Genomic DNA, 72,089 nt, shown 5'->3' with positions numbered 1-72,089 from the left:
AATGAGATGCAAAATGTCAAAACTCCAAACATGAAAAAACATTTAATTTGACTTGTATTTAAAGGTGTAGTAATTATTTTTTTAAAGAAAACTATAATTGATTCTACAGTTCACAGTATAATAATTAATTATATTGGCTATCACCAAAAATTAACTATATTAAACAGAAAAAATTGAAATTTTTATACATATATTTTACACTAAAATATAGATGTTCCATTTGGACTAGTTTGACTATCCTCCACTTTGTAGGCCAAAGTTTTTAAGGTAATTACTTCCTGCACTCCATCAAACTTTTTCTCCCACCCAATTAAAATGTTTATAAAAATTGTTTTTCATGAAAGAAATGATTTTTTTTTGTTTTCAGAGAGAAGTATCTGAAATTATTTATTGTGTTCCAAAAAATAAATTCTAAAAATATATGGTGCATGAAGTAATTGTCATTTATTTAACGCATTTAAACTTTATTGAGCCATACTTTAGATGAATTGTGTCGACTATCAGACACACCCCTAATTAAAATGTTTTATGAAGATGAATTCTAGAAAAAATATATTATGAAATGAGAACTTTTGGAATATATTTTTTCTAATTTTGAAATACATAATCCGTGTGATTTTTAACATTCTGGATTAGCCAAGCCTTCCATAACAAAAATGATCATCATGAATTAACTAGATTGTTTCAAGAAAGTTACTTTTGTAATGATAAATGTTGTTGAGGTGTTTTCGAATAAATAATCCAAAAATGTTAAATCAAGTATACCTTACAGAGTTTGGGACGATAGATTTCGGGAAAGAATGCTTTTAGGGTAATTGAAACACCATTTCAGTAATTCCATTGTAGTGAGGAGGTGCAGATAAAAATTATAGAAGTGCAAAAATAATTGCGTTGTCCTGGGTATGGTATTACTGTACATGGGTAATGATTTGGGCCAATGGTTTAGTGAAAACACTAGTGGGCCAAGAATAGAGACTACTTAAAAGCAAATTCTTCCTGCACCTCCATACATTTATTCCTTGACCACCAAACATAAAGTGAAAAGACATTTTTGATTCCATCTTCTTCCTCTTTCACCGAAGTTCCATCCTCTACCTCCACCGGTGTCCTTTCTTTTTCCTCTAAATCCACCAACGGCTCCCACTCATTACCTCCTTCTTTTTCCACCCTCTCCATTTAACCTTCTTCCTCAAAAACATATTTTAAATTTTATCCGCTTTCACTCCCTCTTTCCCAAATCCATCACTGGATAGGAATACGAATTCTCATTAATGTCAAAACGTGTTTTAAAATCATAAAAAAGTAATCAAAGGGGCATTGAATTTAGTTAAAAGTATATAATTTCTTTTCTTATTTATTTATTTATTTATTTTAAATAAAGTCGGATCTTACAGACATGGTAAAAATGAATGTTAAAAGAAAAAAATTAACTTTGTTTAAATGCTTTAAGGAAAAGGTAAGAAGTGAAAAAGAAAATAAAAGAAAATGCTAAAAATTGAAAAGTTGTGATAATAAGCTCAACCAATCAGTTTTGTTTAAAGTAGGTCATTTGAACTCTTTTTCTTTCTATCCTTTACGCTCCAAAGAGCGAGCTACAGGGTGTGGAATAGGTCCAACCAATCAATTATTTTTAAAAATTTTGAACTTATGTTTCTTCTAGAATTTATGTTTCAAAGAACTCAAGGCTAAGAGACTGTGTGATGATAAGTCCAACCTATTGGCCCAATAACAAATTTGGTACTTTATGAGGAGAAAGAGTGAATCCACTTAGAAGAGAGCTTAGACAAGAGAGTAAATGAGTGTATTAAATAGACATTAAATGAACATTACAAAAATAAAAGAGCTTAGAAGAGAGAAAGTAGAATTAAGACGGCACAAATAAAGAGAAAAAAAGAACATTTTTAAATGTTTTGAATGATTAGGCTCCGATCATTATAATTGGAACAAAAATTATTTAAATTAAATAAAAAAATATTTTAATTGTCGGATTCCTTTTATGATTACGAGTATAATTATTATACTATACTATTTTCACTTTTCAACTATTTCCGTTTACACTTTTATAAACAACTTCTTACATTTCAACTTCTCAACTTTCTTTCTTTGTCATTCCATCTTCGTAAGAAACAAATTAAATGTAAAACTTTTATACAGTGATTATCATAATTTAAAATGATAACTAATAAGAATATTTTTTTTTGGTAGAATAAAGAAAGTTAAAGTTGAGTTTTATAATAGCTTAAGTGTAATATGACTTTTATGCTTAGGATACATGGTTTTAAGTTTTTTTTTTCTGGATAGATACAATGTATTAAGTTTATTAATATACAAGTTAAATAATGAAATTACCTAATTTCATAAAGCTTGGCATACTTGTAGAATAAGCAACAATTATAGTTCTTTGGATTGATTTTCTTTCCTTTTTAATACTGTGTAATAGCTTGTCATAAAATACTATTAAAATATTATCTCTTGTTAGCTGTATTCTGTCGTAATATAGTAATATTGATGCATTTTTTAAAACTCAACAGAAAGGTAACACCAAAAAAAAAAATAACGAAAAAGTCTGACTCGTTATCGGATTTCTGTGAAAAAACTCAGAATCAGATAATTTTGTTTGGTTTCATCAGATGCAATGTCAAAATCATGCACTCATGTCTAATCTATTAAGTATTTTATGTATTAGATATGATAATTTTTGGTAGTGATTCAGTTCCATCTTAGCCAACCATGAAAAGAGATAACATGTTATAATTGAATAAGAATCAGAATAAATATATAAGAAATTAGAGTCCTTATAATTATTTAACATGTTATCATAATGTTACACAAATTATAATTATTTAATAAATCCAAAAAATTGAACGTGAAAAGATATGACTTGGTCGGTGGTTCTGTAGCATGAATTCCATGGGTAAACATCACTTGCATGGTGGTTGTCTTATACTATAAAAGCAAACATTTGTTGTCGTTGTCCCTTGTTTTGGCAAATAACCTACACAACAACACTGTTTGTTTAGCATTACTTTTTTTAATTATCGACTAGTCTTATCTTCACACGCTCTGTGCATCCAGAACACACGTTCTTGGATTTCCTGGCAACATATGACTTACACAGTAAAAAGTCTCCTACAAACAAACACAATAAATTAAATCAAATTCAATTATCGGACTGCCTTTTGCAGATAATTTTTTTAATGATAAATGTTAGTTTTAATTTAATTATCGGACTGCCTTTTGGAGATAATTTTTTTAATGATAAATGTTAGTTGTTAGTTTTTTATTAGTAGAGAGAGTTGAACTCACAATCTTCTTCTATCATTTGTAAGGGGTCTTCCTTCTTGCACCTCCAAAATTTCTTCTACACCTCCAAACTTTCTTTAAATTCTCAAAAGACCCTTTGACCATTTAAGGAAACCTGCAGACACCGCACCCCCAAAATTATGTCGACTTCCGGAAGTCAAAATATATCATTGGAAGTCGATTTTCGGAAGTCAAAATATATCCGGAAGTCGACTTCCGGAAGTCCAAATGTATCACCGAAAGTCGACTTCCAAAAGTAAAAAATTATCACCGGAAGTCGACTTCCGAAAGTTAAAAAATATTCCCGGAAGTCGACTTCCAAAAATCAAAAAATATTTCCGAAAGTCAAAAAACATTCTCCGAAAGTTGACTTCCGTAAGTTAGAAAATAAATTTTATTTTGAATATTTTTAATTTTTTCTAAAATTTAAATTTTTTAACTTTTAATGAGTTTTTAGTTTATTATTTTACTTATTTTTTATTTTTTATGTTTTCATATTTCTTAATATATATTTTTTTAAAAATATTAATATCTATATATATAATTTTATTTTTATTTAATATACTAAAAATAAATATGAATATAAAAATAAGTAAAATTAAAATAATATTAAACTTTAAATAAAAAAACAAAAAAATAAAAAAAAAATTATTCTACTTCATTTAATTTTATTTAATATTTAAATTTATTTTAAAATAATAAAACTTTAAATTAAGAAAAAAGATAAAAAAGAAAATATATATACAAATATTATATTAATTCCTTTTTATTTTTATTAAATTTTTAATAAATTATATAAAAATAAATTTAAATTTAAATATAAAAAATATATATATATAATTGAAAATTTTTAAAAATTTGATTAAAATTAAATCTTAAAATTTTAAACAAAATTAAAATATTCAAATAAAATATAAAATACTATATACATAAAATATATAAATAAAATAATATAACAATATCAATAAAATAAATAAAATTAAAAATAAAATTGAAAAATAATTTAAATTAAAATAATTAAACTTAAAAAAACAGAATATATATATATATATATATATATATATATATATATATATATATATATAAATACCAGAAGTCGAATTCCATTTATATATATAAATGGACGACTTCCGGTATATATATACATGGAAGTACGACTCTTGATTTATATATATATATATATATATATATATATATATATATATATATATATATATAATATTTTTGTTTTAATTTAAAGTTTTTTATTTTAATTTAAATTATTTTTCAATTTTTTATTTAGTATTTTTATAACTTATTTTTTTTTTTTTTAAAGTATTTTTTTTTAAATTTATATGTTTTAATTTTTAATACTATTTTTAAAAAATAAAATAAAAGTTAGAAAATATAATTTTTAAAAAAAAATTAAAAATATTTAAAATTGACTTAATTTTTTAATCTTAAGTCGACTTCCAGTTATGTTTTTTGATTTTCGAAAGTCGACTTCCGGTAATGATTTTTGATTTTCGGAAATCGACTTCAGGTAATGATTTTTGACTTCCGGAAGTCGATTTTCAGCGATATATTTTGACTTTTGGAAGCCGACTTCTGGTGATATTTTTTGACTTCCGGAAGTCATATATTTTGACTTTCGGAAGTTGACATCCGAAAGTCATATATTTTGACTTCCGGAAGTCGACATCTTATTTTTTGTGTTAAAGTGTTGGGTCAGCTTTGGTAAAAGGGCCCAAGGACAGCCCATCTTATTTTTTAGGATCCCCTTAACTATCCACATGCTTCCCATTCTATCTCATTCACCAAAAACAGTTCTCACTCTTTCTCTTAGTGCTGAAGTAGGAGCTATGTTAAGGCAGTGACAAAATTCCCCTTCCAGTTAGTGGAAACCATCTTTCACCACGTAAGTTGAGCTCTAAAACTCTATCCCTTCCCTTCGTTCTTCTCTGTTTGGTAGTTCTAGTTCCATGTGAGTCTCATTCGTGCTCCCATTCTTATCTCTCATATTTATGTTTTATAGCTTCTTATATATGCTCCAAGCCTTGGTGTTTCTCTCTTAAGGGTCTTTTGAGTTAGTTCTCAACTTCGGGGTAAGGGAAGCTAGGGTTTAAAGTTTTTTTTATGATTATTGCATGTTTTTCTAGTTTTAAATCATGTTTACGATGTTTGCTCGTTGTTGTGGTTGTTTGGAAATGGTTGAAATGTTGTTTGGTACTGCTTTTCTGGTTTGCATGCGTGAGCAGGGAAGAGCTCTATTGTTTTCGCTTAAGCGAGCAACCCTCGCCTAAGCGAAATTAGCAACAAGTTCACCCTAGGTTCTGCTCGAGTTGTCGCTTAGGCGACGAGCTCCTATGACGTTAAAAAAATTAAATTTTCTATTTAATTATTATTATTATTATTATTTCTTACAATAGACTTATAAAATTTAAAGGCAAAATCATACTTAAAATATTATCATATATATATATATATATATATATATATATATATATATGTATATTTACAATACTGTATACATCATATATCTACATTGTTTAGTACATTTTATATTTCCTACACTAGAAGAGGAAGAAATGTTATTTATTTACAGTTTCCCCCTCATATATGGTTTATCAAACAGGTGGAGGGAAAATGTTATGGATAGGATTCACTTGGACTGTTGGGGGTAAATAAAAGGTAACTCCGATTTGTCTTTCGATGACAATCGGCGCGTTTGGAGCAGAGAAAAAAGTAATGGTAGAGTTTCCCGTTCTCTGAAATGTTACAGAATTATTTACTGTGTTGGTTTGCCATGCATTTCCCAGGAAAACAGTCACAATGTCAGCGAAGAAGGGATCAGGCATGTTGGGAGCAACCATCTATGATAAGGTTATAAAATTTTGTTTTTCACACACAATCAAAAATGGGGAAGTGAGACAAATATCACATAAAAAAAATACAGCATATCATAATAAAATAAAATGAAGTGAAAATTCTCCTAAATCCATAAAACTGAATTTTATCATACTTTATAAAGATATTGATTAATTTTGTAGTGACTAGTCAGGATAAATGAGTTCATGGCCAACAAAGTAACTCAAGAACATCTCATCTTGAGTAATACTAACTCGTTTAAATCTCCAAGGTCATACCTCCAACTACAATAATCAATTCTTTATTTATCATAAATTTTATTTCAATATTAAACCATATAATTATATAAATAAATAGATAGGATCAATGAATAATTAAAATAAATAAAAAGGACCAGTACGTAACTGGAGATAAATATAAATAAAATGAGAGTAAATATAAATTAAAATGAGGTTAGGGATACCTCACTTAATATAAGAATAATTATGAGGAGATAAGAAAATAAAATAAAAGTCAAAGATAGGATGATAAATGTCTTCTCCCCTTACCTTAGAGATTGAAAAAAGTCTGAATAAATGCACGATTCAACTCTTATTTCTCGTTTGGGTCTCACTGTTTCGTTTCCCTTTTTCTGATTTTCCTCTCTAACTGTCGAATCTCTTTTTTTTTTCTCCTTCCTTTGCTTCATATGGCTTTCAGTGAACCAGCTTTATATATATAGAGGCTTGAACATTAAATTCATCTAATCTTTGCAGAGATTTGCAGTACAAGAATGGAATAACATTAATTGAAACTCTATCTCTTTCTGAACAATATACTTGCACCATTTATTCCAAAATAAACTTGTATTATACTTGTAAAACATAATTCTATTATATATATATATATATATATATATATATATATATATATATATATATATATATATATATATATATATATATATATATATATATATATATATATATATATATATATATATATATATATATATATATATATATACTTGAATATTACGTTATTCAAATATATTACGTACATATATTTTGATTTATAACATTTATAATATTATGTTATTATATAATATATATATATATATATATATATATAAATGATTGTACGTAATATTTATATTTATATATATATATATATATACTAACTAAAAAAATATTATAATTATTTAATCATTTTTATTTTATTTTATTTTTATTTTTATTTTTATTTTTTATTTTTATTATTATTATTTTTTTGCATATTAAAAATATTGTAGTATAATTTTTGAGATTACATTTTCTTCCCCAGATACATAAATTTCGTCCTCCAAATTTAGCATTTTATTTACTAAAACAAATGAGGATAAATTCTTCTTATTTTTTCTTCCAATTCCCATGTGGTATCTCCAGTAGTTTCATTCCAAATGACTTTTACTAGAGGAATTTGTCTGCCTCTGAGTTCCTTGACCTTCTTGTCCAAAATCTGTATAGGCATTGCGTCAAATGTAAGGTTATTCTTTAATTGTAATGTATCAGGCCTTATCACATGAGACAGATCAGAAATATATTTTCTTAATTGAGACACATGAAAGACATTATGAAGGTTGGAAAGGAAAGGAGGTAAGCAAATTTGATAAGCAACAGGACCTATCTTTCTGAGAATTTGGTAAGGGCCAATGAATCGTGGAGTGAGTTTCTTTGATTTTATCACTTTACCAATTCCAGTGATGGGTGTTACTTTCAAGAATACATGATCACCTTCTTGAAATTCAAGAGGTCGTCTTTTCTTGTCAGCATAACTTTTCTGTCTATTTTGAGTTGCTCTCAATTTGTCCCTGATCATTTTGATTTTCTTTGTTGTCTATTGAATCATGTCAGGACCTAATACTAAATTTTCACCAGTCTCAAACCAACATAAAGGTGTTCCACATTTTCTCCCATATAATGCCTCATAAGGTGCCATACCTATGCTAGAATGAAAACTATTATTATAAGTGAACTCAATCAAAGGCAAGCATCGATCCCAACTACTAGAATCTTCTAATACACAAGCTCTCAATAAATCTTCCAAAGATTGGATTGTCCTTTCTGATTGTCCATCAGTTTGGGGATGATATGTTAAGCTAAGATGGAGTTTAGTCCCCAAGGCCTGATGTAAGCTTCCCCAAAACTTAGAAGTAAATCTGGAATCCCTATCAGACACAATACTTGTTGGAACTCCATGTAACCTGACAATTTCTTTTATGTACAATTCAGTCAATTTTTCCAATGAATACCTAATGTTAATGGGTAAGAAATGAGCAGACTTTGTTAACCTATCCACGATAACCCATATGGTATCAAATTTTTGAATGGTTCATGGGAGGCCAACTACAAAATCCATTGCTATACTATCTCATTTCCATTCATGTATATCTAAGGATTGTAACATTCCTGCTAGCTTTTGGTGTTCTATTTTAGCTTTTTGACAAACTAGACATTTTGCTACATATTGTGCCACTTCCTTTTTCATTTTGGGCCACCAAAACATTTTCTTGAGATCTTGATACATTTTTGTTGTGCCCGGATGTATGCTTAATTTGCTTTTATGTGCTTCTTCTAGAATCATTTCCTTAATTTCCTCATTATTGGTACACACATCATGTCCTTAAATCTCAAAATTTCGGTTTTATCTATGCCAAAATTCTCCCCACCCATTTGACTTATCAATTTCTTTTTCTTATTTATGAACTCATCTCTTTCTTGTGCCTCATGGATTTGCTTTTGTAAATTGTTAGTGATCTGAATGGAGTTTAATTGCATTTTATCATGACTTAGGGTGACTGACAAATTCATGTCTCTAAATTTTTCTAACAAATTTATTTCATGAATCATTAGTGAAGAGACATGTAAAGATTTTCTGCTTAAAGCATCTGCCACTACATTTGCCTTTCCTGAATGGTAATGTAATTCAAAATCATAGTCTTTTAGAAATTTCATCCATCTCCTTTGTCTCATATTTAATTCTTTTTGGTCAAACAAGTATTTGAGACTCTTATGATCACTAAAAATTTCGAACTTACCACCATAAACATAATGTCTCCATATCTTAAGTGCAAAAACAATGGCAGCTAGTTCTAGATCATGGGTTGGGTAATCTTTCTCATGTGTTCTTAGTTGCCTAGAACTATATGCCACTACCCTTCTATCTTGAATAAGAACACAACCTAATCCCATTTTGGAAGCATCAAAAAATATAACAAAGTGTCCAGTAGGATCAGGTAATGCTAAAACAGGAGAAGTGGTTAATCTTTTCTTGAGTTCTTGAAAACTATTTTCACATTTTTCTATCCACACAAAAGCTTGGCCCTTTTTGGTGAGTTGGGTTAAAGGCATAGCTATTTTAGAAAATCTCTCAATGAATCTTCTATAATATCCTGCTAAACCGAGAAAACTACAAATCTCAGTCACTATTTTTGGTGGTTCCCATTGTAAAATTGCTTCTACTTTGGTCGGATCCATTGACACTCCCTTATTGGAAATCACATGTCCTAGGAATTTTACTTCCTCTAACCATAATTCACACTTAGACAATTTAGCATACAATTTCTTTTCTTTTAAGATTTGTAAGACAATCCGAAGGTGTTCCTCATGTTCCTCAAGAGTCTTAGAGTAAATAAGAATGTCATCTATAAAAACAACTACAAATTGATCTAAAAAAAGATGGAATATCCTATTCATATAATCCATAAATATTGCAGGGACATTGGTCACACCAAAAGGCATCACTTGATATTCATAATGGCCATACCTAGTTCTGAAAGCAGTTTTTTGTATGTCTTCTGCTTTTACTCTAATTTGATTATATCCCGACCTTAAATCTATCTTAGAAAATATAGAGGCTCCTCTCAATTGGTCAATCAAGTCATCTATCCTAGGAAGAGGGTATTTATTCTTTATGGTGAATTTATTTAATTGACAGTAATCTACGCACAACCTAAAACTTCCATCTTTCTTTTTAACTAACAAAATCGGAGCTCCCCAAGGTGACACACTAGGACGAATGAATTGTTTTTCAAGTAACTCTTCTAATTGTTTCTTCAATTCTGCTAATTCAAAGGGTGACATCCTATATGGTGCCATAGAGATTGGTCCAACTCCAGGCATCAGATCTATGGAAAATTAAATTTCTTTGTTAGGTGGCAAACCAGGGATATCATTGGGAAAGACTTCAGGAAAATTTTGAACAACTACTATATATATATATATATATATATATACATGTTTAAATATTACGTACATATATTTAAATATTACGTACAGTCATTTATATATATATATATATATATATATATATATATATATTATAATTGAAAAATATTATAACTATTTAACCATTTTTATTTTATTTTATTTTTATTTTTATTATTATTATTATTATTATTTTGCATACTCAAAATATTGTAGTATAAATTTTGAGATGTTACAGCTCCAGTTTTGAGCGAAAGTAATCTCGCTCAAGTGAGGAGACCTCGCTTAAGCGAGAACTTGCGAACCCTCATAGTGTCCTCTAATTTCAATCTCGCCTAAGCGAGAGCTTTTCTCTTGAGCTCCTTAGCTTGAACGAGATTGACAACATAGTTGTTTGAATGCTTGTATGTTCCCATGGTTGATTTTTTTACCCTTTTAAAGCATGAAGTATGATGCCAATGTTTTATGCAATGTGGTTTTCTTTTTTTATTTTAGTTTTTGTTTGGGATTTTGAGTTTTTCACGCTGAAATCGGTGAAAATTTGCCAGTTTAGCTTAAGCAAGAAATTTTAGCTTAAGCGAGATCAGTCTAGCTTAAGCGAGAACTTCTAGCTTAAGCAAGACCAGTTTAGCTTAAGCGAGACCAGTCTAGCTTAAGCGAGATCAGTCTAGCTTAATTGCTGCATAATTTTAATTCCTTACTTTAAGTTGTGGATTGATTCAATTACTCTTAAAGGCATGAATTTGTGATTGTGTATGTTTCATGTGATATCGACTTGCTTGTTATGAAATGAAATAAGAATGGGTTGGTTGGTTGGTGGTGCATTGGCATGAGATTATGATGCTTGAGATAACATGTGGAATGTTGTTGGTAAAAGAGTTTCATGGGAAACTCTTGGTGATGGTGTGGTTAGTGTATACCTTGATATAAGAGATGTCTAGATTAAGGAAGGTATCCTAAACTCTAATAACCATTCACACTCATATAGAATAAAATGATTTATGTGGTGAGAGTGGCAGGAAGTCCCAGTCTTTGGCAGGATAATGACCTTAGACAATAAGGGAATTAACCTTGGGGTGTGGTTGGGTGATAACCCCTTATGTCTAGACTCTGCAGAGTTTAGAAACCAGCACAGGCGCATACTTCCGTTAGAATTTTATATCAAGAGTATAATCCGGATATTTGAGTCAGAAGGTCTTGCATTTGTTTGCTATCACATGGTTTGGGTGTTTACTGCTTCGTATGGTTATAACCTGATTTAACATTTACTTGCTCAATAATATGATTAAAAATCTTTTGCTCTAGCTTATCCTTTTTGTTTGGTGTTTGTTTTTCTATTTGACTTTTTCTTTTTGCCATGATCACCAAATCATTGGTGTGAGCAGATGATGGAAATTCCTGGAGATCATTCAGATGGTGGTGATGCTGCTTTCTAGTTTAGGGGTGTCAGTTATGGCTCTCTTTTGAACAACTTTTGAGGCGCTGATGTCTAGGTAGTTTCTTGCTCGATCCTTTTGCCTTTTGTTTCTCTCAATTCTTGTTCGAGACATTCCGTTGTGCCTTTGGATATTCCTTTCAATATAATTTTCATTGGTTCTCTATGTTATACGATAAACATGCGATGTTTTATTTATTAGATTTATTCTACTAAATTGGAACGCTGCACCATTCCTTCTAAACTTACTAAACTTACTGACAAATCTTTTTTCTTCATATTGTTAATAAGGAATGTCAAATTCACGATCTTTCTTTCTCTTCCTTACTATCTCACCACCAAGGCTTTTGTAGGTACTATCAACAAACTTAGAAAATAAAAAAGAATATGCAATCGAGAAGACCGAAAAAACGAAAAAAGAACATATAATCAAGAAGATCCGAAGATAACATTAGGTGTTAGTGTGTCCTTGCAAGAACAATCAGTTTCTTTAATTTTTATTGAAAATTAAAATTACCCAATCACGAATCTTTGATGGTAAAAGTAAATTCAAAGTTCAAAATGCAAAAAGAGAAAGGTTTACTCACACACTATATTGAAATATTTAAAATGATAATATGTTGATCATGAACAAAATAATGTGTTTGGAGGGTGCCTTAGCCAGTTTCCCACGTCTTTATTTTATATACGAATGAGAGGAACAAGTTTAACGTGGGAATAACTTTGGACGAGGACATGTCATATAGGACTATTATTTATTCAAAATTGGTGTGCTAGTATATGTTTCTTCAGAAGAAAAAAAAAGTACGATTGAAAACCAATAAAATTAATGGATTTTTATTTAACTAGAAGTTAAGGAAATAAATTACTTATATTCTGTTAAATCATGAACAAGTACATAAATAAAAACAAGGTTCAATCGATATTCCTTTAGATTATCTACAGTAAAGGAAATCCTTTAAAAAAAATTAGCATGGTCTTTTTTCTTTTATCTTTAGTCAATAGGAAAAATAAAAAGGTTTACAAAAATTTTATGAACTAATTTTTTTTAATAACTAAAATTAGTAATTATAACATCATTTATAATTTAATAGAAAATGCTAAAAGTTAAGAAATCTAAATGTAAAATCTCACATTAATTAAAAATAAAATATTTGAACAACGTATAAGAAAGAATATACATAAATACATTAAGGTAAAGTTTTAAATTTAAAGTGTGTCAAATTTAAAGTGGTTTGATTTAAGTCTCAATATTCCTGGAAATTTTCTTCACAAAACCTGTCACGGATATCAGAAATGTATATTAATATTTAAGTTTTATCAGAAATGTATTAAAAAAATATAATATTTTCTTCTTCTCTCTTTCTTTCTTGATGTTTCAATATATTTAATGCAATTACGTACTAGGTGACAAGATAGAAACAACTACGTGCTTTCCAGGCTTAAAACATTAAGCATTTATTTAGTAGTTGAAATAAAACCAAACTGAAGGAGTGAAAAGAAATAAAAATACGAAGAACATGTGAAAACAAATAGTAAAATATAAAACTATTTAGTTAAAGTTAAATATAATGAAAATAGAAAAGAAAATGGAAAGTTTAATTAAAGGAAAGTGATAAATTGTAATGAATGATAAATTTAGCTTCTTCTTTTTTACACTCTTTCCAATATCCTTTGAAAAAGAAAAAAAAAAATCCTAAGTTGGATTTCGCTTTGAACATACCTATGGTTGCAATTGTGCTAAAAACCAAATTTATAAATACGCCTTATCCAAGATATTTACAAACAGAGGAGGATAACCTAATAAATTTATATAATTATATAATATTTATTATATTGTTTTTTACAATTATAAAATTTTTAATGACAAGTTATATCAATTTTTAAGAGAGAGGCGAACACGTAAAAAAGAAAATATAAATTCGAAGTTGTATATATGGTTGTTGTATGGCTGTGAGATACCATTTCGTGACTAATATAAACAAGGGTTAAATATGTTTTTTATCCCTCAAGTTTTAGTGAATTTTGGAATTAGTCATTCTTCGAAATTTTATACTAATTTAGCCTTCTATTTTTAGAAATACGTGGATTTAGTTCTTCTTACCAAATTTTGTTAAATTTATTTGACATTTTAAATGCATTTTATGATAATATTTGAGTTAATATTGAAGCGAAAATGTGTCAAACGGTGTAAAAAATTCAAATACTATCATGAAATACGCTTGAAATGTCAGATAAACTTAACAAAATTTGGTAAGAAGGACTAAATCTACGTATTTCTAAAGATGAATGACTAAATTGGTATAAAGTTTTGAAAAAGAACTAATTCTAAAATTTATTAAAATTTGAGGGACAAAAACATATTTAACCCTATAAAGAAGAAAACTTTTAGTTGTAAAATCCATTTTGTGATTAATATTATAGCCTGGCTATTCAAAATGTACAACACAAGGGCATAATAGTCATTTATGCTATAACCTAATTCTTTTTATCAAATTTCACCCCTTAATTTAAGACTCTACGTGGCAGAACCCTTTTCTTTTTTCAGAAATCATCACATTTCTTTTCATTTAATTGAAATTCTCATTTTCAGTACTATTTTTCTTTTCCTTTCTTGTTTTCAAGGAGTGAACTCTATTTTAATTTACTTTTATAACACAAACTTATAAGTTGATATTTATTATTATCTATATATACATTAAATTTAACTTATGATTTTAATTGATGTGAGATCTTCACAAATACTTCAAACAAAAATATATACATTTTGAATATAAGATTAAACATTAATATTTAATCTGATATCGTTAATAGATAGATTCTAACAAACACTATAAGAAAATGCTTCCACTACTACAAATTCTAATATTACATGGGAATTTTCTTGCAAATTTGTTAAAAAATTTACAAGAAAAGACTTTTTCCTGCTATTTTTTCTAAGAATTTTAATTGGCAGGTAATTCCTTCGTGGGTAATTATTTCCTACAAAATTATAAAATTCATAAGTATTTCCTACAAAATTTGTTGCGAAAAGTGTTTTATACAAAATATTTTGCAAAAATATTGACAGCAATTTCCTGCAATTTTTTTTTCATAACAAAATTTATAAGTATTTCTTACAAAAAAAAATTCAAAACAAAATTGGCAAGAAATATAGATTTTTTTAGTAGTGTTCATTAGTAATCAATTTTAGTAACCAAAAGTTGTTAGTTACTATAATTACTAATATAGATACAAGTTTACAAAGTAAAAAAATCATTGGTTACTAAAATAGTTACTATTATGAATAAAAAATTATAATTGGTCACTAAATTAGTTTTTAAAATTAGTTACCATAGTTTTGGCTACCAAAAAAAATTGGTCACTCAAAATTAGCTACCTAAGTTTTGGCTATCAAAATAACTTAGTTACTAAATTGCTCTCTAATTAATTAATAATAAATTTAGTGACCAATTATAATTTTTTATTTATATTAGTGACTATTTTAGTAACCAATAAATTTTAATTTTGTAAATTGGTATCTAAATTGGTCACTATAGTGACTAACAACTTTTAGTCACTAAGATTGATTACTAAGACATTTTGTAGTAAAGTATTATTAAACCTTAATTATAAAATCAACCAAGTCTGCAGTTACTCTGAATTTTCCTTGTCGTTTTCGATCGACCGACGTGAATATCCATCACTCCTCTCTTTTTCTTTTCCCAAACAAAACCTCAAATAACTCTGCATATGAATAAATCCACTTGAAACAAATGTATTTTTTTTCAGAAAAATAACTTTTTAACAATTAAATTTTGATAATATTCTCATGGTGACGTCTTTTAAATAACTTTTAATTTTTTTATATTTCAAAATTATTTAAAAATATCACATCAAGTTATATAAAAAAAAATTATCAAAATTTGGTTGTATATTATTTTTTACCCAAAGGTACATCAAAGATACCTTTGATGCAAACATAGCTTTGATGCAGTGAATAAATGAGGCACACCAACCATGTACGGAAGGGAAGAAGTGTGTATGTCAGCTTTGAGTGAAGAATTATTATTTGGGTGAGAAGTTTGGTCCTATCGTAAGCAGCTAGAATCTAAAAGGTCCATGGAACTAAAAGTTGATGACAAATTGGACACGAAAATTGAATAGGAATTGAGGCCCCTTTTGGCATAGTTACTTTCCAAGTAAAGTGTTTTTGTTTGTTTTAGGAGGTGGGAAACATAGAGTTTCTGTACCTTCTTCCCCTTCACTTTAAAAACAATCTCCTCAACCATCCCTAAACTTTTTTAGTCCATGCCCATATGCACATTTTTCACCTAATGTTTTTCCAATTCTAGAAACTTCCTTCTTATATGTCATTCTTTCCTTTTTCACCACCTTTCTCAATTTCATCGTTCAAACCATAAACTCAATTGTAAACTTTATATAATACAAGCATTTGGCTTTCTAGAAAACAACTTATTCTTTCTTTCATGCTTTTGTTTTAACACTTTACTATTTAAACACAATCAAAATCTTTTTAAACTTGGATCTAACACTTCCTATCTACTAATGATTCTTAGTTATTGGTCCCATAGCCTAGGGCCTTCCATGAGCCTACACTTGCTTAAAAACTTCTAATCATTCTAATTATAGACTTCTTATCCTAACACATTGATTGGTTATTACAACTTTTTTGGAGCATTCCTCATATCATCCAAACCAACAAATAGAACACTACCTCTTGTTCATCATTTGAAGACCACATGAGTTACATTGGTTGACCTATCTACTACGAGATTTCATGTTTTCACTTATTTTATATTCTTAATCTTTATTTTAATAATGAAATTGCAAGACATGTTACTTTAAGCGTTAGCATCCATGATCATGTTCAAGAAAAACTTGAAGAATTACATTACATGAGAACAATGCATAAATTTTTTTTAATGCACGAAATACATAAAGTAGGTTTTTCTTTATCTCTTCTTCGTTTTTTCTCAGTATTCTTCGCATCGATTCTCGTTTTTCTTCAACAGTTAAGAATACTTAATATAATTCAGACATATGTAGTTAAATTGATTTGAATTATATATTCACATATTTCTTATTTGAAAACATAGACTTTCGTATTGTTTGACAAAATCTAGCGACCACATCTACATAGTAGGGTACGATATATTGAATACTGTGAAAAAGATTTATCAACGGTGAAGTAGTTTACACAAAAGTGGGGCCACTAAACCGTCGCTATTTATATTGCATAATGTATACATATCTGACACTTTCACGCAACCCTTTTCAAAATTTCGTTTTCTCTCAAAGTTCAACAATTCATAAATAATATAAAAAAATCATAGGGACACCCCAGGGGAGGGACTCTCCTTGTGGGGTACCCTAAGGAACAGTCCTGCAGAGAAATGCCAGAAGTGGATCAGTGAATTAGCGTTCCCTATTTGATGATGCTCAACGACACCATCCACATGTCGTTTTCATTGTCCTCTCCAATTATTCATCACAGTAAAGCTACAATTAATTGAATTTAAATATTTTTTGCAATATATGGTTCCTGCTATGATCTGTGACTTAGAAGGAAGAGAACAAAAATGTGTGACCAGTTATTATTATATACTTGCTTCAATTGGGGCCATGTTATTTTCACGTATTGTTAGGTCAGCTTCACACATCATTAGGTGAGAATTAAGATTACTCACTAATTTCAACTTGACTTCTGATTTAAGTATTGGGTAGGTTATATGCACTTATATATCCTTTGATTATTTCCTTTTGCCAACTTTGTGAGGAAAAAGGCTTTTAGTCTTACCTAAAAAGATACCTTGCTATTTAATTTTAGTAAATACGTAACTACCACTTAATTAATAATTAATCTACATTATTCATTACTTTGGTTATATGTTCAAGTTTTGTTACTTTTATTAGTGAGTGGAGCATTTTTTATGATTAACCTATATTTGGTTTTTCTCTACTCCTCCTTTTGGTATTCGTTTTCCCTATCACACTCTATGGTTTTCATTTGAATAATAATAGTAGGGAATTTGTCTTTTTAATTAATAACTTTTTCTCTGTTTAATTTTCAATAATTCATTGAGATTTGTAAAATTTAGGGTTTTTTTTTTCTTCAAGAGACTAGCAAACATCGCATGTATTAAACAAATATACTTTTTTAATGTAGATAAATATTAAAAGTGTAAATTAAAAAAAAAAACTCAAGGGAATATTTATATATTTAATATAACATCATATTTCGTTATTAAAACTTAAAATATAAAAGTATAAAAACTTAAACTTAAGTTTTGAAAAATATTATATATTAAATTGAGTATTAATAAAATACTATTTTACTATATTCGCAAATATAGCATTATGCCGCCATGACGAAACTTCATACTGATAAAGGGGAGCCATGGCTCCCCAAAATTTTTAAATTTTTTTTATATATGTTTTTATATATTTTAAAATTAAATTTATATTAAATTTTGAAAAATGTCTCACCATTTTATTTATATTTATTTTTAGTATTTAAAAATTAAAATAAAATAAAATTTAATGAATATTGATTAATAAAAAATAGTAAAATTTTGTCTTTGGTCATAAAGTTATTTCTCGATCAATCATCAAGAAAGCATGAGAGTAAAAAGAAAGATAGAGAGATATTGAATAACACATTATCATGATATTTCTCATGAATCAATATTTTATGTATGATTTATGATTCTCTTATTATGATATTTCTTTCAAATTAAGTTTTCTCCAAATTAGTTTGAACTCTAATTATAATTTTAGGGATTCTTTTATGAAATTGGTATGAACCTTACACATATTTTTTTCCAAATTAGGACAATACTAAATTATGAAATTTAAGGATTTTGTGTTTTCAGTTACATATGGTAAAATTTGTAAAATTTTATGCTTGTATCTTGGGCTACATTTCGAATTTTGTTGCAAAATAGTGAATTAGTTGAAATTCTTCATCTGTAATAGAAATTAGAATATAATTGTTGTATGAATTCAATGAATTAGAAAGATTAGAAATTAAAAAATGCATACAAGAAATCATTTTATGAAAAATGGTTTAAATAGAAGGAATAAAGAGTTTTTTTATTTAATTAGAAAAAATAATTTACATATAAAAAAATTAATTTGCATCCCTAAATATTTTGTCTAAGTTCCGCTACTGTATGCCGCATGTTAATTAAATAAATTTGAGCACAATATATATAAGTTAAACAAAAGAAAAATGTTATTTGATTAAAGATTACTCAATAGCTATGAAAAATATTAATTTGATATCAAAACTTTTAACATGTGTATTAAAATAAGAAGATACGTGATTACATGAGAAGAAGAGTAAGCATAGAGGTTAATTATCTTATTCTCAAGAATAAATATTCAAATATAAAGGTGAATATCTTCGTTTGAGATTACTTTTATGCTTGCTAATCATGCTTTTGTTTCTTTTAAGAACCCTTTTGTTTTTGTTAACTAGCATATTGGACAAATGTTCATATTTAGGTTAATTTTTGAAATAAGAGATGTAACTATCTTCCCAATTTTAACTCAAATGGTTGCTCTTAATTTATTTCTCTTTTGTTAATTGATAAATATTGTTAAATATTTATTGATGTGATAACTCCTAGTAAAATTAAATTTATTTCATAGTGACATGCCACCACTTAGGATTAGCCTAGAGAAGATATCTAGAACAATTGTTTGTCATCAACACAATGTTTGTGGTAATAGGGACATGGTGATGCATCTCATCCAATTAGGTTTTATAACAGGAATTTAAGGCTTCACATGTACATGCATGAGTAGTATTATTTGTTCAATTAAGAGAAATAGAGACAAAAAATTATTATTACATGTTATCATAGGCTTTTTATACAATATAGTTGTAAGTTATTATATAAATAACACGTCTCTTAATGTATTCATAAATTCCTTTGGTAAAATATATAGGTGTTTTGTAATTAATTTTGCATATTTGAATACTCAATTATGTATATACAACTCTCTAAAGACTAGATCTACAGAAGTATGACTTGTAATTATCAAATTGAATATCTGATACAGTAAAAGTGATGTGAATGCCTTAGATTTTTTTAAATAGCCTTTTTTTAATCTATGATATTTAGAGTTATATGCATTCTAGTTTTCTTAAATTTTTTCCATTTAATTCCTTATTAATTACACTTTTTTTTTTTGTAATAATTGACATTATGACTTTCATGTGATAATGTTTTTAGTAGATATTAGTAACAAAAACTAAAATAAAATAGTTAAATATTCTTTTTTTTTTCTCCAAACTATTTTAAAAGATATTGTTTTATTATAAAGCTAAACCATACATATTTCATATTTGTATTTTATGAAAAAAATATAAAACATTATTTCTAATAAATATCATTGAATGTTTAACACGTGATAAATAAAATTTTATAGTTGATTATAATCTAACTTAGGTTTAATTATATTTTGAATCCATAATAATTTTCAAATTCAGTCCCTATAATAAATTTGTATGATCTATTGAGTCCTTAAAATTTTAAAACATTTTAATTGAGTTCCTATCTTTTAATGTTGTTGTTAACTTTCTGATGTGATAATTATTTTGCATTATCACCCTTCTTGAGTATCCTTCCAGGATATTTCGTTACAAGATACCGTGATGACAAGATATTTCTCCAATATTACTATATTTAATGAAATTATTTTTAAATTTAATTAAAATTATAAGATTAAAAAAATACAAAATGATAAAATATAAAATTTTATAATTAAAAATTACAAAATTATAAAATATAAAATTTTATAATTATGAAATCATAAAATCATAAAATATATAAATATAAAATTGTAAAATCATATAGTTATAAAACTATAAAATTATAAAATTATAAAAATACAAAATTATCAAATTATGAAATTGTAAATTTTTTAATTTTTAATTTTTATAATTTTATAGTTAAATATTTATTATTTTTATTTTAAAATTTATAATTTTAATTGAAGTTAGAAACATTTTTTGTTAAATACAAATAAATATTTGGAAAAAATCTTAGCATTGCGTTCTCTTATAACAATATACAGTATGACGACGTTTAATTACAATGACTAAATAAAAAGTTTTAAAATATTGAATATTCAATGAAGTATAAAAATTTATTAAAAACTCCATTAAATTTTTTTAAATTTATCAGGATTCAAAACATGTTTTCTAAATTTATCAGGATTTTAAGTAATAATTTACGTAAATGTATTTTGAATAAAGTTAGTGATAAATTTTGAAATTTACTATTTTTGATTGAATATTAAAAGTTACTTATTTCACTCATAAAAGATATTTGGTATGACTAATTCAAATCACTTATAATTGGAGATTAAGAAACACATACAATATAATCAACCTTATTTTGTTTTTTTTTTTAAAAAAACATATACTACACATTAAAACTTAATGTAGAAGTATCTCTTTGTATAATTTTGAGTTTTTTCAGAGATATAAAATACCAGTTTAATTTCTGTTTTTTTTTTATATTTATTAAGACATATTAAATTTATGTTTTATAATTTTTAAGTAAGATAAATTTTATTACATTTAATAATTGTAGAAATCCTCATAATGAAAGTGGAATATTTATTGAAGTGTATTATTTTTATTTTGAATTTGATTGAAAATGTTATAAGATATTGAATAAAATTGATTTAACAAATATAATAATGGAAACCAAAGAGTTTAAGTGAAATAGTTTATCTGAGTAAAATTATAAGATTATAATTATCCATATTTCAACATATATCTTTTATAAATGAAATTAAATTTGATATAAAAGTAACAATTATTTTAATAAATAATTTCATTATATAGTTATAGTTCAATCAATTTTACATTTTTCACGTTAGCAATTATATTTCAATTTAAATAGCATTAGTAAAACACAACTTTCAAGTATTATTTTATTTTAATGCAGATATATTATACTTTTCTTTCATAAAAATAAAAACACACAAATATATATATATATATATATATATATATATATATATATATATATAGTTTATTAATCAACTTAATATGTAAAATGAGAAACTAGCATGTCATTTTAATTTCTAATTTATAAGAATGGGTATGCATTAGATTTTTCAATATTCAACTAAATTCAATCTAGATATAATACAAAGGATTGAATCAATTATTCAATTCGAATTGATCTAATTAATATAAATCTAGATTAAAATTAAAATTCATTTTAATTAAATTAACTAAAATTGAAATATTTTAATTCAATTTAAATTTGATTAAAACTATATACTGAATCTACTTTGTCAAATGAGATTAAATTTAATGATATTGGTCTAATATACTTGACTATTAGATCCATTAGATATGGGTTTAATGGCGAATGTTTACAAAAATTTTTGGGAGAGCCAGAATAATATACTTAAAATTTATATATTTGATATTATTGTGACTAATTCAATAAAAATGAATACATAATCTAGTATATCTACAACTATCAAAGAAATTACACATATCAAAAAGAATATTTATCGTTTTTTCATATTTTTGAGCTCATATAATTGAATCATAATTAAAATTTTCATTTTTTGATGTAAATAACCATATTATCTACAAAATATTTATCTTCCATTTTATTAACGTGCATTTGATTCAAAAAGTCTTCATAAGCTTTCATTTCATCATTATCGATGAACAACCATATTATCATGTTTTCATCATTACCGACAGTTTATTTATCAATTTTAAAAAATAAATTTATTCTTTTGTTTTTCATCAATATACCTATTTAAAAAATAAGTTTAAAATTAAAAAATAATTTATCATAATCTAATCAAAAGTTGAGAGATATAATTACTAAAAAAATTATGATAATCAAGTTACAACTAAAAATCGAGTATAAAAAATCACATAGTATATTGCTTCTTCTTCTATATTAATAAAAAAAAATATACAAAAAGGTCATGAGATAAAAAATAGTGCTAAATGTTAAACAAATACTTCAGTGTCAAATGAGACAAGAGAAAGTTACATTTTTAATTTATTTAAGAATGAAAGAGAAGATATGAAAAAATTAGGACATAAATGATGAGTTCCTGTCTAACTTTTTTTAGTAACAAAAAAAAGCATGAGAGATGAATATAACATATGAGAAACTCAAAAAATAATGGGAGAGAAAATAAAAAATATCTTAATAATTTTGTTTCTTTATATATTTGATTTTATGTTTTATTATTTATTATTATACTTTATAAAATAAATAAAAAATACATAATTTAATTTTTATTAATTTTTAATATAATATTATTTAATATATATATATATATACACACACACAATTTTAAAAAATTCAAAATTTATATAATTTAAAAAAAATTATGAAATGTAAATAATGTAAAAAAAATCAAAATATTTGGGGGAGGGGGGTCGTGGCCCCCGCATGCCCCTTCTAACATCCGCCCTGTATGGGTTGGACCGACTCAACTCAACCCTTCAACTTAGGTTGACTAGGTCCGATCCTTCAGTTAGGCCGACCTGGCTGGACCTTAGTTCTTGGCCTCAACTAGGGATGACTCAGACTGACCCTCAACCGAGAACAACTTGGGTTGCCTTCAACCATGAATGACTCAGACTGATCTTCGGTCGGAGTTGACGTGCTTAACTTTCAACATTGATTGAGTCAGTTGAGGCCAACTCGAACTGGGCTTCGACTTGTGATGGTGCAAGCCTACCTTTGGTTGAGACTAACTCAGATCGACCTTCCCCTAGGACCCATTGCGCTAAGGCTGACTCTGGCCGACCTTCGATCGGGACCGATACAACACCTTTGATCGAGACTAACCTAGGTCGACCTTTAGTTGAGACCAAGTTTAATCTATCCTTAGCTAACTAAATCGAGACTGACCTTCGATTGGGTTGATGTAGGTTGACCTGCGATCGGGATCGACTCGGGTCGACCTTTGGGTGACACTGATTAAGGCTGATCTTTAGCTAGAACCAACTCAATCTGATCTTCGGTTGGAACCAACTCAAGTTGATCTTCAGTCGTGGTCAACTCGGGTTAACTTGGCTGATTCTCAGTCAAGATTGATTCATGTTGACCTTTGGCTTGGTCCTCAACCATCTTGGCTCGACTTAGTCACACTCTAATTTAAATTTTTAAAATTTAAAATTTTTTCCAATATAAATCCAATCCAATCCAATCCAAATCCAATTAAGTGGATTGTGATTTGATTTTTCAAAATCTAAAAACTATCAAATCCAAATCTAATTACTCAGATTGAATTTAAAATTCAAAATTATGAATTTAGATGTAAAATAAATCCATATAGATGAACTTAAAACAAAATGTAAATTTAGATTATTATTGATTGAATCTCAAACTTCAATATTTTGTCCACACTCACTACTTTTTTTAGCACGAGCATAATGAATGGATGGAAGAACTTTGTACTCACTTCTTTCTTTATCTTTCTAGAAATGGATCAAGTATGCACACACACTTGTGTTTCTATCATATGAATAATGTTTTTTCTGATTTTTCAGTTAATGGATGGAATCATAAATATACGATAAAGTTTTGCATAATTTTAATATTCATAGTCATTAACTGAAATAATAAGCATGTATTTTACTTTAAAAAACATATTATGTCAAAATAAAATGGAGAAGACAAAGTATTAATAACATTTGTAATTGTGTAAATCTTTATAATTGCATTATAATTTAAGGGAACTTTAAATTTAACCCTAATTGGTATTTTTGATTTAAAATAATAATTAATTGTTATATATTTTTTAAAAATTTGATTATATAAGTAATTTTCTTTCACAAATTGTTACTCCCCTTAGCGATAAAAATTCCTTAAAAATGATTAATAATTATTTTAAAAATGAATTTCATTAACACTCTTAATTTCTGAAATTAGACTTTCACTTAAATTTATATAAAATTTTACATAAATCTCATTTGTTTTCAAAATATTAGACCACATTTTTTTACATTACATATGTATATATCTTTTTTTTTTAATTTGAAGGACATTACCTATTCATTCTACTTATATATATATATATATATATATATATATATATATATATATATATATATATATATATATATATATATATATATATATATATATATATATATATATATATATATATATGAAAAGAGATCATGATGCAATTTGAAAAATTTATAAGAAAAAAATATTGTCATAGTTTAATTTTGTTTATGAGAAGTTAAAACTGTATGATACTTTTTTCTTAATGAAACTGAATATGCCGTGTATGTATATACTAAAGTTTATTGAAGATTTGGTAAGAAATAGTTGGCAATTAATAGAAAGCTGATTGGTTGGTGAACATTTAAGTTGTCTCCGTTTTTGGATTCATTGTTTTGATCAATGATCATAGCCATTATAGCAATGGAAAGTGCAGCAAACTACCTTCATCATCACCACAATCCTTCAAAGGACTTCACCATTCTATCATTGCTTCTGTCTTGTCTTTTATTTGCTTTTTCTTTTCATCTAACAAAAAATTAGGTTTTGATTTTGATTTAAAAAACGTTTCAGAAAATTAGAAAACACAATTTATTTAAGTTATTTTATCCTTAATTCCTATTTGGAACAAAATTTTTAATGCAAGTTACATGACGAAAACGAATGCATTGTTACAGACATTTAACTATTTTTTGGATTTTACTTATAAATAGTTGCAATTGAAATGTCACGTCGGAGGAAGTTAGGTTAATTGTCTTAATTTTTTATTATTTTCTCTGAACGTGTGTTAGTTGGGATAATATAGTACTTAAAATCACAAACCTCTTCCTTGTACACATCACATCGCATAAAATATCATCACATCAACTTGTTATTCTAACCGAAAAAGAAAAAAAAAGAAAAAAAAAGAAAAAAAAAGGGCATCGGATACTACACAAATTATTTAAACATTTAAAATCATACTGTTATTTAATAATATACGAAGCCAAATCTGAGATCGCAGGGTGAGGGAAACACGACAAATAACATTCAAGTAATTTTGAATCTTATTTATATTCTAATGAAACCTAAAAAATATTTCTATATATTATATTAAAAATATTCTGTTAGTAACTCCTTTTATATTTAACATAATTACATATGCGCCGTGATAAATATAGTTTTATATTTTAAATTACAACTTGATAACTTGATATTTCGGATTAAATCTCATTGTTCTGATTCTATGTCTTGGTAATACATAACTTTTTATACGTGATACAATTTAAATTTTTAATTATTGGAAAAATTCTATAATTAATAAATTTTATTCTAATATTAAAAAATAATTACTAATTCATAATAAAAATTAAAAAATTATGTCTATTATATTTTTTTTGAGTTTCAGAATATTTTGTCTGTGAAAATGGGTCCGGTTTGTACGAAATAATCAGTGCCAGTGCTGAAAGTGGAACAGAAGAAAATAAACATTGTGCATCTTCTTCTTCTCTTTCTTTTTCTTTCTCTCTCCACCTTTCAGTTTCTTCCATCACTTCCATGCTCGCCTAGGGTTTCTCTCTCTGTTCTTAATCTGGATTGATTTTTCTGTGTTGCGGATTCCATTTGCTGAAGCACCTTGATGTCAATGTGCTCGGTGTCTACGCCTTCTCTTGCTTGCAGGTGCGGCTTCTGTGTTTCCGATTGCGCTTCGTGTCTGAACAGTTTGATTTTTGATATCTCGTTCCGTTAGTCTCCGATGAACTGTGTTCTCTGTTTGTTGTGTACACTCTGTTGCTTTGTCTTAGTCTGTTCAATGAGATTTCAACCTTCTATGCTTGTTCAACTTCATTCTGAAGAATAAGAATGAAAATAAGAAGAAGGAGAATAATAAGAAGAGGAAGAAGAAGAAGCTGCCGCTCTTGGATTCTACATTTTGGATGAAACAAACACAGACTACATTTTTAGATTATATATATCTATCTATATATATATATTATGCATTTTGGGAAAATTTGAATCACTTTGGGATGAAAGTTATTGGATTATTTTTATTTATTTTTTATATAACTGAAGGATTTGGTTTAAAATTTTGATAAAATTTGTCTTGTTAAATCACCTTCATCTTTATGTGTGTTTCGAAGTTACTTTTTTGGAAGGTTTATCGATCCTTAAGTTGATTTGCTTTACTGTCCGTGCTTTTAGTTAATTTGACAATGTCGCTGTAAATATGAACAAGGATTGGCTTACGCCTCTGCTTTCATTTTCATTTGATCTGTTGATTACAACTATTGGTAAAGTCTTTGAATTGATAAGAAAAATTGTTAGCTTATCTTCAAAGTATGTAGTTTTTACTTGATGTTGGTTTTCTATACAGCAGAATCAGCGAGGGGTTGTTTTGCTGGGTAGAAACTGGATCCTGTGCTTAAATGCACGGCAATTAGGACGCTTAACTCATTTTTTAAAACCCTGTTATTTAGTCCTTGATTTGTCTCTAGTTAATCGTCTTTTGTTTTAAAAGGACTGAATATTTAAAATTCTTGTATTTTGTGAGATGGATTGGCTTGTACTCATCTTCACATTAATAGCAGGGAGTGCCAAACTGTTAGAATGTTGTAAAGGAAAATAAATTAGATTTTTTGCGGCTTCTTTTTGTTCCATGTGCAATATGATTTGTGTTCCCCGCAGTTGACACTTGTCCTACAAGTAATGGGGTTATGAAATTGCTGATCTTGTAGCTTCTCTTACCATTTTGAATTTCTTTTTTATGTCCATCTTTTTTTCCATTTGATTTCGTTCTTTCATTTTTTTGAGGTCAATTTGTGTCCTTTCTTTTTGCTCAATTTACTATTTTATATTTCCGCTTCGTGTACTGATGCATTCAAATGTTGGCATTTGCATCAGGGTTTCTATCTCACGTAGCTGGTAAAGAGGTGGATATATTGTTTGGACTTACAAATTTGATTTTATCGCACCAATGGTTTTGATTCTGAAAGTTGAACTGCAGGTTCACTGTTTTTGAGTTGTGAGTTTATGGTGTTTGATGCGCTACATGAGAAATAAAGTAGAATAGACTTTTTCACTGAGAGACAATCTGTTTCTGTTACCTCTACCACACCGAAGTTAGTGGTACAATCTGTCTCAATGGGTTCATTCTCTGGCACTTGTGAAATTGTAGAAGCAAGGGACGACCTAAATACAGACAAAGCTGCCGGGATATATCAGTCCAATTCTGGATATAGCTTGGATGAGAAAAATCGGAAGCATCCTGTGCTGAAACTGGGATATAAGGATAATCTAGATGATGATATAAATAAGCTGTTTGAATCAATTACTCTTAAATCTTCATCAAGGGATTCTGGCCTTTTACAGGATGGTACAAGCCCTAGGATGAAAAGTTCATTGAAAAAACCAATTACAGTGGGTGCTCCTCGGTCCCCACGAGTTGGATATTCTGAGCCTTTGACTTTGAAGCAGGCATTAAGAGACCTATGTATATCTAAGGCATCAGAAATGGCTGCCATGAAAAGATTATCAAAGTCAACTGCTTCTCCAAGAATATCTGAGGTTGGGAAGATACAGACATTGTACAATTCAGTTGTAGTTGAAGGTAGACAATCTGGGCCTTCTAATGTTGAGAGTAAAGGGAGTACAAGTGAAATATCTCTAGTGCCAGAAGACAGCAGCTCACATGCCTTGGATAAAGCTTCCCAGTCTCATCCAACTGTTAAAAGCACATCACTAAGCAAAAATGTCCAATCTTCCAAAATTGCTGTTGCAACTACTGAAAATGGTACCGGGGCTTCATTGATAGGTGACTTGGCTAGTTCATCAAATAAAGTTGGGGTTCTATCGCAGTCTTTGGAACCTTCTCAAATAGAGAAACAAACATCTGCATCTTCTCCATCTAGTTGTAACACTAATGGAAGTAAGTTAGACTTTTCTGAAAATGCTTCTTCCTCTAATAAATTAGGAAATAAAACATCTGTATCAAAGAATGGGCAAAAAGATAGGTTACAAACAGTCTGTTCCTCATCTACTTCAGTAAATGGCAGCAGAGTGTGCAAACTGTCACGACATGCCCCTCGTACGGTCAAATCAATTATCAAGAACAAAAATTTGGGTAAGAAAAAACTAAAGCAGGATTCCTTTTCTGCTTTATTTGATCCCACATCCAATGAGGTAAATAACACGTCAGTTACTAGTTCAACTCAACTTGTTTGTGAGAGATGCTGGTGTGCTATAGAAAACAACAAAGGTATTGTATCATTGGACTCTACTAGTTCTGGAGATGGAATAAACTCTGTTAATGTGCAAGGCTCAGCACCAGCCGGCTGTAATAGCGTCAGAGAAGTTACAAAAGTGAAAAAGAATACCGTATTGAAAGAGCAACTTGAATTTTCACAAAGTTCAAAGAGTAGTCAAGGTGACTACAGTAGTAGTACAAGTACAAGTGATGAGAGTAATCTCAGTGGGGCTAGTTGTGGCAATAGGCCTCACATGTCAAAGGATGTTAGATGGGAGGCCATACGACATGCTCAAATGCAGCATGGAGTCTTGGGCTTGAGACACTTCAATCTTTTGAGGAAGTTAGGTTGTGGAGACATTGGAACTGTTTATCTTGCTGAGCTAATTGGCAAAAGTTGTTTGTTTGCTATCAAGGTGATGGACAATGAATTTTTGGAAAGAAGGAAGAAGATGCCTAGGGCTCAAACTGAAAGAGAAATATTAAGGATGCTGGATCATCCTTTTCTTCCGACACTGTATGGGCAGTTTACCTCAGATAATTTATCATGTCTGGTCATGGAGTATTGTCCAGGTGGTGATCTTCATGTTCTACGGCAGAAACAGCTTGGTAGAAGTTTTTCAGAGCCAGCAGCTAGGTACTTGCTAAGAGAACCTGTCTTGTAATATATTCTCATTTTCTTTTCTGTCTGGTGAGAATTATATTATGAGCTACCTCCCTGGTACTGCATTTTTAGATATTCAACAATTGGTAGAGTATTTTCTGGTACAGTTTAGTTTGTTTAATTCTCCTTGTTTCTGAAGTCTCCTTGAGCTCATTCTTCATAAATTATCAGTTGTCTTGCATTTATGGCCTACCTAGTGTAGGCAACAATGATTTAAACTTTGATATGAATTTTAAAATGATGCATTAACAATTTAAGTATGAATGCAGCTTATATCGCTGGAAAAAAGAAATCTGTTCCTCACCTTTTTCATCCTGAAGTTATGAAATAGTGCGTAGTTGTGCTTCAGGATACCTGGTTAAGTAGAAAAGTGACAGAACATCAATTGAAAAGCTAATATGATAAGGAACACAAAAATTACACATGATACTGCAATATACTTGCTGTCACAGAAACTAAGTCTTCCACTAGAAGTGCAAATAACAGCACGTGTCTAATTACACACCTCACAATCAGATATATATACTCCTAATGCATAACTTCCATGAAATATTTTCTATAAATAATTGCCATTGTGCAGTTTCTAATTCAGTACTGCTAATATTGGATAAGTTATTTTCTATTTCTCATACTCCTAATAATAACTACGTCAATTTCATTGATAGATCCTTTTCTAACTCACTTGGATCTCTGCCACCGTCAGATTTAGGTTATGAAATCCTGCTAGTGACTTTGGTTACTGATTGATGGGGCTTTTTAAGGAATATATCATGTTACTACTGCTGTCCCAGTGTCTCCTTGATCTGCTTTCATGCAACTCACTTGGGTGATGCATGTTTCTTTTGTACATACCTTAGCATTGTACTCTTTGACCTCTATAATCCTACTAAACAATCAGTATCCCAATGCTGTTGTACCCTGAATATTTTAATTTTTTCAGCGTTCACTGCTAACTAGTGAAGTTTCTGTTCTCGAAGTCCACTTTGTTTAACGTTGAAAAGTGGGTTTTCAATTATTGAATAAATTTGGTAGTAATATCTTCCTCCTGCAATTGTAAATAGGGATCTGCTTTCTTGTTCCAGTTTTTGCTTTCAGCTTGTAAATGTTTGAATATGTGGAATTGGGCAATGCCCATAATGCATACCTTGTCATTTGAAACAGTGAAGTTCCTTATTTTAACCCCAGTGACTGGCAATACAATTAAAAAGAGATGGCATTATTCAGAAATATTTTATGTGTGACAAGAACTGCATGAATTAGGCTCAATAAATAAATTTCCATGTAATTAAGAGAAGGAAAAATGACGATTGATACACACAAACAAACATGTGAAATTAGAAGTGCTTGCATATTTTTAAACCATCCTTATAAAGTCTTATGAAATCTAGTTCGTGTGAACTTTCAATATTATTCTTGTTGTCATTGTAATAATAATTGTTATTTTAAAGTTTCTAGTTTGTACAAAGAATTATTTGTTTTTCTTCTCACCATTTTGTCTAATTTAAATATGGAGATTCCACGTCAACTAAAGATCTGACCAAATTATAATATATTGGTAGGGTGCAAATCTTAGTTATAAGTCAGTTTTTTGAGATTGAACTAGACATAAAGTCTCACTTCTTAATATAGTATGAGAGTCATTCAAAGTCTATTTTAGTCAAGTTTATTAGGATTGTTTTGTGTCACTCACTTTCAGGCTCCTATTGAACCACCCACAAATATTTAATCCCATATATGAGATGCTCATTCCTCGACATGAGGCGATGTGTAGGAATTCCACGTCGATTAGAGATATGATCAAATCATAATATATAAGTGGGATGTAAATCTTATTTTACAAGTTGGTTTTGTGAAATTGAGTGAAGCATAAATTCATTTCTTGATAATCTTTATATTTAATTTTCCTGCATATCTAAAGGTTTCTTGAGTGTTGTTTTTGTATCTTTCATGAACAGGATTAAGCTAATAAAGAATTGAATCTAGCAATATAGTTTTAACAAGTAAAATCTATCTAGACAATTTGATTGAGATTGGGTTGGACTGGTATGCTGTTAGTCTTCTTGATTGATAATTGTTGTCGTAGATGCATGCACTGTCTATTCAAGAGCAAAGTGCTTTGATAGCTACCATAATTGAAAGTGATTTCTCTTCGTCAATTTTGTTGGTTTAATTCAACCTTGTTGGCAACATGATTTTGTATTCACAAGAAATTTTGTACTTGCAGGTTTTATGTAGCTGAAGTCCTTCTTGCTTTAGAGTACTTGCACATGCTGGGAGTGGTTTACCGTGATTTGAAGCCAGAAAACATTCTTGTTCGAGAAGATGGTCACATTATGCTGACAGATTTTGATCTGTCACTTAAGTGCGATGTTAGCCCAACGCTTCTGAAGTCATCTGATGTGGATCCTGCTAAGAATTCTGGTCCTTGTGCACAATCTAATTGCATTGAGCCATTTTGTATTGAACCATCCTGTCAAGTTCCATGCTTCAGCCCCAGACTCCTACCTCCTGCCGCAAAAACAAGGAAATTAAAAACAGATCTTGCTGCCCATCTCAGATCATTGCCACAGCTCGTGGCAGAACCCACTGACGCAAGATCAAATTCATTTGTTGGTACACATGAATACTTGGCGCCTGAGATAATCAAAGGAGAGGGACACGGAGCTGCAGTCGACTGGTGGACATTTGGTGTTTTTCTATATGAGCTCTTATATGGAAGAACACCCTTTAAAGGTTGTAATAATGAAGAAACATTAGCCAACGTGGTGTTGCAAGGTCTCAGATTCCCTGATACCCCATTTGTTAGTTTCCAAGCGAGGGATCTCATTAGGGGGTTGTTGGTTAAAGAGCCTGAAAACCGTTTGGGTACAGAGAAAGGGGCTGCTGAGATAAAACAACACCCCTTCTTTGAAGGCCTTAATTGGGCCTTAATTCGTTGCGCTATCCCACCAGAACTTCCAGACTTATGTGAATTTGGAGTTTCAGAGATGACTCCACAGTCCCAGTGCAAGGGTGTTCAGTATGTAGAGTGTAATGCAGCAGGAGAGCAAGTGGAATTTGAGTTGTTTTAAAGAGACTCTTCTTTGGCAAGAGTGGCATTCTTGTTTGGATTCCCTTGTTTTGGCTCTATGCTTCATGTTTCGAGCTGCCACAATTATGTAAGCCTTTGTTGTATAGTAGTTTTGATTATAACAAGGTAAAACGTGTCTTTTGAGAGGTATAGGAAGTTCACCTTATACAGCAACTTGATTCTCGCACTCTGAAAGTATAAATTCCTCAAAAACATGTCATACTCTTCCAGTTACCATGCTGGAGGGGGAGCAGATTAAAGAATTTTGTTACCTGTAGGCGTATGTACAAGCAAGATCCTTCTGTAGCAACAATAAATAAGAGTAAATCCTAGAAGCAATTTTATAGACTTTTTAATGTATTGCGCGGACTCTAAAAGGGTGAGTGCAGAATGTGTTAAACATGCACTTGAAAGATAATTTTGGTACTAAATTTGTCATGAAATTACCTTGTAATCAAATAAGTTGGAGGATGAAGTTAACAAAACTATGAAATTGTATATTTTAGAAGTTTGAGGAATCTCGTGCACAAACTTTTCACTAGATACTGTCATAATATAATATACAGCCTTCAAGTCAGAGGCTGTTCCTTGTAAAGGCTGTGCATGTCTGACAGATTGATCACCCATTCTACCATGAATCGCACCGGGAGGGATTTTTCATGATTGAGTGCTATTTTGGGTATTTGCCGTTTGTTTTCATGAAAAATATAAGATGTGTAATTCAGAACTAATTAAAGCACAAATTCGAATCGCAAATTAAATCAGTTTTATTAAACTTTAGATTAATCCGCCACTGTTTACATCCTATGATCTGGGAACGATATCTGATCAAATATAATGTGTTTCTTTAACAAAATTGTGAACTGAAATCGTAAGAACTACGTTATTTCTCAAGCTTTTGGAAAATAGAATGCAACCGATCCATAAGAACCATAACAACCGTAGAATGTGTGATGTATAAAGAATCCGAATCCCCTCCTCTGGCTTAAGACACGTGCATAAATAAAACTCTTCAAAACTGACCAAGTAGAACACTTGGAACCAAACCGAAACCCAGAAAATAGCACCAATGTCAGAGCCCCCAAACCCAAAACCCAGGCTTGTAATCTGCGTAGGCGACATCCACGGCTTCATAACGAAGCTGAATAATCTATGGTCGAATCTCGAACGCAGCATCGAAAGATCAGAATTCGAAACGGCCACCGTAATCTTCCTCGGCGACTACTGCGACCGCGGTCCCGACACCCGCCTCGTCATCGATTTCCTCGTGGCGTTGCCCTCCCGTTACCCGCGGCAGAAGCACGTCTTCCTCTCCGGCAACCACGACCTGGCCTTCGCCGCCTTCCTCCACCTCCTGCCGCCACCTCCGGACGGGTCGCCGTTCTCGGATGGGTGGAAGGAGTACTCGGCTAGCGAGGAACGTGAAGGGTGGTTCAGTGGTGAGGGGTTCGAGAATATGCACCTGCAAGGTCGAAGGTGGAGTGGTAAGATAAAGGAGAGGTTTAACACTGTCAAGGGGACGGAATATCAAGGGTCGATTTACGACGCTGGGCCAACCTTTGAATCCTATGGAGTTCCCCATGGTTCCGCTGGTTAGCCTCTCTTGTTCTTTGCTTTGCCTACCACTGATTCTTTTCTTCTTCTTTTCCTTTCCTGCGGATTCAATTTACTTATAACTCACATTGAAAGAAAAAGATTTTAAGTTTTAATGATCACACACTATATACACTATGAGCTTAAATCACACATAATTTGTATGATACTGTAAAACCAATCTATATTTTCTCAAAGTTTTTCTTCAAAGTGATATTCAGTTATAGATTATCATACCCTTGCTCTGAGATTAACCAGCTCAAAGAACTGAAGTTTTGTAGGAATGTCTCAAGCTCTTATAATGGTTACAAGTAAAATTATCGATTATCATGTATTTTAAGTAAGTTAGTTGTTTTAATAATTATTTTAAAAATTGGAATTTAATTTAACTTTATATTAGATAACTTCTTATTCAAACATAAGTAATCATGCATGGTAAGTTTACTTCTAAAACTAAAGGTGTATGACTGATAGGATATATTATCAGTGTATGGCAGATATGATCTGTTATCAGAGTGCAAACATTATATTTAGAATGATTCTTTATTATTTATAGGATAACAATATTTATGAAACTCAAATATTTTGGTGATAAAAGAATTGACTAATTTGGAAAGACATGGGTGTTTGATTAATCGTACCTGAGATATTTCATAGCCAATGTCTTAGGGTGTTACCAAGATCCATCAACAAATTTTAAGGACATGGGTGTTTGGATTTTGTGGGATATGATTTAGAATTGGGTTTCATTGAAGGAAAGGAGGATAATATTTTAATTTCTAATAAATATTTTCTGATTGGATAGATTTTTGAAATGAGAAAAATAAATCAATTGATTGATATAAATTTGATGCCTTAAGCATTTATTTACTTCATACAAAAACTGAGAATAGTAAGATAAATGTCAATAAATGACAACATATAGAATAATATACATACAAGAGAAGATTGAATTTGTATTCCTCGGTGGTTTTTTTATAGTGCATTTTTAATGTTGAACAGAGAATCATACCAAAGAATCAAGTAGAATCTGGACTCGAGAAAATTGGTGTAGCACCCGATAAGGAAAGATGATAGGAAACCGGTTAAACTTTCCGATACATTTAAAGAAAGTCATAATAGCGCTAATTAGAAGAGTAAATTGCATGTGTTCATTGATCAAGGTTTTGACATGTCAATTCTGTTAATTGTGTTATTTTGACATGTCAAGGTTTTTGAAATGTTGAGGTTGTGGTGAAGTTTGCTTCGTTTCATTGATCTTGATAACTTGGTTTGTAACTTAGTATGTGCAGTTTTATATAGCTTCAGGTTTACTATGAATGGCATTGGTGAATTATAGTTATAGTTATATAGCTAGGGGATCTTGGTTGTCCTAGAAGTATAATGTATGAGTACTGTTTTGAAGTCTCACTAGCGCTTTCTTTTAAATTGAGTACTGTTTTCTGGACTGAAGGACAGTTCATTGCATGCAGATTTGGTTAAGGCTGTTCCTGATGAGCATAAGAAATTTCTGACTGATTTGGTTTGGGTCCATGAAGAGGTGAGGCTTACTTTGTTTGCCTCTTTGTGTTTATGCTTCGTATCATATAACAGATTTCCAAGTTATCTGGTTGCCTCTTGATTTGGCAGTCCTTGTTTCGTTTGCTTAATGATTTGAATTAGATTGAAAATTGCTGAAAATTCTCTGGATCAAATTTTGCCAGGACGATGTCTTCATTAACACTGAAGATGGAAGCAAGTGCTGCAAGTTGATTGCTGTTCATGCTGGTTTGCAGAAAAAAGTAGATGTGAAAGAGCAGTTAAAACTTTTGAAAGCTCGAGATACTCGGGTGCCTAAGGTGGAGGCTCTAAGTGGGAGAAAGACTGTGTGGGATATTCCAGAGGTGATAAGTTACTGCATATTATAATGTTACTGCTACATCATATGGTTTTAAATAGGGAAAACTATATTTTTAAGGACTAAAAGGATATTTATGCATTTATTTTTTCTTCTGTAGAATCTTTAAATAAATTGGCTTATTGTGTTCTTTTAGGAACTAACTACAAGTCCAACCATCATTGTGAGTGGTCACCATGCCAAACTTCATATAGAAGGCTTAAGGCTGATCATTGATGAAGGTGGCGGATTTAAAGATAAACCAGTGGCTGCAATTATTCTTCCTTCACAGAAGATTATTCGTGATACAGATGTATTAGCAGAATAGTTTGATACTTCTGATATTTTTGCTTGCATATGGCGTAGTCAAGTTGTTAAGCTTTAGATCTCATGAGCATTTAGAGATGAGATATTTTGTGTTGATCTGAAATTTAGGTGGTTAATAAAACATGGAACTATTCCTTTCCCCAATCCTATGGATCTTAATCTTTCATTTTACTGCTTAACAACAATGATTCTTCTCTTTCTTTCTGAGTGAACTGATTAGGTTGGTGAGATTTTTCTGTGTGGGATTCTATATCTACCCGTGGATCATGTATGGAAGAGGAAACAAAATATACATTTCATCATACCTTAATTATTTTTATATCTCGTCTTAAAATTCATGATTTAGAATTTGTGTTTTTGTGCTTATGGTTTCTTATTTTTTGTCTGTGTTTATTTCTTATCAACTTCTGCTTGGTTTCAGGACACGCAATGTCCAAGATACATATGCACTGGTTTCTTCTTGTTTTCTCCTTTATTCTAACAGTTTAAAATATCATTTCACTTTGGTAATTATAGTAATATTACACAGCAAGCCATTTTTTAGTAAAATTGTCTCGAACCCACAATCCAGAAACAGTTCCAAATCTTCAGACATGAGAAGAACAGAGGAAGAAAAAGTGGAAGAATGCTTCTAGCTTTGTAAATCATTTATATTTTGTTTCTAAGTGATCTTTCATTCAAATTTACAATCTTTTTGGGCAAAAACAGTCAAGAATTAATAAGGATTAACATGTATTTAGAGATGTATAACAAGAAGTAAAAGAAAATATTAAACAATTAAGAAAATATTTTTATAGTGCATTTAAATGATATTAAAAGTTCCAATTTAACATTATAACATAACAAGTTTAATTGAATAATTATTCCTCAAATCTTATTTTTTAGAAAATAAACCTTTTAAATTAAATAATAAATAATTTTATCTCTTATCAAAATCTTTTAAATAAAATAAATCCTTTAATTAAATAATTACTAAACCCTTTTATCTTTTAGAACTTCTTTAAATAAAATAAATCTTCTAAATTATATAACTAATAAATCATTATATCTTTTACTTAAAATATTTATTTAACGTCAAGATCTCACAAAAGTGATCTTAGATGAGAGGTGTGTCTCTTATTCAATTTTTTCATTACGTATTGTATTTACACTACATATACAACCATTATGCTTCTTCATTTATAAATTGAACTACACACCAAATTAAAGTCATCAAGCCAAAACATATTCTTTTCAACGTTGCATCCTAGAAAGTAAGAATTATTTTATTTCTTATTTGGTTGTTCTTTTTGTAAATGGCCAAATCACACAAGTGAGGAAGGTGTTCACTTTCTATGTGCATCTCCTAAACTCTTTCAGATCTCATACAATTGCACCTTGAGTAATGAATGTATAGAAAAGTGAAATTTGTTGTGGGTCTTCAAAACAACACAACACTGAAGAACTTGTACTACTACCAACTTAAACATATCAAGGTCTAGTTAGGTATGATGCTATTGAGATCTTAATGGACATTCATGTATGTGAAATGGGAACTTGTAAAGTATCAATTTCCTTTCAAAACAATCGTCAAATTATATGTTAAGTTTAGAAGATCCATTGAAGAAATTATCACACTTCTAAACATACCTATTACAACTCCTTTCATAAATTATATGTTCATCAGTTTCTGAAGTTTTCACCACAATACTGCACTTCGCAATTATAGGCGCATATGTCCTCAACTACCCGCAATTTTGCCAATTGAATGCAACCACAATTTAAAGCCGTTAACCATCCAAGTTGACTAAGAATTCATTCAAATGTTGCAAGTCAAAAGTCTTTGCACAGTTAAAGATAGAGAATTTAATGTGTTTGTCATTTTCGACTCTTCCATATATAAGTAAACATACAAGAAGCTTTACAACAGAATACTGTGAGTGAACGTTTTACGTTTTCTATATATTTTTCTGAAAGTCCAACCCAAACGCTGTGTCAAACATTTGTAGTCTTATTCTTTAATCAGAAACTATTATTACTCATACCATTAGAATTTTTTACATTCATGAAATTGGTAAAGTTGCTTATTCACTCAGCTGAGAGGACTCAAACTATTCTCCTTAGTTATTATCATGCCAAAAAATTCTCCAAAGTAACAAAAACTATTTGCAGCATACATGTCCAAGAATTCTCCAAAGTAACAAAAAAATCTCACAAACCCCAGCAACTCTTAGGTGCTGATGACGCTGGTGTCGCAAGCAGAAGTAGTTGGCAACTGCAGCAGAACACTGGTTGGTGAAGAAGTGGCGGTGGATGATCGCAGTGCCTCTGCAAGTGGTCCTCCAACTGAACCCACGTGGCATGTATTCTCTGCATGACCAGTGGACAGTTTCAATGACACATCCGAGGAAGTGATTCCTTGTGTTGACATCGAAAGATATGTTCCAGTGTTGTTGTTCTTGCTACCATTGCTTTCACCATGTTCTTCTTCTTGCACTGTCTTTGGCCAATCATCGAAGAAATGCCTCAGGACATGGCTATCAGATCTGCCATCCCCATCCACATGATCACGGTTTTCAGACAAGCTCTTGCTGTCAGCCTTGGCCCCAGAGGAACTACAGGGAAACCAGTAAAAACAGCTTAGTTTTCACGAAAGGACATTGCAGGAAGGAGGAACAAAACAGCTATGTTTTGGATGAAGAACTTTCATTACACTATGAAGCAGCAACCCTTTTGGTAAGCTATGGTGGTTGACCAATTGACATAGCATTCCACATAATTGAAAATGAAACTCAAAAAGAAATGCAACAAACTTCACAATGTGAAGGCATACATTTGATTGTGGTGATGGAGATGATGATGTTTGAAGGAAGCAGAGGATGGAGAAGAAGATGCATGAGGTTGTTCCACAGGCTTTCTTGAACGGTTTCGGCCACGATGCATGTGCCGCTCGCAGTACTTCTGACCCTCCACCGCCTCCCTCGAGCACCGCCACTTCTTCCCGTCCGTCCTCCGGCACCGCCCTGGCTCCGGATCCACTGCTTCTCTTCCCCAATAGTACCCTGATTCCAACACTGATGCCAAAAAAAAAAATCAATTCTTTCTTCAGAATTCTTTCACCCAAATGAACTTACATTAATGGGCTAAGGTATTATGGCCTAGAAACTAACCTTTCGTATTCTACTACCCTTGTAAAGCAAACACCCCAAAGGAAAGTACCAAATAGAAGAAAAGTAACAAAAGTAATCCTAACTACGCTTAACTTGATTACTATATGAATGATAAAATTCTTCTTTTTTTCAATATTTTAAACATTTTGCATATTCAAAATTCGAACTTTATATCATGAACAAAACTGAAACAACCTCTCATCACCATGTCTTATATAAGGATTAAACTTCAATACAGTCTTTTGACAGAATATTAAACAACTTAACACAATATTTTTAGTCGATTCTGAAATAAATTATAATCAATTTCACTTTAGTAATTCCCCTAATAAAGACTACTGAAATAAAATTCTAACAAAATCATCACAATAATCAGTAAGAAAAAAAAAATAGAAAACTACTATCAAAGTGAATTTAATTAAGTTCTGTTCCTGATAGACAGAAAACAAAATAACTGATAAATGTGGTGAAACATAAACGGTTCATCTTCTATTGACTACCATTAGAAAGTAGAAGGAAAATGGGGTTAGAAATTTACAAGGAGGGTGATAAAGATGAAGGAAAGGGAGAGGGGAATGAAGGAAGCTTTTCTTGATTGGTTGAAGCAGCTGAGGAGGAACAGGAGCACCGGCCAGCATGTACCTGAATATCAGAGCCTGCAACTCAAGCTCTTGCCACTGTGCAAAGCTGAAACAACTCTCGATCCCTAATGAGACAACAAAAAGAGACAACCTTTGAAAACAAAGCGCATAAACACCATGAGCAAATCCATCAAAAAGTTTGTTTCTTTAGCAACGAGAAGAAAAGGGGACGTGGAAAATCTTACTGGGAAATCTGGGAGGTGCAGAAGAAGTAAGGGTGGAATCAGAAAACGATGGCAGAGTGGTGGGTTGAGGTAGAAAGAGAGAGAGTGGTGCAGAGGCAGGTGGTGGATGGTGTTGAGGGAGAAATTTTGGCGTGTTTGGGGAATGTTGTTGTTGCTCTGACTCCTGCTGATTTCTCCATTGCTTCCAGTGCAAGTCCATGGAGAGAGAGAGAGAGAAAGAAAGAAAGAGTAGTGAGTTCTGTTTTTTGTGTTGCTTTTGGTTTGGTCGGCTAATAAGAGTTTGGATATGAGAAGATCAGGTTTGTAAGACTTTTGCAGAGTCCTCTGCTGTTTAGTTTCCCTTATAATATTTTCTTCCTGCAAAATCCCTTATGCTGTTTACTTTCAATTTTTTAAATAACTTAATTTTAGAACAGATTGTTTTAAATAGATATTACAGATGAGTTTGCTTTTTAATTAATTAATAATATGTTTAAACATAGATATATGAAAAACATGGGAAAGAGGTAAAAGATAAGTGAGGTAGGGTTGTGACAGGAGATTGTCTGCAAAGTTTGTTTTGAAGGGAGAGTGGGGAACGGCTACAGTACTTGGGAAAAGGACAGGGTAAGGATGAGACAAGACACGACAGCTGAGAGAAAAAATAACATCTCAAGAACATTTTAAAATGTGAGAAATATTACCCTTTTCTTTTTCGAAAGTTATTATTAATGCACATGATAAAATTATAATTGTAAAAAATATTATCTTTTTTATTAAAATGTTTTGTATAATTTTGAAACTATAAAGTTGGAGTTAGAGATGACAACGGAGTATGGACGAATTTCACTATCCCATATTTATCCCGTAAAAAAATTTATTTTCATTCTCATATCTAAAATTAACGGGTATTAAAGTTTTATACCCATCTCCATCCCCACTAGGTAACGGGTATAATCTCGTACCCATAGCCGTACCCGTTTCCTTACTACTTTAATATAAATTTTAATTAATTTTTATAAAATAATAAAAAATTACGGTAAATGAAACATAATATTATCAAATATTCAATATTAGGAGGATGATTGTTTATTCGATATCAAATATTTTGAAATAAATTATAATTGTTTACAATTTAGATTGGAATACCAAATAAAATTTCATGAGAACTAAAACATTTTCTAAATTTGCAAACTTCAAACATTAATGAAACCTAATTGATAAAATTTAAAAAAATTTAAAGGAAAACAAATATTCAAATTAAATTATATTTTAAATGTTTGTTTACTTCAATTTTTTAAATTCTAATGAATCTCTTTTTTTATACACTAATAAAAATGATAATACATCACTTAATCAAAATGACGCAAATAACAAATAATAAACATAATAAAAAAATTTAACATGAATATTGTATCTTTTGAACTCCAATATATGTTGGATGGTGATAAAAAAATATTCATGGCAATTACATTAAATTTTGATATTGTAGTAAATAAAAGTTATTTATACAATTATAGTGAAAAATTATAGTATGATTGATATAATGAGTTAAAAAATAAAAAATAATTAGATAAAATATACTAAAATAGTATTCTACATGATGAAATAAACAACAAATAAAAATATTAAAAAATTAACAAATGTATGTCTTAGAAACTATTGAAAGAAATCGCACAAAGAAAAACAAATGTATAATTAAGGGTATGATAAGATGAAAAATACCTTAGACATCTAAGAACACTTTACAAATATCAACATATATACTCAATAGTTGAGAAATAATTGTTTTAGCGAAACAAAAGAGTTCTTCAAATGAAAAAAATTAATTAAAATAAGTAAATATTTTTTTTATATTACCTAGTAAATTAAAGGTTTATGCTATTAAACACTTAAATTGAGAGTATTAAACATACTCATGTGAAAGGAAAATATACAATAAATAAAAATATTAAAAAATAATAGAAATATTCAAATATGAGACATAATTTTTTTTTAAATGACATACATCATTTTAACATAATTACATAAATGTTATGATAAAAGATGAAAAATATATTGAAGATGCGAATGAGTTTCATGACAAACCAAATAATTAGATGAAATAAAAAATTGAATATATATATATATATATATATATATATATATAAGGTTACTTAATTAATTGTGAATATTTTAATAATTCAAATGATGAAGGAGATATGGCGGGGACGAGTGTTATGGCGGGGATATGTACATCCTCATAACCATCATCATAGCCAATTGAAAAAGTCGGGGATTCTCCATACCCATACTCATACCCAATCAATGTGGGGATTCTCCGTCAAAACAGGGACAAGTTCGGGCAATACCCACGGGGCGGGTTTATTTGCCATCTCTAGTTGAAGTCAATACCACTAAATAAAAAAGATATTTATGAAAACCCAAATTTTTAATATTAAACAATTTATGTATTTGAAAATAAAATAAATTTTTTAAAATAGTAAATAATTTAAAATTATAGTAAATAATGTAAAATTAAGATAATATGCGTATTTCTTCTCATATTGGATATTATAATTTTAAAATAAAAAATATTTTTTATTAATTTAAAATTTTAAACAATAATTAGTAATGTTATCTTTAAAAAATAGGTACAAAATAAAAAAATTATTTTTATCTTTGAAACACAAAAGTTTAGTAAATAAATATTATTTTAACTATAGTAAAAAGTCATACGGATGAAGATTATTTTAATAAAGACTTAATTAATGATTTAGTTCTCTAATTTGTTATTTTAGTTTATTTTGGTTTTTTTATTATTTTTTATTCAATTTAGTTCTCCAATAAGACGATTATACTACACACGTTCTCATTGCTTTAATCAATAAAATGTCTTATTCAAATTTATTGAATAACCCTATTTAGAATTTGTCTTATTGGACAAATTAAATCCTTCAAGGATTTTTATATAAATATCAAGAGGACCCGTACAAATAGTTTGTAACACCATCCATTAGATGTAAATACAGACCTTGTTGTGCAACTAGGATAATCAAATTTTACTATGTTGTTGCATTGCATCTAATACCATTAAATATGTCTTTTCACAAATCAATATCAGGTTTTTGTGAAAAATCTTGAGTAACCAATTGTGTTTTGTATCTAACGATTTCATCATTATATGTTCTTCTCCTTATATTTTAAGATGCCTTTATGTACGACAGTATTTTTTACCAATGTAATGATAACTTATGTTATCATTTTGTGATATACATCTTGTGCGTGGGACTAGACATTAATGGATGGTTTGATAGCGGTCCGATAGCAGGTGGAACTATATGCCTGACAAACACAAATCTCCCTAGGATAGGCTTTAAACAATGGCTCTGATACCATGTTAAGAAGTGGACTTTAAGTCTGACTCAACCTCACAAAATTGGCCTGTAAGGTAAGGTTTACACCACATTTTTCTTTTCCTTTTTTTTCACATTGTTCCACTTTTGGTAATAAAATGTGTCTTTTTGAAATTTTATTTATGACCATGTCCACAATCATGATTCTTAGCATGACCACAACCACAGTCAAGGCCATGAATATGACCATGAAAATATAAACAAGAAATATTGCTACATCCACTTCTGGGAATGGACGGATCTCATGATATTTCATCAAAAGCTTCACTGTTTTGTTCAGTCATACAAAGACATGAAATAAATTCAAAATATTTGTGAGACCCATTGCATCTAAATGTATTTCAATCTTTAATATCCAATATAATTAATTTTTCCTTGTAATATCCAGAGTTACAAATTCAAATTCTACAACGTTTGGCATGTTTAGAACTAACATATAAAATAATAATAATAATAATCACCATCATAATAAAAATAATAATAGTAAGATGAAGATGAAAGTTGATAAAGTCAACCAATTTTTATCACAACACAAGGATAAGAAAATAAGATAAAATTGTAAGAGAAGAAAGGATTAGAAAGAGCCTGAATTAAGACACGTAGAGTACTATCATTAGATAGCTTTCACTAGCATTCGGTTGGTTGGAACATCGTGCTGATAACGTGTTATAAAATAAAGTTAATAATAAAGAGTAGAAGAGAAGGAAGAAGAGATAATGAGAGAATATGGAGCAACTTTTCTGTGGGTTATTATTGATAGGAAGAGTCCTATCTATACATACAACATGTAACCCATAAAAGATACAAATCAATCAAATATTTAATACTAATATTTACATAAAAGAATAAAGAGTAATGGAAATCATATGAATTATATCATATCAATAACTGTATCAAATCAATAGATGACCATTAATTCATAACAATATGATAACTTTTTTATGAAGTTAGTATACTATATTTATTAATTTTATTAAATGATTATGTTTAATAATTTTTTATGTAACTAATCATTAATTCTCTTTCCATAAGTAGTAAATATTTTAATTAGAAGTTAAAAATTTAGGTTTATTATGAAATGCATTTTTCTAACTTTATTATGTGGGATTAAGATTGCGTGAACATTATCGAAAAATGTACTTCTAATTTGGGAAACATAAATTATTGAGGTCATCTTTACTCTACTTAAAGTATTATAATTTACGAAGTCAATTAGTAATTGAATTTTTATAAGGAAAATGATTACTTGACATTTTTTTTATATCACTTTTTTTACCACTCAACGTGGTAGGTGTACGTGGCTATTTAAATATAAATTTTAATTTAAAATTAATTTTAAACTAAATGAGAGAAATTGAGTTTATATGTTCGCGTGTGGGATGTGGGATTGAAAAGCTGCAACCATAATATTCACATTCCTACATTTTCGAATCTATCACGCTCCTATCCTCAGTGCATCTCAACTCCACTATTGAAACTCAAATTCTTCCATCAAAACCCCATTTTGCAAGTCCAATATTTTCGAAGCCAAAAGTTGTCGAACAAAACCCCACTTTGCAACTATCGTTTTGAACTCTCGAACTCCATCTTTGTTACCAATCTCCCATTCTCGAACCCTCAATCTGGAACCCCATAGACGAGCCCCCAATGTGTTGGCCTTCTGGAAGCCTTGCGACCCATAGCGAACGAAGCCCCATTATTGATCTTCCTCCATTCCCTTTTTCGTTGATGCCGCTGTCGAATTCAAAAATGAGGTTTGGCACTTTTGAACCCTTGTGTTGCCTTCTCCTTTCTCCTTTAGGTTTTATGAGTGCACACATGGTTTTGTTGATTTGGTTGTGTCCCTTTGTGTTGCGTTGTCCAATTGGTTATTTGCTCTAAAAGGGGATTCTAATTTGACCCCTTCGTTGATTGATTTAAATAATGTGACTAGTCCTTGTTTTTAATGTTTTTTAACATTTGGATTCCTGGTGATTGATTGTGTTAGGATAACATTTAATTGATAACAAAGGGAAATTTTGAGAATGGAACAATTGCGTGTCTCTGCCTCCATTTTTTACTGTACATTTTTTTTACCTTGAGATAGTGAGTTGTGACATTGAGAATAATCTGGATAGTTTGAAGGATGGAAATTGATTATAATGGCAATTGGAAGTAAAAATCTTAAACACTTACAATGTCCATATTGATCTATAGTCGTCCCTATATTGTGGTCTTTTGTTGTATTATATTTGAAAGCATAATATATATATATATAGTTAGGTATTGTTTTTATTTTAGGAGGTGATTTGAGGATTGCTATGGCAGAAGAAGAAGAATGGATGTCAAGGAAGATAAATGTTTTTGAATTTGGTCCATTTATTTATTTTAGTTAATTAAGTTGATATTTTGTTCTTCGTTGACAATTGGTTTTTGAACTTTTTCATTGGTCTTTTAGCTTGTTGTTCGCAACCATTGAAAAATAGACTACACTGTTCAAGTAAATGGTTTATTGAGACCCACACACCGCTCTCGAATTGGAGTCACTCCATTTAGATGGTGTGTTCAGATGGAGAAATCGTTGGATATTAATGGAGTGTTGTTAAAGTACACTTTTAGTCAGTGGGTGCCTGAACATGAAAGTATATGTATCAAGCAGCATTTGGTATGATTATCTATTTTAGATGTTTGTGTTTGTTTGGGATTGAATGGTGTTGGTGATGATGTTCGATTTGATAGTCTTGTGTGTGGTGTGATCGGGTCATTATTTGAACATCAACCAATAACAATAGATGACATTGTTGATAGGATATATTTTTATTTACAGAGTGACGATGAGGATGACGATGTAGACAATATGTGTCATCTATATTTGTTGCTATATTTTGCTCTTTTATATTTTCCTAGGACGTCTAGGACCATGACAAACATGCCATTTAGATTATTGGATAACTTTGACAACTTGAATCAATACAACTGGGCATGACCCATGACTTATGAAGACCTTAAGAACTACATTTTATACTTTAAAGAGAAGGAAGAAAGGACATGGCAAACGCAAAAGGTGTTTAAAAAAGAGAACTGAGCTACAGGTGAAAGAAAGGTGAAAGAAAGGGAATGCTAATGAGAACTGAGCTTAAGTGAATAGGTATTGATGTTTTTAATTTTGGAAATATTTTGAACAAAATAAAAGACATTAAGTACTAGGTTAATGCGGACATCGCTCAACTACTTGTACCTTCTAAAAACATATTTTAATTATTTATTATTATAAAAAAAATAGATATTAAGTACTAGACTGATGCGAACGATCGCTTAAGTACTCATGTTTTTTTAAACTATTGATATCCAAAGTTTATTAAAATGACATGTGAAACTAACTTTTTTTTTTATTTATTGATAAAGGAAATTGGATCATGTTAATGTAATTATGCTTAAAGTGAAATGAGCCTGAATTGGCCTTGCGAACAAAAAAGGAAAACCTACTAATGGCCTAAACCTAAAGGAGGCCTCTCCCTGCACCTCCAAACACTTCTTTTATACATCCTAAAAAATTTTAAATTCTCATTTTGCTCCTCACTAAAAAATAACAACATTTTTTTCTCTCTCTAACCCCATCCCCAAGTTTTTTTTGTCTTCCGGATGTCAACATCTAGTACCTTTGTTCAACGGATGTTGACATCTGGTACTTTATTTTTCTTAATTTGTACCCGTTACGGATGTCGACATTCAGAATTAATTTTTTTTCATTTACAAATGTCGACATCTATTGTTACTTGTTTTTTTCACGAATATTGGCATCCGGTTTCCAATACACGAAAAACATTTAAAAAAACATTAATCAGATTTCTGCATCTGATTAATATATGTTATATTACTTAAAAATTTTAATTTATATTAATTTAAAAATTAATTGGATTTCTACATATAATTAATCGGATTTTAAATTTGCTACTCTCGCCTAGGCGAGACGTGCTCGCTTTGGCAAAAATACCAATTCTCGCTATTGTTCACGCATGCAACAACTAGACATTCAAAACCAAATAACATCTCAATATTTTCCAAACAACCACAATTGCATACAAGCATTATAAATGCGAAATTGAACTGAAAATAGGCAGATACTAAGAAAACATTAAAAATAAACCCTAGCTTCCCTTACCTTTGAGTGGAGCTAAACTTAAGGAACCCTTAGCGGAGGAGAATCAAGACCAAGAGCAACTTTAAGAAGCTGGAAACATAACATATAGGAATGAAAAAAAATGAGATTATGGTTGGGACCAACATGAAACCAAGCTTAGGAGCAGAAAAGGAACATGAAAGAACTTGAGTTTCAAGTTCTAGTTACCCGGTGGTGGAGCATCTAGAGAGTTTGGTGGAGGGATGTAAGACCCGTGAAAATTAATTAATTAATAAATGTGGGAAAATTTGTAAAAAGGGGTCACTTTCTCAGCGTATTTGTAAAAAGGGATCTGTTTGAAGTAATATTGTAAAAGTGGGTCGTGTCGTCCGGTGGGAGGACGACATTAAGGTGAAGTCGTCCTCCAGAGGCCGGTTCCCCCCCTTTTTTTTTTAAATGAAGTCGTCCGGCCTCCGGCCGGTTTTTGCATGTAGCGTGATGAAGTCGTCCAGCAGGAGGCCGATTTCAGTTTTTGATTTTTTTTTTCATTGCAGTTTTATTTTATGTTTTATAAATTTTCAATTTTCAGTTTTTTCAATCATTTACATTTCTCAAATTTTTTGTATAGTATATTTAATTTGTTGGGATTCTTTTATTAGTATAATAAATTAATTTAAAAAAATACATCACATAATAAAAATAAGATAATAAAAATTCGCAACCAATACATAATAAAAATTACATAATGAAAATAATATAATAAAAGTTACATGAAAATTGGATAAAATAATAAATTACTGACGGTAGGGACAATTGCCCCTATGATGTCCTTCATTTCTACAATATGAACTTTTGCTTCGTCTGTTTGGATTTGGTTCATCCATCTCATTATGGATTCTATTAGTTGGTGGTCTTTCCCTTACCCTACGACGCATGTTTGGGTCTGGAATAAAATTTGGTCCGGTGTATATGGACCAATATTCTTTATTCCTAACCGGATGAAACTGTATTTCATATGCTTTGTTGATGTTGTAGAGGCTATAAATTGGGTGGATTATGAGGTTAGGTCTATATGTGAGAAAGAGCAAACAACTATTACGTGATGACAAGGCAGTCGAACAGCTTGAAAATGACCACAATCACACCACCAATCATTTAATTTAATTGTAAAAGACATTGGTAGGCGGTGATCATGTGGAGAAAACATCTCTTGAACTTGAAATTCATTATTGTCTCGTGAGTATCGACGCACTTGGAGGTTTTCCTTGGGGGTTTTCCTTGGGCCTATTTAAGAAGGTCAGGCCAAAATGGTTTGAGACAAAAAAGAAAAAAAAGGGTTATATATATATATATATATATATATTAAAAATAAATATCAAACAAATTAAAAAATAAAACCATAAATAAATTTGTAGCAATAAAAAAAATAGGTAAATTAAAAAACAAAATACAAAATAACAAAAATGTAATAAGGAAAAAGAAAAAAAATATATGTATATAATTTTTTTCTCTTTACCGTTTTTTATTTCTTTGATTAAAAAATTAATTTTTTTAATTTAATTTCTCGTATTGATATATCGATATATTACATAAAAATAAATTTTATATATATATATATATATAAATATATATTAATATTTATTTTATTCTTAAAATATAAAGAAAAAATATATTAATTTTATATTGTATGTCTATATATATATATATATATATATATATATATATATATATATATATATATATATATATATATATATATATATATATAAATTTTTTAATATTGTTAATCGGATGTCGACATCCATAAATAAAAAAAAATACAATATGAGATGTTATATTCATAACGAGAACAAAATTAAAAAAAAAATAGTGTATCAAATGCCGACCTCCGTATATCAAAATTAAATATGAATGTCGACATCCATTAATTAAAAAAGTACATAATATCGGACGTCGATATCCATGTTGAGTAAAAAAAATATATTAGATATCGATATTTGTAAAACAAAATAAGACACTAGATATTAACATCCTTTAAAAAAAAAATTAGGGACGGGGTCAATTACAAAAAGTAAAAATGAAGTTACTTTTAACTTAAGAGCAAAATAGAAATTTAAAATTGTTTTGGAGTGCAAGAGAAATGTTTGGAGGTGCAAGAAGAAACTCCAAAATCGATTTTAAAGTAAACCCAAATAATATAAAGATATAACAATGTGAAATTACAAAATATAAAACCAGGCCAATATTGAATTGTCCACATCTCAAATCTGCCATCTAATTAATATTTAAATCCAAATAATTCAAAATGATAAAATGGTCATAGGCTTGAATTAAACGTATGCACTGGCCACTGTAAAAACATTGTAGACCAAGATAATACTCGGCTTATATGTTATTGAGCTTAAATCAGACCATTCCTCCATCACAAACCAATTATAAACTTAAAATCCAAATGAAACCAAATCAAGAAAAATCAAGACATTCAAACATTTATGTCTATTTTCTCGGACATCAAAACATTTATATTACAACATCTACTCTATTTCAAAATTAAGAGAATCCCCAAATTTCAAGATCTAAATCCTCTACTTTCGTACAGAACCTTCCTGAAAGAAAAAAAAAAACTAAACTAAACATCAACACATGGACCTTGAATCTATATTTCTAACTACTCTTATCTCTCGCTTAATCCTCTTTGGTGACGGAGCACCACTTGAAAAAAGAATACTTATTATTAATATAATAAACTTATATAATTTTTTAAGTAAACTACTAAATTCTACCTCATCAAAATGTACCAAATTAGTAGTCATAACATCAGAATGCTTAAAAACATTATCTCTGAAAGTAATGTAGGCAATGTTTGCATTTGGTTTTTGACATAATTCTTGAGGAAGGATAATTAATGTCCACTAATTCTCTTTAACATAATTTTTTATATATATATCACTGCCACATGCCTTCCGTCTTAAAATTTGGCCATTCCAACATTCCAAATTTTTAGAAAGTTTAAACTAAACTCAAGAGATACATCGGTAGCATTATAGGGATCCTGTAACGTCCCATTTAATTATTAAGCGAAATTAAAGGAAGACGTCACACAATATAAGTACAGTAGCGTAGTCCTGGAGTCTTTAACACCACCCCGACAAAACTCGGGTACACCACGATGCCAAAGGAAAGCTGAATACGAATACAACATAGAGTGTGGCGTAGAAATACAGAAAGAGATACATGGGCCATAGTCCTAAATAAAACACAAGGAAAACTCTAGCCCAGATGGCTAAGCAGCGGAAATCACCATTCGCTTGTTGACCATGAGAACCTCGCCCATCTGCTCCCATTAACCAAGTTGATGATCATCGCAAGGAAAACAGCCACATACAACACAACCATGCAACGAAACGGGTAAGCTAGAGCCAACAACATATTCATCATGCAATCAAATATATTTTCATCATCTCATATCCACATAGCAACCAGACATGTTATGACTCTTCATTCAATACACTACGACTCGACTCGACTCATCCGGATACGTATAACTTAGTCGGATTCAGCGGACGCTCGCACTTGTGGTGAATACCCCTGCTCGACTCTGAGCTGCTCATCTCCGAGCTATGTGTTACAAGTGTTACGATGAATCAAATCTCTCTCACCACAAGGTTAGCCCTTAATGAATTTCAGGCCTCCTGCTACTCTCACCACAGGAGTCAGTCTGCTCTAAGTGAGACTAACTGGCCCCTTAGAGTGTCAGGATGCAGTCATTACCTTGAATCCTTACCTAGTTATACCGATGGGGCACCACCACGGGCACCCACTAACAGGGGCCATGGAATTACGTCCCGACCACTGAAGCGCGACCCCATAGGTCTCACCTAGAGACCCCAAGGAATTACACGCTGACACAGACCAACATTCATAAAACAACATTAAGAGAACATCAAAAAGCATGTTTACAATTCCATACTCATCCATGAGATTTATTCCTCATACGCATCACCTATTGAATCCATACCTCTGATCATCACCGTCCCATGAGTCTAGGGTCTCGTCTCATGTCAATACCATGTCCCTTTAATCTCAAACCACACATTCATTTCACATGCTAAGTCTCATACCAACCCATTCATCCACAATTCATGAATCATGCCAAAAATATACTTCATGCTCCATTATATACATATTCATCATCACACAATCATACTCAACCAACATGGATCACTCGGGAACATCAAACATCCGAATCACAGCACTGTCTCGCCCAGCATCTCGCTCAGGCTGAGGGGTCTCGCTCAGGCGAGACATGCTTGCTCAGGTGAGCCTCCCCCTCGCCTAGGCGAGAGCACAAAAGCAGGAGCATGAGCAACAGCGAGATCCCTCTCGCCTGGGCGAGTTGCCTGCTCGCTCAAAAGTTGAGCGAGTCGCCTGGGCGACTTTTCGTGCAGAGGCCCTAGGCTAGCTCCCTGTTTCATCTTGCCTAGGCGAGATTGACTCGCTTGGGCGAGATTAACAGGTCTCGCCACTGTTCCCCACTGTAACAGCCATGTATAACGAACCAACCAAGCATACAAAGCATTTAATCACACCAAAACGAAGGATTTATTCATGAAATCAGTAACTCACTCAAGAACAGCCAAGACAACACCAAAAGACTGAAACCCTAACTTCCCGTACCTGGAAATCAAGTTAGCGGAACACTCCAACACGCACACAGGAAACCAAACTGTCCTTAGGGTGGTCAGCAGCTGGAACGGACGGTAAAACAGAAGAAAGGAGGCGGGTTATTACTAAACCCTGACAATAACAGCAACATAGACCATGAAAACAGAAGCATGAGTCAAGGGACGACTTACGTGAGTAGGACTGAGTTTGAGCTTGAAGGAGGGGGACCTTAGGGTAAACCCTAGCAGAGCTTTTCGTGAGAGGTAGTGAGGGATGGCGGCTGGTTTCTGAAAGAGTGAATGTGAGGTGGGATTAGGGCAACATAGCAGGGTTTATATACATTGGGCCAACCCTTAGGCCCACTTAGGGGCAGGAAAAATGGGGCCTTACAGATCCAAACTCATATTACAGGAATTCAGATTGCACTATTTTTTAATATCACTTCCAAGTCGTGTCCATTCATTCCCAAAAACAAAACACTTGAAAGCAAAACTGAGTCAGCTGCCAATTTAGATTGGAAATAAAAAAAGTAAAAAATTTAAAGTAAGGGATATTTAATTCTGAATGCCTATCATGTTTTCGTTGAGAAAAAAAGTAACGGATATTTAATGAATAAGAGCGTAACAAAATTAGAGTAGTTTGGCCCAAACACATTTTTTTTCCCACCCTTAAATCTTCAATAGACTATTAAATGCCAGCAAAAAGACAAAAAGTAGTACAACATATAGGACATATTGCAATTTCATTATCGAATTCTGGAACATACTTGAATATATATGATGACAAAAGAAAAGGAACTAAGACCGAGAAGCAAACATATGAAACATATGTATACCAGAATCGAGGGAGATAAGATAATCAAATCCACATAATCAAAATCACAAGCATTCGCAAAAAACATGAAAATAACACTTACAGTTGTTGAGGTAGTATGCAAATAATTCCAATAATTAGTTTGTAATATATAAAGTCATTCTATTATTGTTTTAATATAACCCAATTATTTATAGTAATAATTGGTCAATACTCATCATAGCAACTCAAGAAAGATCACAGTTTTGCTATACTTTTCCTTGATATTTTATCAAAGACAGAATTTAACATAAATATTACAAGGCTTTTGAAATGCTGTTTCTACAATATGTTACATAGTTATAATGTATAGATATAACATAATATATAATGTATAGATATAACATAATATAATATCTTCTATGCATGGATAATTATGATTATTTCGGTGTATTACGGTAAAAGTTTATATTCATAGTTTTTTATGCATGTACAGTTAAGCCCAATGGTGATGTCTATATTCATATTATTTGATGGATGAAGTGGAATAGGGTTAATACTCTGTATATATTTTAGTGGATTAGAAATACTATATTCATTTATTTTGAAAGTTTAGAGTTTAAAATGTATAAAAGTTTGAGATAAAGATGAATTTTAATTTCACGCTTAAGTTTAAGGACTAATACCATATTTAACTCTTATATTGAATATTATATTCATTTTTCTTATATTAGTGGTAATGATACAATTTAAATACAAATTTATAAACCAATCCTTTTGGTAGCTAAAACCTTGACAGCTAATGTGAATGATTAATTTAGAGACCAATTCACTATAGTGTCCAATTTAAAAATTATTCTAGTTACCAATATTTTTAGTTTATAAATTGGTATCTAATTGATCACTAATTATTTTTTGTGACTAAGATCTTCTTATAATGTGTGGTGCGGTATTTGAGTGTGTACATATGGCTCAAGAGAGTTCACGAGGAATATTTATCTGTTTGTGGTTATTAGAGTATGTTTATATCATTGATTTGAATTTTTTTTAAGGTAGAACATCATATGAGAACTAAAGCTATTGGGAGCAAAGTTAAATTAGAATTCTTCGATCCAAGTAAGGAAAACTATTTAATTTATAATATAAAGGCATTTATTATGAAATCTCTCCATAACAATTCAGCTGCCAAAATGAATTATACACGCATTTTAATTTGTGTACCACCATTCTATTATTCTCATCTATTTGCGAATAGAGTTGCCAAAATGAATGATGAAATTTTTTTATGGGCAAATGTGAGTAGTAACAAAAAGAAAAGGATTGTTCTTCTTACACCTCTCTTATTACTAACTCTACCCATGATTAAGAAAATAACGGACTAGAATATCTCTCTCATTACACCATGTCACCATTACCATCATTATTAACGTCGCCGCTTCTGATATGATGCACTCTGTTTTCCATTACAGAGGAAGAAAAAGAAGAACGAGTTCGTTTTGAGAAAGAACTCGTTTCAGAAAACTCGTTCTAAAAAGGTAATATGTATTATGAAAAGATTGTTTCATAAACTCTATTTTAGAAAACTTTGTTTTGTTATAAAAAACTTGTTCTGAAAATTTTATACAAAAATCCTGTTCTGATTTTTTTTTTTTTCTGAATATCATGTTTTGGAAATTCCAAAAACTTCGGAAATAGATTGTTTGAGAGTCACTTTTACATAGAGAAAATTATGGAAGTGCAGTCAGAAATTATGAGAGTGCAGACAATAAAAGCCCAAAACGAATAAAGAAATGGGTTGCCAACCATCCTTATGTCCTTTTATGGGCTACTACACTATCATGGGCTCGAGGATGTGTATTCTAGAAATGTGAAATTGATGTTTGAGGATTACAGAACATAACAAGACTTAACTGTCACAAATTTTACATATTCAATTATTAATTCCTTTTTTCTTTTAAGATTTTGATTTAATACCAACTTATAATTTTAAGAACCAGAATATCACCCTTCATCAAAAACTACAAATTGGAAGAAAAAGTTATCAAAAAAAATTACCAAAACCACCAACTTTGTAGAATAAAAAACATGTTTAAAAAATACATTGTCACTATTTTTTAAATACCTAATTAATGAGCAGAAAAATTTACCATAATAGTTTGGTTCCATTGCTCTAGTTTCTTGTTTAGTTAGGTACTTGTACTATTGTACATCACGATTTACCATAAAAGTTCATTGTTAAAATATACTTTTTTATGTAGGTAGCATCTATTTTTTTGACCATGATTGAATGGTTGAAGTTCAAGGAAAGTGAGTTTGCGTCAACGCCCAGTAGCTCCCATTGACTACTATCTACTACCAAATAAAACAGTTTCACTTTTTAAAAATTACTAGTATCTGTCGGAAAAAAAAGTTGAAGAAAACAGTGTTTGGTGAATAGCAAAAATTAGAAGATATGTAATTAGTAATTGGGCAATTCAAATCGTCAAACAGTAACACACTGCGATCCAATTACCCGCTATGAACTGGAATATCTTGCAACACACTACTAGGAATTGGTGAGTGAGAGACAAATGTTGATGATGAATAAAAACAATAAAATGATGTTGTTGTGTCGATTGTGGTCAGTTGTCATATATTTTGTCGCGTAATTAGGAGCCATTAAGAAACCTCCGCGAGGTTTACTCCAGTGATTCGTTCCACAGAGCTCAACATCGGATTCCAACATAACCCTATTTATATATTCCTCTTTGCGCAGAAAAACCACGAGGAATGAACCCCAACACACATGTTTACTTTTAGGTTCCTCCGAGGCAAACAAAACCATGCAAAAACACTTCCATCCATCACAAAAAAAGTTACTTGTTTTATTTTGGATAGTGTCCATAACTGTGTAGTAATTAGTGAAGGAAATCGAAGAGTGTGAAGAATCTAGAGAACCCATTTCCATATCTTGGAGACGATCTTTGAAAAGGAAATATCCGGAAGAATGTGATGGGCACGCAAGGAGAAGGTGTGGTTCGAGAGAGAAGAGAGAAATTGGGGGAAGTGTCGTTTTGCCAATATTAAAAGGTTTTGTTTTCTCAGTAGCATTTATTCATAAATACGTTCAAAGATTTCAATGTCTGCTGTGGTAGTGACCCATTTGGTTACTTCAATACTTTTTCATCACACAAACTGTCCTATTCGTACTTTGTACCATTCCAACTCTCCAAGTCTAGTTCAATAACATGTTTGACCGTAACTTAAATACTAGTTCAAGGAAAATGCACCAACAACAAAACCTCCATCATTTCCCACGCCCGCCACGCGTGCTCTTTAAACCCTTCCAATACCACATATTCTAAGCTACTAACGTTTTTACCGCGTTTTTTTTTCATTAATTTACAAGTATTATCCCTTTTAGAACGTAAATCTTCGTCTAGAAAATATATACAGAAGAAGGTGTATTTATAATCTAATAATGAAAAACAAATTTAATTTTGGAAGGAAATAAAAATATTGGAAAAGATTTATGTTTTGGGTAAAGGACAAAAAAGTGTGAGGGAGGGCAGGATGCGCATGCATTGCACCTGCGGAGGGAGAGGGGAATCCTATGTGGGAAGAGGTGCCAGATCAGCGTGTTGGGAGAGGGAATGTGAGAAAAAGTTGGGACACGTGTAAGTGGTCCATGGCTTGACGCACACGTGGGAAATGTACTCTCAGCATTGGCTGCATTATGTGGGGGTACATCGAATGACGGTGCATTCATTGCGCACTGTCCTCTCTGCGTTGTCGTTTTGCCAAGCTTTTATGTCGGTCCCACCTTCATTCATTTTTTACAGATAAAACTTTTTTTTTTCCTATCTCTTTCCTTCTTTGTTCTTTTCAAACAAAAGTTTCTTGGGATGAAAAACTTGTGCCAGCTTCAGCTTCAGTACTTGCAAAATCATGTTCTTAAGTTCTAGGACAAACTTACACTAATGTAATAAACATCAAACATCCTTTTCTATGCTCCTTTAATTCTTATGCCAACTTTTCCTTACACACACTTCTGTGTTTTCCTCATACTGTGTATAGTAAATCAGGTATCATATATTTGGATTTTAATGTAATAACACATTATAAATATATATTCGCTTTTCATTTGATTGAAAAGTATTAACTAAACTTTGAAAATATTAATTTACACATAACATCATTTATCAACCTGCCATCCACTTCAAATGATGACACGATTACATTGTTATAACCTAAAAGTTTGTATTATTTTATTTTAAAAATTAAGGAACTTGATTAAACTTTTGTATTGATAAGAAGATCAGATAAAATAAAATAAATAAAAAATAACAATGAAGTCATTATTATTCTACGCGCGGCGAGTTTGATGCATTCGGTGACATATTTAATGTAACATTTTAAATCATTACTCCTCTCTCATATTTCTTATAATTTTAGTTATCTTAAAAAATTCATTTTTTTTTTTTAATTTGTCGTGACATTAGTTACTCTTTCTGACTGGTCAGATAATAAAGTTTATGAGTTCAACTGTTTCCAAGAGATATAGGTTTATCGTTCTTCCTCTTTTATTTTAAAAATAACCTCAAAGGTGCGCGTTGTCGGATACGAGATTAGCTAATCAGTAATTCTACATATATTACTTAATTAATATGATTGTGGAGCCATTTATGATTTAGGGCGGAGGACTTTTAGAAGATTTAGTTTGTCATAGTTTATTAGATATGAGAAATATTTTGAAGGTTTAAAGGTATATGGTGTCGATATTTGTATTTTGATAAATATTTTAAAATTTATTATGATATGTTAGTTAATTTAGTTTTTATTTATAGATAACCATATAACTGATTTAATATTTTTTATGTAATAATAGGCATAATTTGTATTAATTTCTTTTCCTTTTTATTTTAATAGAATTTCATGAGATGACAAATGAGTAGTAATGCCTAATATGAACATATTTAGATAAATGATCTTAAATTATTACCAATTATTCATGTTAAGATGTTGTAGTGTTAAGCTATATAAGGTTTGTCATCATTTTTATGAAGAAAACTATTGTGCTAATAATAAATAATTAGTTTTTTATTCACTGAGAATGATATAAGTAGTTTGATGCTGATTAAATTATATATTTGATCTGTATTTTTGTTTAGTTTTATCAATGTAGTACTATTTCTTTGTTTAATCAAGTTTCAATTGTTGTCAATTTTGTTAAACTTAATCCTTTTTGTTAACACTGGTTAAATAATTAACGGCCAGTGATAACACGTGTCAATTCGTTATTTTTTTATTTTTTAATTAATTTTTAGTTTTTTTTTTTAATTTTAAAAAGTATGCCACATTTAAGTCAATTTGAATTCTATTTTCGTTATTTTTCCTCAATTCAGTTTCAATTTTATTTAAAATTGAATAATTTTGTCCCTTTCCAAAATGAGACTAAATTTAGAATGTTATACTAATATTTTTATTAAAATTTACATTTTATCAAACTTTTTTTTAGGGTTTCGATTGATTTAAAATTAGAATGAAAATTTTAAGACTTCGGACTAATACCCTTGGTTTCAAATTTTAAGATGTTAAAAATAACATAAAGTAATATTTAATAAAGTATGAATTTTAATAATAATATAACTAACATTCATATAAAAATTAAATTTGGTCTTAATTTGGAGAGGGACAAAATTGTTTCACTTTAATAAAAATTAGGATTGAATTGAACAAAATTAATGAATATAGGGACTAAATTGAATATAGGATATTGACTTTGACATGTGGCACTAACCCTGACATGTGGCATGATGTTAACTTGACACGTGGACATTTTTTTTAAAATTAAATATATATATATATATATATATATATATATATATATATAAATAGATAAAAAATAATTAAAAAATCAAAAATAAAAACCAAAAAAACACAATTGACACGTGACAGACAATGTTCATTAGTTGTGAATTATTTAAATGGCGCTAGCAAAAAAGATCAAATTGAACCAAATTGACGAAAATTAAGAATTGATTAAACAAAAAAAAATATTAAAACTGAATTGACAAACTTAACAAAAATAAGGACCAAATGTGTAATTTTAATTTTACTCTCACGTCCAATTCTATATTTATATTATATTATATATAAATCAAGAAGGACATACAATATTTATATGAGTCCTCCCTAATTCTTAGACTAGGATTAATTCTCTTTTAAAAAAGTTGTAAAAGATCCACTATAATCAAAATCAACCATATTTGTTCCCTATTTTTGTTTAGTTTTGTCAATTCAGTCCTAGTACTTTTTTTTTCTTCAATCAAGTTCTATTTTTTGTCAATTTTGTTTAATTTGATCTTTTTTCCTAACTCCACTTAAATGATTAACAATAATAAACCGTGATTATCATGTGTCACTTCGTAGTTTTTTTTTTATAATTATTTTAGTTTTTTTTAAATTTTTTGAAAAAAAAAAATGTCCACGTGTTAATCCAGCAGTGTGCCAGAGTTAATATTTTATATTCAATTTGATCCATATATTCGTTATTTTTGTTCTATTTAGTCCCAATTTTTTTAAATGGAAAATTTGTCCTTATCTAAATTAGACCAACTTTATTTTTTTATATAAATGTTATAATGTTTTTATTAAAATTCACATTTTTATTAAATATTTTTTGTATAAAGTTACAATTAGTTTAAAATTAGAATGAAAATTTTAAGGATGAAGAATGATATCATTGATCTAAAACTTTAAACTAATTGTAACCCTAAACCAAAAGTATTTAATAAAAATTTAAATTTTAATAAAAACATCATTATAACATTTATATAAAAATTATATTTGGTGAGCCATTGTGCAATGGAATTCGCATCATCATCAAAGCTATCATTCATACAGGAATTTATATAACTAGACAACGACAAACACTAATAACTAGTGCAACAATTCTACGATTTGAGGTACTCCACTACATAATAACATTGTTTGTTTTACGTGTTTGATGATCCATCGCCTATATCGATGGATGTCATGGCCAAAATAACACATCAATGGGAAAGTTATCTCATCCAATGTATAAATTAGGTTTTGATTAGGAAATTTGTTTAGGTTTTTTAAGTTTTAGATTACCAATTTTAAGTTTTACATCTTATTGTTTGTTTTTAATTTGGAACGGTTTATTATGTACAAAAAAATAATTTGAAATATATAATTTATTATGGGAATTTTTTTTATTAAAGGTTTTGATTTCATGCCAAAACAAAAAAAAAATAAAAAAAAATGTAAATTTAAATTTGTTATGGTCACAGTAAAATTAAATTCGTTACTTTTTGTTTATTTAATAATCTACTAAGATTTAAATTTGTTGTTCAAGAAATAAACTTTAAATTTAAGTATTACTAAATCTAACTCTGTTAAAAATCAGACTTAAAAAATCCAAAATAATACATTTAAAAAATTTGTTTTGTGGTAGTGAATGCACCATTAAATGTGATACTGACCAATGTAGCTTTTGTGTATTATATTCTTCTAGAATAGTTTAAGTTATTCTCATACTACTTAATGGTTGATTACTTACAACTCTATCAAGTAATTAGATATTATGTGTGAACGGATATTCACTAAAAGTAAAGATGAATTAAAGTAATTACCAATAAATAGGGATATATATTATAGTTAAAAAGTAAGGAAAAAAAAACATGTCAATATCCCACCCTTTAAAAGAGAGGCAATTGACCCAAAAGAGGTTTTGAACTTCCAAATAGAAAAGAAAAAGCTAAGACAATATATACAAAATAGGCTAAGATAACAAAAACAATAATACAAGGTAAATACTATTTTGATGACATTCATGTTACTTGGAATATACGGTCGCCTTGTCCGTCGGCAATGTGGGCAACTTATTCGTATTTATAATTTAACAACCTGCAAGAATCCACAAACTTTCTAATTTGATTTGCTTTTTATTCTGATTTCAGTGTTTTGGTATTTATATTGTGAACAATATTAAAATGTATCAACACAACATAGATTTTTTTTTAAATGCACGGTTAAGTTTGGAATCAAGTAGGTTGCATGCATGTACCATAATTAGCTCTAATATATTATTTTGCTGATTAATTGACTAATTAAAGCATTCAAACTAGAGAGTTTAGACAGCTATATGAAAGGAAATGTTTTTGAGTCACAACAATGGCTTTTAAATATGGGGCTAAAAAATATATTAAGAAAATCCATCTAGAAGGTCTTTAAAAAAAAAAAATTGTTAACGAGGAGCAGTTGTTTCCATAATTGATCTATTAGGAAGATATATGTATGGATTACATATTGACTGTTGAAGTGTTAACTATTTATAAGTTATTACCACTTACTACAAAATAAATTATTATTATCAATATAGGTTGGGTAAATTTTAGTTGGCCTTTTACGCAACTAAGATTTGATTTTTTTTTTCTAATATAAAACCTGTTATTAATAGACATGTGAATCTCGTTATAAATTATCACTGACAAAGGTTTTCTTAACTTTATTAACATAAAAAAGGAAATATTAGTATACTTTATAAAAAGCTGTATATAATATTTAATAATATTTTACAGTAAATTGTTTACTAAATTTGATAACTCGTGTATTATTAAAATCATTTAGTTGTATGATAATGATTTTAATAGACATACTGGGATAATTTGTGTGGAAGAAAGGCGTAAACGGATAATATCAAACCTTTAACACTAAATCATTTAAAATATCATTGTAACTTTTCCCAAAATTATTGTAAAATACATTATATATATATTTTAAAGTGAAAAAAAATATTGTCACCATAAATATTGTAACATCCCATTTAATAGCATACAACTATTAAACAAAACATTGTATAACTGATAATTATTAAGCATAGAAATATTGGCTTGGCATGTAACTACTATATTATAGTCATTCAAATAAGATATACTGAAATACAGACTATCACACAACCAGTGGCGGATCTTGATTAATATTTTAGGAGGAGCCAAAATAATACAATCAAAATGTATATATTTAATTATTGTTACTAAGGCAAAGATAATGAATACATAATTTAGTATAACCATAACTATATAAAGAATTAATAATTATTGTCATTTGTTCTTTTATATTTTTGAACTCATCAATAATTGGACCAGAACTAAAATTTCCAGTTATTTCTTTTTCAATGTAAATAAACAAATTGTCAGGCAAAAAATTCACCTTCCATCTTTATTCAACAATCTTGTTTTGATAATCTTCATTAACAAAAACAATTTTTCTATTATAGTAATGGCTCACCTATAATTTTTTGAACTTTAAGAAAAAAAAATAATTGGACAATTGAGTGAGTAGTATCATGGTTCAGAATATATGTGAAAAAGTTAAATTTGTCTTGTTTTCATCTTCACACAATATCCTTTTTTATCATTTTTAAAATATAATTTTTTCTTTTATTTTTTACCAATATTTTTTTTAAAGACTAAGACTAAAGAATAATTTGTCATAATCTAATAAAAAATTGAGACGTAAATACTAAAATAAAAATTCATGATAATTAAGCTACAATTAAAAATCGGTTATGAAAAAAATACATAGTACAATATTTTTTTCTTCTATATTCTTAAAAATGAATTTACAAAAAGCTCGTTAGATAAAAAATAATTTTAACTATTAAAATAATATTTCACTATCAAGTAAGACAAAAAAAAAGGTATTTTTTTGAAGAAGGGAAGAGAACATATAAGAGATTAGAGTAGAGACAACGATTATTTTTCTCTTTAAAAATACAAAAATAAACAAGTAAAAGTAAAAGATGAGAACAATATGTGATAAACTCAGGAGACAAATAAAAAATATCTTAATATTTTTTTTATTCTTTATTATATTTGATTTCAAATTATATTATCAATTAATATTAAATATTATGATTTATAAATCAAATAAAAAAGATTTAATTTAATTTTATTTGATTTGATTTTTGATATACTACACATAATTTAGAAAAGTTTAAATACTATACATAATTTACAAAGTTTCAAAATTTTTAATTGCATAAATTATAAAACAAATCAAAATTTTTAGCATACATAATTTAAAAAACTTTAAAAATTTTAAATACTTAAATTAAACAAAAAAAATCAAAATTTTTGGGGGGCCATGGCCCCTCCTGCCCCTACTATAGTCTGTCACTGCACATAACTAAGCTGAAGAACTAGAGTTTTTCAAAAGATCTATTTACAAAAGATTTCCCAAATGCAAGCTATACATTGCATCTCCCTCTTCCTTGATTGGTCCACTACTACATTCTCATATGCTCACATAATCAGGTGATCATTGCAATTAGAGAATACAAGACAAAACAACAACACAAAGAAAAGGGTAAGCTAATATGCAAAAATGTTTATTCATCCAAAAGAATACAATTATTAATCATACTTAGTCAATCATACCAATCATTAATGAATACAATCCTATTATATACAAAAACTCATATATGACTCAATTATCTAGATACCACACATAAGGTAAGTCCATTATCAGATTTGGCCAAGGTAAAGCCCCTAGACTATGACCCCCAGCTCCTCTCACCACATACCCCATCAGTCTCTACTTGAGAATTGAATGATTATTAGAGCGTCAAGATAACTTCCAAACTGAATTCGTACATCAATGCATACACTACCACAATTCAATACTTATCCTTCTTGGATTAATACCAACCATTCTCAGATAAACCTCACACATAAACCATTTCTAAAGAAATATTCAACGTTTGCATAAACTTGCCAAAACAAACATAGAAAAATAACTACTAGACTCTAATGTATTCATTCAACAAAGTTATCCATTCGCTCAACGAGTAGTGCCTATAGGCCCCATTCACCCAACGACTAGATGGCTCGCTTAGCAAATAAATCCCTAGAGCTTATAAAGATAAACTCCTATGAAAGCCACCTAGTGAGTATAGTCTTGACCAACGACCAGGAAGTGAGCTGTCTGACTTTGTAGTCGCTTAACAAGTATACCCTCGCCCAACGACTATCAAGTTAGTGGGTTCTTGACTTTGGCTTCCCCTAGCGAGTATATTCTCGCCCAACGACCACCAATTTAGTGGCTCTCTGACTTTGGTTTCGTCTAGTGAATATATTCTCGCCAAACAAGTTTTCATAATTTTACAGAACATGGTTCTGCATAATTATGTCAATTTCACCAGTCCAACAACCCAATAGTTATCCCAATTGCCAAAAACATACCAATCTCAATTATACCCCAAACATCAATATCAATACATCTCCCTTGAACACCAAACCCAAACAACATTTCAGGGTACAAATTTAAACCTAATCTCAAATTCCACAAATCAGATATCAATCAAAAATTTCAACACACGGGAAAAATATAATGAAATCATACAATTTATAGTTTTCAATGTTTCTATAACTCAAAAGTAGTGTAATTAGATTCCTTTATATATAAGATATTTCAAATAGCTCAAAGAGTACCAAACTCTCTTCAAGCTAACCAGATGCACAGTCTAAATCTAGGAACATAAACACGATCAGGGCTCACCGTTAGAACCACTGATCAACAAAGATCCATAAAGATGATTCAAACACCACATGCAAACTAGGACCGTTCACATGCATAAAGAAAAACAACTGAGCAGGGGAAATAGCAGAAAATTAACTTAGTCAAATGAAGAAATAATTTGGACAAAAGTATAGAGCTCACCACAACATCCTAGCGGTCTACGATCTTCAAACAGATGAATATATGATCAGAAATTTTAGAGAGAAGAGAGAGAGTTCTAGAAAATAATTTTTAGAGAGATGTTGTGTTTCTAAATAATAAAATTTGTTAAAAAGATGTTGTGTTTCTAAATAATAAAATTTGTTTATAAAACTTCTATTTATATTGTAACTGTTTAATATTAAAATAATTGTTTATCGCTATTTTAAACACATTATAATCCTAAAACACCATTTTCAATTTCATTATATACATATTTATATATTCTGATATAATATGACATAAATATGACTTGATTTCATTCCATAATTGAATTTGAAACAATTATTAACCAATAAGGCAACAACCTTAAAAGAAAATAAATAAATTTTAACCTTTATGGGAGATAACACATGCATTGCTTTACAAAACAAAATCACAAGTTATCTATGCTTTCAAGATAATTGTCATGGGAGAAATTTTGAATTTACTTTTGGGGAGTCATATTGAACCTATTCGTTAATGGGGTTATTAAATAGGCATGTCAAGCTGTATATGCCCGCGCATTTTTTTACCTTCACGATTTTCTTGTATGTACTAAAATTGAATATTACATATTATTAAAAGATATGTATTTCAATATCATTAGTATAAATACTTTATAATAAGTTTATCAGGATACCAATTTATCACTAAAAATGATAGTAACCGGTTGTAATAACAAATAAATATAGACTAATTGTTACTATCACAATTTTCCACACGAAAAATCTTATGCTAAGAAATATTTTTTTATATTAGTATTTTTTTCATAGATATTTTATATTGTTAGATCTCACCATGCATCAAATATTTTCCGTACATAATATCTTGAAATTATTATATTATTATTATTATTATAATAAAAAAGATAAACTTTTACATTCTGTTTACATGTTTTATTTTAATCATATGGTATGCTTTTGATAGATTTTCAAAATGTATTCATCCCACCAAAACAGAACAATAATAAAAAAATAGAACTGAAACATGTTTGGATGGTACAAATTTAGTTTTCCAAATGTGTATGTGTATCAATAAGGTTATTGCACTAAGTTCGAGGTTCCTTATTATTCACCTTTATGTAAGATTAAACACCAAGGATGAGTTAGAATTTTTCAAAATTGAGTCATCATCATGACTTGTCATAATTTCAGTATGATGCTATTATTCCACCACTTTCCAGCCCTAAAGATGCTAATAAAGACATGCAAAGTGAATTCTTGATTATCCCGTGTACTTCGAACTCGTTCAAGTTAGGTTATATCATGCACTCTTACATACATTTACAAGTGGATGAAATATAAATAAATAAATAAATATATTTATTTATTTATTTAGTTGTATGTATATTATGACACACGAGATTGAAGATTCTCACAAACTTTCTTTACCCATGTTAATTGACCATATGGAGGTGTGCAAGAGAACAACCGATTAAATTATGGTGTTAATTTTCTTGTAATTATACATGATGTTGGCATGGATTAAAAATTAGGTTATGTCGTATATGAAAGGGAGTGTGTATAAAAATGATGTAGATCATGGAAAGACAAATGAAGGGTAGATTGTGTACTTATACAATCAGATACAGACAAGTTGTCTTTTCTGCATTTTGAATCCAGGTGCAGAACATGGGCGTGCATGAGATTTGTTATTTTCTGGTTAAACTATGCTTTTGTTTCTTCTGCTGTAACATACATGTGTTGCTCAATGCAATTTTAGCACTATAATTAACTACACATTTTTGTTTGTGTTTTTTTTGTTCATATCTATGTATGCATAGGTTGTAACCTTGTTAATATTCAAAGTTTGGTTGGTTCTAGCAAGTTATGATGTTCTGATCTAGTTACTCAAACTTCTTGTTAAATTTAGGTTCAGTTGTGTTATGTCGGGTACCTATAATTTTTAGGTTTGAAAACACTACAAATATAAGAAGCCTGTCGATATGAAAATGTGAGTTTTACTACAGATAGTAGATTTAGTTACAAGTGCAGATTAGGATTTAAGTTTGTAGAAATTTGTAGATTGAGTTTGTAAAATTAACTCATGTTTTATATTTTTATAAATTTAATTTTGAAGGTAAGATTTTGTGTGAATATAAGTATGGAACTAATAAACATGTCTTAAAACTAATTTACTTTTAAAAATTAATTTACTTACTCTCAAGCATCAGTAAAGAACTAACATAACTGACAAATGTATGATATTTACTTGTCTAGATTAAGAAAATGAATATTTTTAATTAGAAATGTATCATAGAGGTGTGATTTACTTTCTAAATTAAGGAAATGAATATTTCTAATTAGAAATTAAGGAAGTACAACTTCACAAATATGAAATCTTAATTTTATGAATTTAGTTATTATTATTATTATTATTATTATTATTATTATTATTATTATTATTATTAATGCTCCTAAAAGTAGCACCTGCATATTCTTTTTAATTGAAATAGAATTATGTTTATAAGTACATATATTTATATTAAAAGTGTACTTGCTAGATTTTTTTTTTTAATTTAATATTTAAATTTTGATAATTTAAGAATTATATGTAACTATTTTTTTTTGTTTAAATTAAAGGTGAAAAAACTTTAAAGAAGGGTCAAAGTAGAAATAATTAGTCACAACTTAAAATATTATTTTTTAATTTTTGTTTTTGTTAAAATTAGAGGTAAAAAGAAATTAAAACGGAAATAAAAATTTTAAATTATCAAATTAAATACAAAATAAGTTTAAATACTAAAATTATATTTATAAGCACAATCTACCTAAGAGTATGAAATTTATTGACAAAAGTGTGCGAAAAAGGAAGTCAATAGAAATGGTTTAAAAAATTGATTGGTAGAAGAGTATGAAAGGAGTAAAAAACTTATTTGCATAATGATATTTGACTAAAGGAGATAAATCACTAGTGAATACAAAAAGCATATATATTGTTAAATTACAAACAAGTATCTTATTTTAAAGTCTTCTGGCTAGTGTGGAACAACGGAGTGTGAATAACAATAGAGTTATGTATCGTGTAAAAGGAAGTTGGTGATTCGGAATAAGTGTGGTAGATTCAAATAACAATAACCTTTTTCCTATAGTGGGAATCTAATATAAAAATCAATGAGTCTAAGAATTGGTTAGATAAAAAGAAAGAAGAAGTAGAAAAATAGTCCATAGGCTGAATGGTTGATGATAATGGAAAAAATGAAAATGAAAAAGTGAAAACTGAAAACCAGGCTTTAGGTAGAGGGAGAGGACAGAGGCAAGAACAGTACTGTGACGCTCACTGCCCTTCTGTTTTTCAGTCACACGTACCAATCGTAATCCTAATAATGCTGTAATCCAATTACCACAGCTGTCGCAACATTAACAACAAAAAATTTAAATCACTTCTCAGACTCATCATAACTTTTACAATATTAATTAATAAATTTCAATTATATTTCTAAAATGCTGCTTGCAATTTATTTTACATTTCACTGTTTATTTCTGTTTTTTTAGTAAAATTTCTATCTCTCAGAACTCAATCTACTATTATAAAAAAGAAAAAAATATAAAGTGATCACTTTATTTATATCTATATATATATATATATATATATATATATGATTTTCATCTAAATTAGTTTTTTATATTTTTAGTACTAATTTTACATTATATTTCAAAATATATTAAGTTTAATTTTTTAAAATATATTAAAATTATTATTTTAAAAATACAAAAACAGTGTCAAAAATTCAACTACGAATCTTAAATTGTAAAGTGAAATTTAACTTTGGTGTTGAGACTAACATTTTTTAAAAATGACTTTCAATTATTTTATTTATGAAAAGTTTGACTATAAATAATTATTTTTTTAATCAAGTTTAATCATCGTCTCTTTAAAAAAAATTAAGTTTTTTTTTACTTCTTTCTAATTTTCTAAGCCAGTCTCGTCTATTTTATGATCAAAGATCATTAGTGGATTCATTATAGAGATATTTACATTTTTTACCAATCAGAATTTAAATAGGTTAAGTTCTCTTTTTACTCTATTTTTTGGTTAATTTAGCATTTTGATATACATGTGGTTATATGATCCATGTATGTGACTCAAAATAGCTTAATGTTTAGTTGTGATCATTATGATATACTTTGATTTGTGATCTGATGTTTTTGTAGGTAGTTAGAATATTCTATGAGAACTAGAGCTCTAGGAACAACCTTGAGCCATGAGATTTTTTCTACATCAGGTAAGAAAAGCTAATTTAAATTTAAATATTATTGCTACATGATGATGTTGAGTTGAATAATTGTGAAATGTAGTGTTTCTTTGTGTTGAAATCTAGTTTAGTATTTGTTTGAAGCTAGTTTTGCACTTATAGTAATTCTTATTTGTTATGTGTTGGCTAGATTTGTCTAGGACATTGCTAGAATGATATTTTGTGTTTTCATATGAGTAAAGAATGGAATGCCTAGATAATTTGATTAGGAGCATGACTTATAAAAAATGGTTCTATAGAATTATGCAGACTCGTTAGTATATTTGTAAATTTTACTGAATTATGCAGACTCATTTGGTGTGTAAATATTCACTAAGTGAGCGTTGTGAAAAAGGTTACAAGGGGTTTGAGTCTATGAGCAAGTAAAGTCTTCTCTAAAGAAAAATATTTTTTGAGAAACCTGAGAGCTCAAAGAGGATTAGTCCTTAGGTGGACCTATCTTCCCATGGTTGGTTCAGTAGGCCAACCAATTTCTCATTAGGTGAGCTTCTCTAATGAGAACTTCTAGAGGTGGCTTGTTGGGTGAGTAGATGAGCTTGGTGAACGAGCAGAACCTCTGGTTGGGCAAATAGGACTTCTTATTGAGTAACATAGTTTAATTTTCACTAACTTACCATATGTTTTCTATTGTGGTGTGGTATCTACATGCTATGATCATATATTGTACATGAGTAAAGATAATGCAACTGATGATGGCGAGTTATAATGAGGCTGCATAGTTTTCTTTCATTTGTTTTGGGATAACTGAATAGATGGTACATATATCTTTATATATTAGAATCACCTAGACATAAAATGTTGGGTTAATTTAAAAATTTTCTTTTGAGACCATAAATGCATTTTTGTTTGTACAAATAATAATCAAGTTAAATCAAGAAATAAAGTTAAATCAAGATACTTTTACAAAGAAGATATAGTATGAAAGTAATATGTGTATGAAAGAAATGGTAAGGGAATACAAAAAAATAAATAAATAGTAAAAAATAAATGTGAGGAGATGCCTTTTATTTCATATCTAAATAAAAAAAATAGTAATTAAGTTTGATTTCACCAATAAATATCAATTATCTAAATATACGAATTATATTAATTTATATTTCATTATTTACTATAAAAATATTAAAATAAAATTTTTAGTAAATGTACTATTTTACACCGACACAATGTTGATTATTTAGTATCACTACAAAAAAAAAATGTAATTTAGCTACCGAAATTAGTGATCGAAAAAATTTGGTCGCAAATTGTGACCGAAATAGCGACCGAATAGTGGTAGTCGCAAATTAGTGACCGAAATAGCGACCGAATCAATATATAGTAACACTTATTCGTATAGCGACCGAAAATATTTGGTCGCTAAATGCAATATTTTAGCCACCAAAATAGCAACCGAAATAATATTGTTTTAGTCACCAAATAATTGTCACATTTTTAATACGGTAATTAGCATACTGAATGTTGATAAATTCTCTCATTTAATTAATTTTCTCCTTTTGTAAAACAAATAATGTAACGAAAGTTTTCTTTTCAACTTATTAATTTTCCTAAGTAACATTATCTCAATTTCTCTTAGGAATTCAATAAGCATGACAAAGAACCAGGCAAGTACATCAAGCAAGCATTGGTGAAGTATTAAACTAAAGACAGGGACACCATATTCATGTTATATTGGTTATGAACGATTTCTTGGTCTCGAGGTTTGTTTTATGGTCATTCCTTATATAAGTATTTTAGTATGATTTTTCTGTTGAGTACATGAAGTTATTCCATGAATAATGAATTAAATGAATATATACTTGTTTAGCTGTTCACTTCCTATCATTAATATCTAGATGAAATGAAGGGGTCAATAATGGAAAGATGTAAATATTAAAGTGATATTGCGTATTTTGTCTCGATCTAAACCTCTCTTTAGATGTTTATAATATATATTATCATTAGTTTAGCAGTTTACTTTATCTCCTTCCAATTTTTATTACAATTTTTGAGTGCTTCTACTTTTCCAAGTTATGTATATATTGGCAGCGTGAATAGTTGACTCGTGTGTTGAAGTGTAAAAGTAAGAACCAACGAGCAAAATCCTACCGAGGGATTAAGTTACTATCAAAGTATTATCAACCAAGTAAATGCATGCTCGAACAAGATGCGCCAAGGAGATGAATAGATGAAACTTACATTCACTTGAAGAATGTTAAATCGGCTCCTTTCGATCGTGTTGGTAGTGAAGATGATATAGTAGACCAAGTGATGGTATATCACTTGATCGATAATTGTAATTTTAATTGTATCATGACATCAAAACTTACATATTTATTTAGAATTATTTTCATTTTTGTTTTTATGTTGGATCATGTGATATGTACACTTAATTTTTATATTATTTTTTATTATATTATATATTTGAGTTGATTGTTATTTAACATAATTAATGTTGTAGTATTTATAAGCAGGTTAAAAAATTGTTTATAAATATATCACAACATTGTATAAAAACAAATAAAATTATATGTAAAAGTAGTTATTGATTTAGTGACCAAAATATATTAGTTGCTAAATGTTTTTATTTATTTTTACTGATTTA

General features: G+C 29.5%; 3 protein-coding genes and 1 long non-coding RNA gene across 5 annotated transcripts; 3 read left to right on the top strand and 1 right to left on the bottom strand.

The window, feature by feature from the left end:
* The first annotated feature begins 26,259 nt into the window (after nucleotides 1–26,259).
* On the top strand, nucleotides 26,260–33,134 carry LOC114190620 (serine/threonine-protein kinase KIPK2-like). 2 transcript variants are annotated; one of them, XM_028079580.2, is made up of 4 exons: nucleotides 26,260–26,489; nucleotides 27,711–27,739; nucleotides 27,814–29,689; nucleotides 31,941–33,134. In XM_028079580.2, exons 3-4 carry the CDS (start codon nucleotides 27,951–27,953, stop codon nucleotides 32,785–32,787), a joined length of 2,586 nt encoding a protein of 861 aa, XP_027935381.1. In that variant the 5' UTR covers nucleotides 26,260–26,489; nucleotides 27,711–27,739; nucleotides 27,814–27,950; the 3' UTR covers nucleotides 32,788–33,134. The 2 variants fall into 2 exon arrangements, with proteins under 2 accessions (XP_027935381.1, XP_085531808.1); XM_085675682.1 differs by having other exon boundaries at nucleotides 26,261–26,489; nucleotides 27,711–29,689.
* Nucleotides 33,135–33,649: 515 nt separating this feature from the next.
* Nucleotides 33,650–36,901, top strand: LOC114190621 (tyrosine-protein phosphatase RLPH2-like). The gene is made up of 4 exons (XM_028079582.2): nucleotides 33,650–34,378; nucleotides 35,852–35,919; nucleotides 36,083–36,262; nucleotides 36,413–36,901. Exons 1-4 carry the CDS (start codon nucleotides 33,856–33,858, stop codon nucleotides 36,581–36,583), a joined length of 942 nt encoding a protein of 313 aa, XP_027935383.1. The 5' UTR covers nucleotides 33,650–33,855; the 3' UTR covers nucleotides 36,584–36,901.
* A 1,651-nt stretch (nucleotides 36,902–38,552) lies between these two features.
* LOC114190426 (growth-regulating factor 4-like) lies at nucleotides 38,553–40,879 on the bottom strand. The gene is made up of 4 exons (XM_028079303.2): nucleotides 40,558–40,879; nucleotides 40,270–40,437; nucleotides 39,395–39,635; nucleotides 38,553–39,176 (listed from the first exon to the last, which is right to left on the bottom strand). The coding sequence occupies exons 1-4, from the start codon at nucleotides 40,754–40,756 to the stop codon at nucleotides 38,792–38,794; spliced, it is 993 nt and encodes a 330-aa protein (XP_027935104.1). The 5' UTR covers nucleotides 40,757–40,879; the 3' UTR covers nucleotides 38,553–38,791.
* Nucleotides 40,880–45,294: 4,415 nt separating this feature from the next.
* On the top strand, nucleotides 45,295–46,913 carry LOC114190827 (uncharacterized). Its single transcript, XR_003605863.2, has 2 exons — nucleotides 45,295–45,685; nucleotides 46,212–46,913. It is a non-coding gene; the product is annotated as an uncharacterized LOC114190827 (long non-coding RNA).
* The last annotated feature ends 25,176 nt before the right edge of the window (nucleotides 46,914–72,089 follow it).

Source organism: Vigna unguiculata, chromosome 7 (assembly GCF_037176805.1).
Source record: "Vigna unguiculata cultivar grain cowpea cultivar isolate G323 ecotype 2 chromosome 7, ASM3717680v1, whole genome shotgun sequence".
In the NCBI taxonomy this organism is placed as follows: Eukaryota; Viridiplantae; Streptophyta; class Magnoliopsida; order Fabales; family Fabaceae; genus Vigna; species Vigna unguiculata.
This window is presented reverse-complemented; position numbering and strand designations above follow the sequence as displayed.

What these genes read in the sequence shown, in the direction of transcription:
- LOC114190620 (XM_028079580.2), top strand. Translation starts at nt 27,951, where the DNA reads ATGGGTTCATTCTCTGGCACTTGTGAAATTGTAGAAGCAAGGGACGAC. An exon ending in TTTTCAGAGCCAGCAGCTAG is followed by an intron (nt 29,690 to 31,940) that starts GTACTTGCTAAG and finishes TTGTACTTGCAG; the next exon opens with GTTTTATGTAGCTGAAGTCC.
- LOC114190621 (XM_028079582.2), top strand. Translation starts at nt 33,856, where the DNA reads ATGTCAGAGCCCCCAAACCCAAAACCCAGGCTTGTAATCTGCGTAGGC. An exon ending in AGTTCCCCATGGTTCCGCTG is followed by an intron (nt 34,379 to 35,851) that starts GTTAGCCTCTCT and finishes CATTGCATGCAG; the next exon opens with ATTTGGTTAAGGCTGTTCCT. An exon ending in TGGTTTGGGTCCATGAAGAG is followed by an intron (nt 35,920 to 36,082) that starts GTGAGGCTTACT and finishes AAATTTTGCCAG; the next exon opens with GACGATGTCTTCATTAACAC.
- LOC114190426 (XM_028079303.2), bottom strand. Translation starts at nt 40,756, where the DNA reads ATGGACTTGCACTGGAAGCAATGGAGAAATCAGCAGGAGTCAGAGCAA. An exon ending in TGCACCTCCCAGATTTCCCA is followed by an intron (nt 40,438 to 40,557) that starts GTAAGATTTTCC and finishes TTGTCTCATTAG; the next exon opens with GGATCGAGAGTTGTTTCAGC. An exon ending in TCATCTTTATCACCCTCCTT is followed by an intron (nt 39,636 to 40,269) that starts GTAAATTTCTAA and finishes TTTTGGCATCAG; the next exon opens with TGTTGGAATCAGGGTACTAT.